The sequence below is a fragment of the Mustelus asterias genome, chromosome 26 (assembly GCF_964213995.1).
Source record: "Mustelus asterias chromosome 26, sMusAst1.hap1.1, whole genome shotgun sequence".
NCBI classification, from domain to species: Eukaryota; Metazoa; Chordata; class Chondrichthyes; order Carcharhiniformes; family Triakidae; genus Mustelus; species Mustelus asterias.
The window spans coordinates 6,690,406-6,762,494 of NC_135826.1; the positions used below are offsets into that span (position 1 = coordinate 6,690,406).

At 44.2% G+C, this 72,089-nt stretch overlaps 1 protein-coding gene across 1 annotated transcript; it reads left to right on the top strand.

The window, feature by feature from the left end:
* Positions 1–5,105: 5,105 nt before the first annotated feature.
* On the top strand, positions 5,106–47,210 carry LOC144479722 (protein-lysine 6-oxidase-like). Its single transcript, XM_078198752.1, has 7 exons — positions 5,106–5,816; positions 16,312–16,420; positions 27,326–27,463; positions 31,449–31,605; positions 40,858–40,953; positions 44,186–44,301; positions 45,776–47,210. Exons 1-7 carry the CDS (start codon positions 5,204–5,206, stop codon positions 45,780–45,782), a joined length of 1,236 nt encoding a protein of 411 aa, XP_078054878.1. The 5' UTR covers positions 5,106–5,203; the 3' UTR covers positions 45,783–47,210.
* The last annotated feature ends 24,879 nt before the right edge of the window (positions 47,211–72,089 follow it).

Sequence of the window (72,089 nt, forward strand, 5' to 3'; positions counted from 1 at the left end):
TGAAGTTGTACTAGACATTGGTAAGGCCACACTTGGAATAGTGTGTACAGTTCTGGTCACCCTATTATAGAAAGGATATTATTAAACTAGAAAGAGTGCAGAAAATATTTACTAGGATGCTACTGGGACTTGATGGTTTGAGTTGTAAGGAGAGGCTAGATAGACTGGGACTTTTACCCTGGAGCGTAGGAGGCTTAGGGGTGATCTTATAGAGGTCTATAAAATAATGAGGGGCTTAGATAATGTAGATAGTCAGCATCTTTTCCCAAAGTTAGAGGAGTCTAAAACTAGAGGGCATAGGTTTAAGGTAAGAGGGGAGAGATACATAAGGGTCCAGACTTTTCATACAGAGGGTGGTGAGTGTCTGGAACGAGCTGCCAGTGGTAGTAGTAGAGGTGGGTACAATTTTGTCTTTTAAAAAGCATTTAGACAGTTACATGGGTAAGATGGGTATAGAGGGATATGGGCCAAATGTGGGCAATTGGACAAGTTGGACCATAAGGCTTGTTTCCATGCTGTAAACCTCTATGACTCTATTTGAATGAACTGTTGGCTACTCAGAGAACTGTATCCCAATGAGGGAGTTAATGAAACAGAAGAAAACTGAAAGAAAAAGAAATGGACTGAAATTCAAGAAATCCCACAGTATTATAAACACTCGATTCTTTCCAGCATGATAGTCACAGCTTGATATTGACCATTGGACAAAGTTTGTCAAGAAAATAGAATGGATAAAGTTCACTGTGAAATGTAATCCTAATAATGTATTACTTTAACTTCTCAATTTCAATTCAACTTCTCAACCAGTCCCAAAAGGTTCCCTGTTCCTCTCCAGAATGTACTAGATTGTGCTTTGGTGCAGTGCCATGGGTTGTTGTCAACTTCTGCTATCTTTGAAGAGCATGTTAAAATAGAACAATTGGAACAGTTGTTATTTTTTTCGCTTCATTGGTGCAAGGGCCTGACTTAGTAACATCCACAGTGGGAACCATGCGTCAACTGTGTGAGGCAATTGCAGCCGTGTCGGATTGGTCCAGTTGCAACATTTACTGAAGCAAGCATTGGATGGAATTGTGGTCCTCAGCGCACAGGGAGTGAATAATATCCATGTAGAATATTGGATATGAGAAGCTTTTGCCTCAGTCCGGGAAGAAAGGTTGAGTAGAGAGAATCACATTGATTTGTCTTGATACCATAAGAGGTATTTACTGTTTGCAGTTTTGTTTATTTTGTATTAAAGTTCATTGAGTCAAAAATGTATTCAGTTGGATTGGATGGTGCTGTGACTGTACCCTTCCACCTCTTGTTCCACATTCCTGCAAAGAACTGAGCCAAGATAAACCACAACCACGGAACAACAGCCAAATCTAATTATTCTAAATTTACTGCATCTTCAATATCGGATGTTCCTGTATACAGGGGCCTTACTCCTTTGGGAACTGAGTCATTGCAATTAATTATTTGTTATTCCATTTAGCATCCCCATAGATTGCTGGTTACGAAATGCTGCACTATGCTTCCTTATTAACATTAACCAAGAAAATAACATCATGATATTTCTCAATGAAAAAATAACGGCAAACTTTTCAAAATTAACTTAGCTTTCCTACAATATATGTCGCATGCTATTGATTCTTGCTGGAGCTATGTTTCCACGGGTATCAGTCGCCTTCAGGTACTTGGCCCAGATGGCCATTTCACCACAGCCGCACCTAAATCTGTTCTCATTTGATGCCCACACATATACCAGCAAACGCCTATGGACTGGAAGCTCTCTGATATTAATTGCAACTGAAATTAATTGCTGGTGAAAGTCATCCCTAGTTGTGATTCTCAGTGTTTGAGCAGCAAGGGAATTCTGGAGCTTTTTTTCCTAAAGGCCGAAATATTTGCCACCGGGGGTGAAATAATTTGGAAATGTTTTAGCATAGAACAATGTACTTCACCAAGACTGCTGATCTCCACAATGGATTAGCTCTCAGTATCCAACAGTCCTTGTACTATCTCCCATCGTGTTCTTAGCGCTCACACTATCAGTAGTCTCTGGATTTAGGCTGAGAGAAGACATTCGCTGTCACTATCACTATATAATATTCCGCCCCCCTCCTCTCAGCCGGTTTTTGCTCTTTCCTCAATGCTTTAGTCTTCATGTTTTATTCATTTTAATGGCAGGAACGCGAAGTTTAATTCTACCTATCCACATCACTCCTGCTTTTCCGCTCTCCTGCTCCACCCTTTTTATCATCACCCTTACCTCGCAGATATGCAGGGCAGTGGGTGCCTTGCAACTGCTGCCCGCTGGGTGAAGACAGCTGACCAAAAGGGGTTTGAGTTGACTGTTCAAATCCCAACAAAAACACACAATCAGGTGGAGAGGAGGGGGGCCGTTAAGAGCCCTAGAGCCTCGGGCCAGATTCGGGCTTTGAACAGGCCAAGCACTCTGATTCAGGCTGGCAACTTTTCAGGGGTCAACTTTTCAGCCCATCTTTGCAGGCCGGCTCAAACTATTCCACGCTGCGGGAACCATGTGTTTGTCTGGCCCTTCTCCCCTCCCCCGTCCCAGCCCCGCTTTAACACCACAACCCACCAGGGTTCACGGTCAAAATTATCAATGGACACTGACATAAAAGCGAAATACTGATGCTGGAAATCTGAAATGAAAGTGGAAAATGCTGGATAAACTCAGCAGGTGTGGCAGCATCTGTGGAGAGACAAAAAAGAGTTAACGTTGCGAGTCCGTATACGGATTTAAAACGCTAACTCTATTTCTCTCCACAGATACTCCCAGACCTGCTGAGTGTATCCAGCATTTTCTGCTTTTATTACCAATAGACACTCCTGTTTCATTTGTCATCTCAATCTACTGCCGCTCTCACTCGCCCTGATCGGTGCAGTAATTTGGGGGTTAGGTCTGGTTCAGGTCATATGAATGGATTCATGAAAGTATTTTCTTTTCACAATTGTCTGTTGACCTGGCGGTAATGGAAAAATAAAAATCATCTCATTTCAGTTAGTCCAATTATTAAAGGGTTAATCCATGATTGGGGTTTAGAGCATCCGTTTAATTGTTCCAATGACTATATATTAGAGGTAGTTTTTACTTCTAATTTTTAAAAGAAACATTAAATATCGCAGGCATTGTGGGATCCTTTCACACTCACGAGTGAACTTGTCGAAGGCTGCAACACTGCTGCCTTATCGCAAGATTCTTCCAGAATTGTCGGTTACCTTAGATTAATCAGACCTTAAACGGCAATGCATTGCAATCCACACAAAAACGGAATATCTGTAAAGAACAGCACTTCCTAATTCTGTGACACTTGTCTCTACACTTGTCAGAAACGACAAACACAAGGGGTCACAAGTTCATGGTAAGGGGGGCAAGGTTCAAAACAGATATGCGGGGACATATTTTACACAGAGGGTGGTGGGGGCCTGGAATGCACTACCAAGCAAGGTGGTTGAGGCAGACACGCTAGGATCATTTAAGACTTATCTAGATAGCCACATGAACAGACTGGGAATCGAGGGATACAAACGGATGGTCTAGTTAGGAACACATGATTGGTGCAGGCTTGGAGGGCCGAAGGGCCTATTCCTGTGCTGTATTGTTCTTTGTACTGGTGTACATTAAGGCGTTTTTAAGACCTCCTTCAGGCTGTTGGCAAGGCACAAATGCTCATCAGTCACTCCTGCTTTCCAACCTTTCTCACTGCAGCACTCCCTCAATATCGTACCGGGGGGTTAATGCAGCTCCTCTCGCGAACTCACTAAAACCAAATTTTCTTCATAAATACATAGGTTGAATTGGATAACTAATTTTATACGGCGAAGAATGATCTGTTACAGGGGTCCGTGGATTTTTTAATAACACGGAGGAGGGGGAGAAGGCAAAAGGGGTTGTGGATGTCTGCACCCTCAGCCAGGGAGTCTGAAGGTGAAATTAAGATTGAAGCGATTCCGTCTCCTCCACGCAACTTTGGAAACTTTCTTTTCGCCAAAAAAAAAGAAGCTTCGTTTACTAATTCCTGGGTGAATGGGAACAAATTTGTCATCCCACCGCTGGAGAATAATCTGATCAGCAGGAAATCCAGGGCTGGCGCTGGGCCAGGGCTAGAATGCAGAACATTTAACTCGTCAAGGGACAAATAAAACAATAAACTTTTACAAAGAATGTTTGTTGTCTGATCTTAGGAATAATGTTTCTGTAAACACACACTCCATGGGATATCTAAGGCCCGAACTGATCTTTGATAGCAGAAAGTCAGGAGATTTCCTATCAGAAATCAGAATGGGAGTAGGGCTTTACAATGATAGAGTATTAGGCAAGGTAACAGTCCATCACTCAAACCAGTCTTCCATCCATTTACTCCGTCTACACTCCCCGCTGCCTCGGTAAAACAGCCAGCATAATTAAGGACCTCAGGCACCCCGGACATTCTCTCTTCCACTTCTTCAGTCCGGAAAAAGACAAAAGTCTGAGGTCAGGTACCAACCAACTCAAGAACAGCTTCTTCCCTGCTGCCTTTAGACTTTTGAATGGGCCTACCTCATATTAAATTGATGTATATCTACACCCTAGCTATGACTGTGACACTACATTCTGCATCCTCTCCTTTCCTTCTCTATGAACGGTATGCTTTGTCTGTATTGCATGCACGAAAATACTTTTCACTGTTTACCAATACATCTGACAATAATAAGTCAAATCAAAAAGAATGAGCAATGCCAGGGAAGAGCCAGGAGTAGGGTGATTTGGACATCGGATTAAAAAGAGCTTTGTTGGGCGGTCAGGGGGGATTTTGCAAAACAATTTTCAAACAAAGCCCAACCCCGATTTTACTTTATTCCAATATTGTTTTTACAAGAATCTCAAAACGGGACAACCCCAGATGGTAAAGATTTACCGCGAGTTTGCACTGAGCGGTAGATTAACCTGCGAAACCTCCATTTGTGAGTTTACATTGAAGATGCACTGCCTCATTTTAACCAAGTGGGCGGGAGCTGCTAAAGTGCTTTTGTGTTTAAAGGGTTAAAATATCTGAGCTCATCAGCCATGAGGAAACTTGAGGCAAGATACACAAACTTTTTAAACTGTCTGCCCCCGCCTCTGAAAGGTGCAGGCGGCAGGAGTGTGGCTGGAACTGGGAGATCACGGTTACTTTTTGGTTTGTTTTTTAGGTTGTCTGACAGCGGAATAGAAATGAGGGAATTGCTCGGCATCTGTTTCTATTTCCTTTGGACTGGGGGTGATGTGGATGGACAGGAGGACGCGAATGGGCTGTGGAGGCAGAAGATCCGATGGGAGAATAACGGGCATGTGTACAGCTTGTTGAACAGCGGGGCGGCTTACCTGCCGGCTGCCCGCCTCAGCGGGCCGGAGCAGCAGAGTGTCTACCTGAGCAGTGATGGGCAGAGCAGACAGGGAAGCAGCAGCCGCCGCTCCGTCCCCCATCCTCGCCAGCCCCCTAGCCCCGGGAGGGCAGTGCCAGTCCGCCAGCAGCCCCCCCTGGGTGACAATCTGACGCGGGGACTTCCCCGGGCTGGCAACCCACTGCCCGGGGGTGGGACTCCCCCGGCCAGGGGCACACCTGCGGGTAACCCCGGCGCCCGGCGGCCTCCCGGCGGCAGCTCTCGCCCCAGTTCCCCGGAGCCAGCCGCCGGCAGCTCGGCTGAAATGCAAGGGGACGAGCCGCGGAATCCCTTCATGAACCGGAACAGCGTGTTTTACAATGTCTACTCCTCATCCTCACGCTCCAGCTCTCGGCCCGCGGTCCGCAGGAGAATTGGGCTTGGGACCAGGTACTTCCAAAGCGGTAAGCCAATCTCCTGCTGACTGGAGGGGGGGGGGGGGAGGTGAAAGGCGGGGGGGGGGGGGGGGGGTTAAACTACACTATGGGGGTAAGAGATGGACAAGATCACCCCCCAATTCATCTTCCTTCCCGAATTATTTCCATCTCTATCTCTTTAATAATTTGCCTTCTGTATTACAGAAAGCCCCTCTCCCTCTTCCTACATCTCACTGAGGGGTGACTTCCCCCCTTTTTTGGGGGGGGGGGGAACAGGACCATATCCTAAGGGAATTCCAATGAGGAGGAGGTTTGTGAATCCCGCTGCTTTGTGCACTGAAAGAAGTTTAACAACACCAGGTTAAAGTCCAACAGGTTTATTTGGTAGCAAAATGTGGCTTTTGCTACCAAATAAACCTGTTGGGCTTTAACCTGGTGTTGTTAAACTTCTTACTGTGTTTACCCCAGTCCAACGCCGGCATCTCCACATCTTGTGCACTGAATCCAGTCGGCAGGCACCGGTTTCCCTTTGACTTAATTCCCAAGTGGTGTGGACCCGACAGCGAGTTTTGGCCCATCAGCCAACCTGAGCGTTAATGGGCAGGGAAATTGGGCAGGGGATCTAACAGGTTGGCGTCCACAGTGACGAATAGCCAATGAGTGCTGGCGGCGTCTCTGATTAGCGATCAAAGTGTGGCAGTCCTGGCAGTCTCTCTCTCTCGACCCACCCCCCACCCCTTGTCGTCCTGCATGCAGTTTTGGCCCTGGCTGAGAACAGCTCCCTCGGCACTGAGCGGGAATTAAACCTTTCCTGGTGTAAATAACTCGGGCACCACACCAGAAAACACATCTGTAACTGAGTAGCTGAGGCGATAGGCAGCGGTGGCTGTTCTAAGATGAGCACTTACTGTTTTGTGAAGTAGAACGTGTCAGGAAATATTCAATCGTTTTCTAACTCACTCTTGTAGGCAATTACCTTTGCTCACAGGTTGACAAACTGAATCATTGCTCTAACAAAGACCTGGCTCAAAGAAGGGCTAGACTGTGCGTTAAATGTTCCGAGGTACAAAGTGTATAGGAGAGATAGGAAAGGAAGAACGGGGATGGCGGGGAGGGAGGGGGGGGGGGGGTGGCGGGGCGACGAGTGGCAGTATGGATTAAAGACAATATTACAATACTGGAGAGAGAGGATGCTCCAGAGCAGTCAAAGGCAGAATCTCTCTGGCTAGAGGTAAGGCATGAATAAGGTGCAGTAATATTGATTGATGTAGTATGTAGATACCAACGAATGGAAAGGATGTTGGGAAACAAATTTGCCAAGAACTTACAGGGAGCTGCAAGAATTGTCGAGTAATTATAATGGGAGACTTAAATTATTCAAATATAAACTGGGATTGGAATAGTGCAAAGGGACAAAAGGGGCAAGAGTTCCTGAAGTGTGTTTAAGATAATTTTCTGCACTTGTATATTTCTGGCCCATTGAGAGGACAGGCACTGTTGGACCTGCTTCTGGAGAATGAGTTGGCCCAATTGGATCAAGCATCAGTGGGAGATTTAGGGGACAGTGGCCATTCTATTATAAGTTTTGGGTTAGCTAAGGCAAAGGACAAGGAGCAATCGAGAGCATGGATAATTAATTGGAGGAAAGCCAACTTCAATGGGATAAAAATGCATCTGACTCGAGTGAGTTGGAATCAAATGCTGGCAGAAAAGATGGTGGTTGAAGAATGGGCCATCTTCAAAGAAACAGTATGCAGGCAATGTCGTGGTATGCCCTCTTGAATGGGTACGATAAGACAAATAAATCCAGCGAACCCTGGATGACGAAAGAGATAGAGGTGAAAATGAAAAGGAGGAAGTGCGCATATGACAGATGTCAGGTAGAAAATACAAGAGAGAATCAGGCTGAATATAGAAGGATTAGAACAAAGAACAAAGAACAAAGAACAATACAGCACAGGAACAGGCCCTTCGGCCCTCCAAGCCCGCGCCGCTCCCCGGTCCAGGATTGAATCCTGAATCCAGGATCCCCGCCCAATTTTCCAGCCTATCTACATACCAATATCCTATCCACCGAGCTGTCCCTCACAGCTACGATGCTTTGTTCATCACAACCTATTAACTCACCCCCACCCCCCCAATTCCAGACCATGTGATCTCCAGGGAGAGGCGAAAACCCAGAGTGAAAACCCCAGGGCCAATATGGGGAAAAAAAATCTGGGAAATTCCTCTCCGACCCCCTGAGGCGATCGAAACGAGTCCAGGAGATCACAATGGCCCTAGTCATTTCCACTTCCACGAACACCATATGAATTCCCTGCCCCCGAGACAGGTTCCCAACTATCCGCAGTCTCGCTCTGTACTGGCACCAGCAAGATGATCATAGAATGAAGCCTTGAAACGAGAAACAAGGAACAATTAGCCCGCGCCGCTCCCTGGTCCAAACTAGACCACTCTTTTGTATCCCTCCATTCCCACTCCGTTCATATAGCTGTCTAGATAAGTCTTAAACGTTCCCAGTGTGTCCGCCTCCACCACCTTGCCCGGCAACACATTCCAGGCCCCCACGACCCTCTGTGTGAAATATGTCCTTCTGATATCTGTGTTAAACCTCCCCCCCTTCACCTTGAACCTATGACCCCTCGTGAACGTCACCACCGACCCGGGGAAAAGCTTCCCACCGTTCACCCTATCTATGCCTTTCATAATTTTATACACCTCTATTAAGTCTCCCCTCATCCTCCGTCTTTCCAAGGAGAACAACCCCAGTTTCCCCAATCTCTCCTCATAACCAAGCCCCTCCATACCAGGCAACATCCTGGTAAACCTCCTCTGTACTCTCTCCAAAGCCTCCACGTCCTTCTGGTAGTGTGGCGACCAGAACTGGACGCAGTATTCCAAATGCGGCCGAACCAACGTTCTATACATCTGCAACATCAGACCCCAACTCTTATACTCTATGCCCCGTCCTATAAAGGCAAGAAGAGAAGTGAAAAAAAAATAATAGGAGAAGAAAAGCAGGAGCATGAAAAGAAACCTGCAGTTAACATAAAATGGAATCCCAAGGTCTTCAATAAACATATAAATAATAAAAGGAGGTAAAAGAAAAGGTAGGGATAAATAAAGAGGCACTTGCACATGGAGGCAGGATTAATAGCAAAGGTATTAATGGATTACTCTGCATCTGTTTTTACAAAGACCATAGACCAGTGAGCCTAATGTTGGTACTGGGGAAGTTGCTAGAATCCATTATCAAGGTTTTCATAACTCAGCATTTGGAAGCAGTGTATAATCAGACAAAGTCAGTATGGATTTACAGAAGGGAAATCTATTGGAATTCATTGAGGATGTAACTGATAAAGTTGACTGAGGAGAACCCGTGGATGTGGTTTATTTAGACTTTCAGAAGGCTTTCGACAAGGTCTCACAAAATAGACTATGTAAAGTTAAAGCACATAGGATTACAGGTAATGTCTTGAGATGGATAGAAAGCTGGTTAGCAGATAGGAAGCAAAGAGTTGGCATAAATGGGTCTTTTTTGATTGGCAGTCAGTGACTAGTGGGGTTCCTCAGGGATCTGTGCTAGGACCCCAACTGTTCACATGATATATTAATAATTTGGAAGAGGGAACTGAATGTATTATCTTCAAATCTGCAGATGATACAAAGTTGGGTGGGAGGCTGAGCTGTGAGGTGGATGCAGAGATGCGTCAATGTGATTTGGACAGGCTGAATGTGTGAGCATATACTTTGTATATGCAGTATAATGTGGATAAATGTGAGGTTATCCACTTTGGTAGCAACAATAGGAAGACAGATTATTACTTGAATGGGTGTAAATTGAGAGAGATGGATACTCAGCGAGACCTTGGTGTCCTCGTGCATCAGTCGCTGAAAGTAAGCATGCAGGTACAGCAGGCAATAAAGAAGGCAAAAGATATGTTGGCCTTCATAGCGAGAGGATTTGAGTATAGGGATAGGGATGTTTTGCTGCGTTGGTGAGGCCACACCTGGAGCATTGTGTGCAGTTTTGGCATCCTTATCTGAGGAAGGATGTCTTTGCAATAGAGAGGAGTGCAGTGAAGGTTTACCAGGCTGATTCCTGGGATGGCAGGTTTGTCATATGAGGAGAGACTACGTCGGTTAGAATTATATTCACTGGAGCTTAGAAGAGTGAGAGGGGATCTCATAGAAACTTACAAAATTCTAAAAGGGTAGATTCAGAAAGAATGTTCCCAATGGTGGAGGAGTCCAGAACTAGGGCTCATAGTTTGAGGATAAGGGGTAAACCTTTAGAAATGTCTTTACCCAGAGGGTGGTGTATGTATGGAATTCACTACCACAGAATGTAGTTGAGGCCAAAACATTGTCTGATTTCAAGAACGAATTAGATATAACTCTAGGGGCTAAAGGAATCAAGGGATATGGGGTGAAGGGGTGATCAGGATATTGAATTTGATGATCAAAATTAATGGTGGAGCAGGCTTGAAGGGCCGAATGGTGTACTCCTGTTTCTAGTTTCTATGTTTCCAAAGGAAGTAGATGCTCCCCAGGCTGAGGTGAGAGAGGAGGTAACTAATACAGCAGAAGAATTTACAATTGAGAAGCAGGAGGTGATAGGCTATCTTTACTTAAAATAGATAAGCCATCAGGACTGGATGAGATGCATCCAGGATTACTGAGGGAAGTGAGTGAAAATTGCAAGGGTATGAGTGATAATCTTCCAATCTTCCTTAGTCACAGGAGTGGTGCCAGAAGACTGGAGAATTGCAAATGTTACATCTTTGTTCAAAAAGGGGTGCAGGGATGAAGTCAGCAATGAAAGCTCAGTCAGTTTGAATTCAGTGGTAGGGAAACTTCTGGAATCTATAGGATGGGACAAAATCAATAGACACTTAGACGAGTGCAAGATAATTTAGGAAAGCCAGCATGGATTAATTGCGGGAAAATTTGACCCAGCGACAGCGAAGGAATGGCAATATATTTCCAATGTCTCGATGTCTGGATGTCTTGGCACTCTACACCAGCACCCCCACGACGATGGCATTGCTGCAACTGCCTCAGTACTCAACGCCGACAACTGCCAGTTTCCAGATGCAATTTTACAACTCATCCACTTCATCCTGGACCACAACATCTTCACCTTCAACAACCAGTTCTTCATCCAGACACACGGAACAGCCATGGGGACCAAATTTGCACCTCAATATGCCAACATCTTCATGCACAGGTTCGAACAAGACCTCTTCACCGCACAGGACCTTCAACCGATGCTATACACTAGATACATCGATGACATTTTCTTCCTTTGGACTCATGGTGAACAATCACTGAAACAACTATATGATGACATCAACAAATTCCATCCCACCATCAGACTCACCATGGACTACTCTCTGGAATCGGTTGCATTCTTGGACACATGCATCTCCATTAAGGACAGTCACCTCAGCACTTCACTGTACCGCAAGCCCACGGATAACCTCACGATGCTCCACTTCTCTAGCCTCCACCCTAAACACGTTAAAGAAGCCATCCCCTAAGGACAAGCCCTCCGTATACATAGGATCTGCTCAGATGAGGAGGATCACAACAGACACCTCCAGACGCTGTAAGATGCCCTCATAAGAACAGGATATGGCACTTGACTCATCGATCGACAGTTCTGACGCGCCACTACGAAAAACCGCATCGACCTCCTCAGAAGACAAACAGGGGACACGGTGGACAGAGTACCCTTCGTCGTCCAGTACTTCCCTGGAGCGGAGAAGCTACGACATCTTCTCCGGAGCCTTCAACATGTCATTGATGAAGACGAACATCTCGCCAAGGCCATCCCCACACCCCCATTTCTTGCCTTCAAACAACCGCACAACCTCAAACAGACCATTGTCCGCAGCAAACTACCCAGCCTTCAGGAGAACAGTGACCACGACACGATACAACCCTGCCACAGCAAACTCTGCAAGACGTGCCGGATCATCAACACGGATGCCATCATCTCACGTGAGAACACCATCCACCAGGTACACGGTACATACTCTTGCAACTCGGCCAACGTTGTCTACCTGATATGCTGCAGGAAAGGATGTCCCGAGGCATAGTACATTGGGGAGACCATGCAGACGCTACGACAACGGATGAATGAACACCGCTTGACAATCACCAGGCAAGAGTGTTCTCTTCCTATTGGGGAACACTTCAGCGGTCATGGGCATTTGGCCTCTGATCTTCGGGTAAGCGTTCTCCAAGGCGGCCTTCATGACACACGACACCACAGAGTCACTGAGCAGAGACTGATAGCCAAGTTTCGCACACATGAGGACGGCCTCAACCGGGATCTTGGGTTCATGTCACACTATCTGTAATCCCCACGACTTGCCTGGCCTTGTAAAATCTCACTAACTATCCTGTCTGGAGACAATACACATCTCTTTAACCTGTGCTTAACACTCTCTACACTCACATTGTCTGTATCTTTAAGACTTGATTACTGTAAAGACTCGCATTCCAACCATTATTTTGTACTTCGAGTTTGTGCCTTTATATGCCCTGTTTGTGAATAGAACTCGCACTCACCTCACGAAGGGGCAGCGCTCCAAAAGCTAGTGGCTTTTGCTACTAAATAAACCTGTTGGACTTTAACCTGGTGTTGTGAGACTTCTGAATATATTTCCAAGTCAGGATGGTGAGTGAGTTGGAGGAGAACCTTCAGGTGATGTTCCCAGGTATCTGCTGCTCTTACCCTTCTAGATGGTAGTGGTCATGGATTTGGATGTTGCTGCCTAAGGGAACCTGGTGAGTCCCTGCAGTGCATCTTGTAGATAGTACACATGGCTGCCACTGTTCATCGGTGGTGGAGGGATTGAAAATTTATGGAAGGGGTAGCAATTGTAGGCTGCTTTGTCTTGGATGGTGTCAAGCTTCTTGAGTGTTGTTGGAATACTCTCCATAGGTAAGTGGAGAGTATTCCATTACACTCCTGACTTGTGCCTTGTAGATGGTGGACAGGCTCTGGGGAATCAGGAGGTGAGTTATCCACTGCAGGATTCCTAACCTTTGAACTTGTCTGGTAGCCTCGGTATTTATATGGCTAGTCCAGTTCAGTTTCTGGTCAATGGTAACCCCCAGGATATTGATAGTGGGGTATTCATTCAGTGATGGTAATGCCACTGAATGTCAAGGGGTGATGGTTAGATTCTCTCATGTTGGAGATGGTCATTGCTTGGCACGTGTGTGGTGCAAGTGTTTTGTGCCACTTGTCAGCCCAAGCCTGGATATTGTCCAGGTCTTGTTGCATTTAGACATGGATTGCTTCAGTATCTGTGAAGTTGTGAATGGTACTGAACATTGTACTGTCAACATTGAACATCCCCACTTCTGACCATATGATGGAAGGAAGGTCAATGATGAAACAGCTGAAGATGGTTGGGCTTTGGACACCCGAGAAACTCTTGCACTGATGTCCCGGAGCTGAGGTGATTGACCTCCAATCACCACAGCCATCTTCCTTTGTGCCAGGTTTGACTCCAACCAGCGCCAGGTTTTCCCCCAATTCCCATTTCAGAAAGCATCTGATATAGTGCCACGCAACAGGCTTATGAGCAAAATTCTAGCTCTTGGAATAAAAAGGAAATTCAACACTTGGATAAGAAATTGGCTGAGTGACAGGAAACAGAATGGTTGTTTTTCACAATGGAAGGCCTGTCATGGAGTTCCCCAGAGGTCAGTGTTAGGACCCCTGCTCTTCCTGATACATATTAAGGACATATGCTGTGGTGCTCAGGACATGATTTCAAAACTTGCCGATGACCTGAAGACTAGAAATATTTTGTCAGTTTTGATGAGGAAAGGCTTGAACTTCAAGAGGACATAAACATATTGATGGATTGGGTAGACAAGCGGCAGATGAAGTTCAATGCAGATAACTGTGAGGTGATTCAATTTGACAGGAAGAATGTGGACAGTATAAAATAAATGGAGAAACTCTAAAGGAGGTGCAGGAACAGAGGGACATTGATTTTTATGTACATAAGTCATTGATGATGACAGGGCATGTTGAGAGAACTGTTAATAAAGGATATGATATCTTTGGCTTTATTTATAGGAACATTGAATACAAGAGTAAGGAGGTCATGTTGAATATGTATAAGACACTAATTAAACCTCATCTGGAGTACTGTCTCCAGTTCTGGGTGTCAGACCTGAGGAAGGATGTGAAGGCTTTGGAGAGAATACAGAAGAGATTCACAAGAATGATTCCAGAGATAAACAACTGTAATTATGAGGATAGATTGGAACTATTTTCCTTGGGGGAAAAGAAAGGCTGAGAGGAGACTTGATAGAGGTATTCAAGATCCTGAGGTGTATGGACAAGGTAAATAGTGTGAAATTGTTTCTACCCAAGACAGCAGCAAGACTGGAGGGGACAGATTCAAAATACTGGGCAAAAGGAGCAGAAGGGATATGAGAAAATTGTTTTCTGGAACCAACTTTCTGAGAGGGTGGTGGAGGCAGGTTCGATCAAGGTATTCAAAAGCGTATTAGATTTCTATCTGAAAAGAAAATCTGCAAGGTTACATGGATAAGGCAGGGGAGTGGGACTAGGTAGAATGCTCTTTTAGATAGCCAGTGCAGACTCAATGGGCCAAATGGCCTCCTTCTGCACTGTAAAGGTTGCATTGTGTTGTGTGTGTTTTATGCTAGTAAATAAAATTAAGGAGCCTTTGGTAAATTAGCTAGTCCTCCTATCAATTTGATTTGGGTGCTTTCCTATAATCATCACAAATGTGCTATTTTTTTTATTCATTTGTGGGACATGGGCATTGCTGGCTGGCCAGCATTTATTGCCCATCCATAGTTGCCCTTGAACTGAGTGGTTTGCTAGGCCATTTTCAGAGGGCAGTTGAGAGTCAAACACATTGTTGTGGCTCTGGAGTCACCAGTAGGCCAGACCAGGTAAGGACAGCAGAATTCCTTCCCTAAACGACATTAGTGAACCAGATGGGTTTTGCCGACAATGGTTTCATGGTCATCAGTAGGTTCTTAATTCCAGATATTTTTGTTGAATTCAAATTCCACCATCTGCTGTGGTGGGATTTGAACCCAGGTCCCCAGAACATTAGCTGAGTTTCTGGATTAATAGGCCATCACCTCTCCACTATTAAATAAAAACAGGAAATGCTGGAAATATTCAATGGGTCTGTCAACTCCCTTGGACAGAGTTACTTTGCCCACTGGTCAGAACACCTGTCATTTCTGTTTGTTCACACCTCAAGTATTCAACTGATCATGATCCCTTGTGGCTATGGGAGAAATGTACTCCCTGGTGTGATACTGAACCGCACAATGAGCATGGTTCCAAAATACTTTGGCCTCAGATGGTTGCCAGGGAGAGGGATAGAATAGGTGGCTCGTGAATGGCCTTTGTAACAGGAACCTGAAACAATGGTTTCACTTTTCCCAATATTTAATTTGATGAAACTCCTGTTCTCTTCGCACAAGCAATCAAACAATTTAGCGACAATGGAAGGTTAAAGAAAAACGATGGGGAAAAGAGTGGCAGTGTTTTACAAGCTTATAAATTATAAGAATAACACACATCCTGCAATTCATGTGAGCATATTGTTACTGAGTATAATCAGCTCCACCACTGACAGCCCAACCCAGCTAACATAGTGTATGATCATAATCTGAATGATTCATAGTCATAAAACACAGAATGAGGCATTTCATAACCAGTGAATTAGCCAATTTGTATAAAACAAGATCCCACTAACAACAGGAAAAGAAATGAAGGACAAGTTAATCTGTTGTTTTTTTGGTTCTGTTCGGTTAAGAGGAATATGAACCAGGATATTCAAAGAACTCCCTGATTATCTTCTAACAGCACCCTAGGTTACATGGATGATGTCCCGCATCGGAAGCTTTTTATTCATTGTGGGTTTTCTAACAATTATCTCTCAAGTGCAATTGTAATAGTTTTGGACCAGACAATCAATTATTTCTCAGTGATGTTTTTGGCAATTGCTCAACTGAAAACTGACAGAGACTGGGCGCCAGAATTATAATTCTTGGCCAATTGTTGATTTCCCCAGTCATCTCAGTGTCCCATGATACAAATGTATTAGCTGTTAAGATTTCGACAAATTTTAAAGATCAACAAAACCAAACTTCTGAAGTTGAGCCATAATACTTGCCTCCTACCCGTCTCCAATCCTGCCTCCTATTGGGCTTGGAATTGGATACAAAATGGCATCTCTACCTCCCAGAAACATCTGTTGGTAAATGGGAGGCACAGGAAATACATATTTTTGTCCATGGTTTAACTGAGAAGTGGTAACTCACATTAGCTATTGGTCCTGTCTCTCAATGGTTCTGTAGCCACAAGTTCCAGCTGACTGACATTTATAGAACCTCAAGACGATTCCAGTGGCTCGGATAATGCATTTTGTACTGAATTATCTTATGTAACAGCTGATTATCAAACCTCAATGCAGACATGCTTACATTTCTTTTCCAGGGCTTCCTGACTTGATACCTGATCCGTATTACATCCAAGCTTCCATGTATATCCAAAGGATGCACATGTATGCACTGAGGTGTGCAGCTGAGGAGAACTGTCTGTCAAGGTATAACCTACAAATTATGGTAATAAACCATTAGATCGAGAGATCAAAATGACAACCAGACACCTCGGATCTAACTCTCACTCATATTCAGTCAGGGGAGCTTATCGCTGCTCAAAAATTGAGTTCAGACATTTATCTGAATTTATAGTTTAAATGTAGTTCAAAATTATATATAATATTCTGCTAGTGCTGTACATAAGAATAGAATGCAATATTATTTTTAAATTTTAATTTCTCTCAATATATTCTGTCATTTGCATGTTCTTATGCAGGAATATACATATATTTTCTTTCTATAATTTCCTACCAATTATCATGAGTCCATTGTGACATTGTGAGGTTAAAGGGCACATTGGTTATTACTTATGAAAGCAGACATATAAAAAGAAAATTTGTTTGTTAGCTCTGATATGGTTTACTGAGAGGGGATAAGTTTTAAATTCTTCTACATAAATGCAAGTCTGTCTTTCAGCCGTAAACATTTTCTTATTAAACGGAAGATTTTACATGCCCATTAGCCGACAGAGCTTACTGTGCTGAATATTCTGTATATATGAGTAAGAAGCCCATTGAACATTGCTATCAGGGACATGATTGAATTATTGTTATTTTTCAAATGTTAATTGAGGGAAGTCTCTTCACTGAAAGATTAATTGATGGTTGTTGTAACAGGAAAAGCCCATTAGGCTTTATTTGTCTATCCTTCTCGACCACTAACTCACCTTCTTTCCAAAACCCCTCTCCTTCCAGAAGTGTGCATAAATTTGCCCAATGAACCACTTTTCACTGTATGGGAATGTTTAGTGCGCTGGGTACTGTAATTGGGCGAGTCCTGTTGTATTGCTGCAATGCAAATCAATCGCAGGCACATAAAGTTGTCATTAACAACTAAAATCAGAAATTAACATTTTACGCCAGCAAGACCAAGGAAATTTCTCTCTTCTTGGGTTGATCAAGCTTGTCTTGTAGCCTGTACATCATGACACTAAAGTCTAATGTGACAATGAAACAAATATTATGAGTACTGCATTAAATCTATTGGGGTAGATCTTGATTTTGCATGATGATGCAAAACAGGTGTTAGTGATTTGGCGCAAAAATAGAAAATGCTGGAAAAACTCCGCAGGTCTGACAGCATCTGTGGAGGGAGAATAGAGCCAATGTTTCGAGTCTAGACAACCCTTTGTCAGTGCTGAAGATTGTCAGTGATTTGGCAGCCCATTTTTCATCTTTCCCAATCAGTTGTTGACTCATTGTCAGCTATTTTACATCATTGTGCAAAGTCAAAACCTACCCATTGAACTTTCAATGCTGAAATCTGAAATGCTAAATAAATGCTAAACACCAATAAAAATATAATTTAAAAATGTGTATACATCTGCACCCCCTGTCTTTCGTTCTGCTCGCTATATATTCCTGTGCCCCTTCCCTTCTCTTTTCTTATTTCATAATCATTATGTTTTTCTTGAAGTAAATGACTTCTTAAAAACTTGATTCCCTTGTTTCCTTTGCCTGATTTCATTTCCTCTCTTTTGTTCTATCTCTGGCGAGGGAAAAGTCATACCAGGCTCCTGTCATGCCTACAAGCTCCACAAAGGCATTGGAGGATGCGTAGGAACAAGAGATGAGGCCCAAGAAGCGACAAAAAAAGGAACAATATAGGCTGGCAACAACATAAGGAAGGTCTGGCTGTGTAGCAGCTGTTGCACTTAAAGATTGGCAATTGTGGGTAAGGGTGTGTGGTTGGCATTAAGTCTGCATAGTTGGGATTTTGTTTTGGCGTCAACCAACAGGGCTGAGTATTGAAGACTAAGATGGATAGCAAGTACTTGCCTGATGGCCAAACCAAATGTATGCTTCCTCTTCCAAAACCTTGCTAAAGGCAATGAAAGTTGTTGGGCCATCCAGTACTAAACACAAAAGAAAGTGTGTTAGAGCTGTGGTGAAGCAATGTTTTTTTTTCTTTTTTTATCGAATACATGCCCTAATCCCTATTACCGATGTTGAGTTATAAAATACACTTCTTTCGGTTAATACTCCCCTTAAACTTTGCTGGGTTACATGTCCAGTTCCTTATTTAAATATGTGTGAACTGAGATTGTGAATGTCAGCCAGTTATTCAGCTGCAGGGGGGATCGCAGCTAAACTCGATCCTGCCTCCACTTGACATCCCAGAAAGACACGTTTTGCCAAAGTTTAGGAATTAGCTGCCTTAACTCATTGATTCCTACCCCAACCCAATAATTTTGTTGCTGACCAAAATCAATTGATAGCAAAAGTTAGGGGCTAAATTTGGGGCTTTTTTTGCTACATTTGGGTGAGTCACCTTTTTGCTGGGATCCATTAACATATTTAAATGCCACGTGAAATGGTTCAGCCAAGGAAGAACATAAAATTCCTTTGCTAGTTGTCTTGGTTCCAGCACTAGCATTCCAGTCCAGTAAAAGGATGGAAAACGACTTGGGGAATTACAGGGAAGTAGAATTAGATAGCTCCTTGTTAAGGTCTAGCACCAGCATATGTATAATTTGTCAAAGTTTCTTTTTACATAGAGTTATGTAGATCTCCTTCCAAGTTGTAGATTCTATGAAAGTAACATTTTTGAGGCAATTCAATCACATAGCAGTACAGCAGTGGCATTGGCCCTTTTAAGATAAAACTTGGTCTTTTTTGAAAACTTAAACAGAAAAGTGTGGTGACATTTCATTCAGTGCCACAGGTTACATAATTGAAATAATTCCGCAGAATGTAATGATGACCTGGCAACAGTGAGACAAAAAAAACATGGCATGATGAAGAATATACAATTTATAAAAATTAATATCCTTCATATGTGAGACTTGGCCCAATTAGTTTGAAGTGATCCAAATCTATTGAAGTAGGAAGTAGCAGACAGTCTTCAATAGCCAGCTTCACTTGTGATACTGTCTGAAATGAAACAGTCCTAAAATATTTGCCCTGGGGAATCAAATTACCATTTTGCCCTGCATCACCTGCTCCAATAGTTTGCTTTGTTATTGAGTAGTTTGCCTGATGGGCCAAATCCCATAGCGTGAGACCTCACCAACCTTAAAAAAGTAGGAGATAAGATGCAAACCAAGTAGGGTTGATTTAATGCTGCCAAGCTTGGTTTTAAAAGTTGTAGATTGTGAAGAAAGAACTTGCATTTCTAGACAGCCCAAAGCACTTCACAGCCAATGAAATACGTCCAGCTAGTTTATGCACAGCAAGAAACTACAAACAGAAATGAGATTAATGACCAATTGAATTGCTTCAGCAGTATTCATTTGGAAGACCTGACTGTCTCCCCCTCTACCGTGGCTACATTTGAAGCAGGGTGTCCCTGCAGAGGGAGCATGCGGTGTCCATGGACACCGTTGAGGCCTTCCGCACAGATTGGGCGCCGCCGGGTCTGGGGTGTATTATTGACCCCTTCAATCACATTTTGGTTTGATGTTTTAAAGTTTTTTGCGCTTTGTTTTTTGTTTTAGGTGGTCCCCCTTTTATTTTGTCCCTCGGTTTATTTGATTTATTTTATTTGATTTGCCATAAAGATTGTGAGAACTCCCCAACTCATCAAATATAGATTTTTATGCCCAGATGGTCAGATAGGATCTTGATTTAACATTTCAAACAAAAGAAGGCACCTCAACTAATGTTGCGATCTCTCTATATTGAACTGGAATAGCAGCCTGGATTATGTACAAAGGTTCTGGAGTAGGTCTTGAAACTATGACCTTCTGACTTGGAGGCAACAGTACAATCAATTAGACCAAAGATGATACAATGGAATCATCCATTTATCGTTGTTCTGCAGCCACTTTGCTACTCCTGCCAGTTACCTGTCTCTACGAGGTCTGCTATCTAATGAATATATCCTCCTATTTAAGCCTCTAGTTGTTCCTGATGTTCCATTCTCCGCGAGCAATATTTAGGTTATGGCTTCAGATCAGTGCTATTCAAAATGGACTATGGATTGTTTAGAGCCTCTTTTCCTCTTCAGCTTTGAACCTTTTACAGGTTCACTTGTCTCTAGGCCTCATATTATAATCTCCATGGCTGTGGTGTGTTAGCTTACCCCAGATTCCCTGTTGATCCCTGTCTTTCTATCCAGTGGGAAGTAATGAAGAAATATTACGGGAGGAAATGTTTGTATAGCATCCACAAAGCACATAAGAAAGACCTATTAAAGCTCCTGAACCTATATTTTTGTGGCGCTATCTATCCCATAATAATTTTTTTCCATCCCTGAGGAACAGGATCTAGCGGCTCAAAACAGGGCATCCACGAGACACTATGGGCCATGGGCAGCAATAGAATGGCATTCAACCACAATATGTAACTTCATGGCCTGGTATATCCCTCACTCTTCCCATTACCATCAAGCCAGGGGATCAACATTGATTCAATGAGGAGTGTAAGAGGGCCTATCAAGAACAGCACCTGGCATTTCTAAAAATGAAGAGCTACAACATAGGTCTACACACATGCTAAATAGTGGAAGCTGCATGCAATAGACAGAGCAAAACCCCATAATCAACAAATCAGATAAAAGCTCTTCAGCTTTGCCACATCCAGTTGTGAATGGTGGTGGCCAATTAAACAACTAGGAGGAGGAGGCTCCACAAACATCTCCATCCTCAATGATGGGGGAGGCCAGCACATTTGAACAAATGACAAGACTGAAACAATTGCAATCATTTTCAGCCAGAGGTGTTGTGTGAGTAATCCATCTCAACCACCTCCCAAGATCCCAGTATCACTGATACTAGTCTTCAGCCAATTCGATTCACTCCAAGTAATGTCAAGAAATAATTTCTGACACTGGCTGCAGAAAAAAGGTATGGGTACTAACAACATCTGACTGTAGTACTGAAGATTTGTAGTCCAGAACTAGCTGTGGCTGTAGCCAACTTGTTCCAGTACAGCTGTAACAATACCATCTATCCGACAATATGGAAAATTGCACAGGTATTGTTCTGCCCACAATAAATAGGACAAATCCAATCTGGACAATTACCATCTCATCAGCCTGCTCTCAATCATCAGCAAAACGATGGAAGATATCAGATAAATGTAATGCTATAAAGTGGCACTTACTCTGCAATAAACTCACTCTAGATGCTTGGTTTGACTTCTGGGTCATGCAGCTATAGACCTCGTTACAACCTTGGTCCAAACATGGACAAATGAGCTGAATTCCAGAGGTAAGGTGAGAGTGATTGCCTTTGACATCAAGGCAGTATTTGACCGAGTGTGGTATCAAGCAGCACTATTAAAACTTTGCTAGTTGGGGTCATACCTAGTAAAATGTAAATTGGTTTTGACTGTAATTGTTAGAGACAAATTATCTCAGCCCTGGGACATTACTGCACATCTGACCACGCCCAATCATTAACTGCTTCTCAGTGGCCTTCCATCATTAGGTCAGAAATGGGGATGTTTGTTGGTGATTGCACATTGCTTGGTAACATTGGCACCTCCTTAGATAGTGAAGCAGTATGTATCCACATGCAACAAAACCTGGACAACAGTCAGGCTTTGACTGATGAGTGTTAAATAAAATTTGTGCCAGGCAATGACAACAAGACAGAGTCTAACCAATTCTCCTTGATGTTCAACAGCATTACCATCACTGAATCCCCCCTCCCGCCCCCCACCAACATAGACCAGAAACCTAACTGGACCAGCTATGTAAATACTGTAGCTTTAAGAGCAGTTCAGAGCCTGTGAATATTTTGGCAAGTAACTCATTTCATCAAGGGTAACCACTCAATTGTAAGTTCACCTCCAAGCCACACACCATCCTGATCTGGAACTATATCACAATTCCTTCTCTGTTTCTAGGTCAAAAATCAACAGTGCCTACACCACATGGACTGCAATGGTTCATCACTTTCTCAAGGACAAATATGGATGGGCAACAAATATTGGCATTAGCAGTGATGCCTACACCCACGAGTGATTTTTTAAAAAAGTGCTTAGATTCTACATAGGCCATATCCATTGTTGATATTTGCTATGTGGCATATTGCAGGTATTATGGATTTGTTCCATCCAACACTATTGGAGCATGGCAGACAATCTTTAACCAGAACTTAAGTTTTGATTATGAGCCTCAGTAAAAAACTGGTGAAAAGCACTGCTGTAAACATACCAGCTGCAAGTGACTTTGCCTTCTGAGTGCACATCCAGACCCCTAATGTTCTCTACTTCGTCTACAGCACCTTCTAACCACCATTTCTTGGCCATTGTCCCATCCCCAGTCACAGTTGCTGTAAGATTATGTTTTCTACAAAGCTACTCTTGTTGTATTTACCTCTACTCACAGTTGCCAAGCCATCATTAAGTTTTGGCTCAATATTGGGGAGGGTGATGATGCCTGCTATGTAATCTTGTGGCAACAGGATGAAAAATCACCATCAACTATTTTATTTAAGATGAAAAACTAACTTAGAGTTTTCCTTTAAAATAAACAAATGAGTTTTACATAACATTTTTTTGGATGCTCAAGCAATTCAGTTCTGTTTGAGTTCTCCAGATTCACACACACTGAGCAAAACATATTATTGCTCAAATAACAATAGTGAGTTTTTCAAACTTTTTTTTGGTTTGTGTTCACATCAAGGTAAAGTAAAATGTTTATTTATTAGTCACAAGTAAGGCTTACATTAACACTGCAATGAAGTCACTGTGAAATTCCCCTAGTCATCACACTCCGGAGCCTGTTCGGGTCAATGCACCTAACCAGGACATCTTTCAGACTGTGGGAGGAAACCGGAGCACCCAGAGGAAACCCACGCAGACACAGGGAGAATGTGCAGACTCCACACAGACAGTGACCACACCAGGAATTGAACTTGGGTCCCTAGCACTGTAAGGCAGCAGTGTTAACAACTGTGCCACCATACCGCTCCAGGTGTGCGACACGTTAGTGCTCAGGAATTGAACATTTATCCAAATGAACCACTCTATAATAGCAACAATCACTTCCAAATTAACACACTGTGGCTTAGATGGAGTAAAGCTCCCTCCACATTGCCCCATCAAATTTAGTTTGATGCAGAGTAAAGCTCCCTTTAGGCTGGCTCAACAAGCAGTCCTGGATCAAGTATGGCACAGTCTGATGGCAAAGTAAAGCTCCAATTCCTTTGGCAGAGTGCTAAATAGTGGATAAAGGAATATTCTTTGAATATTGATGTAGTGCACAGTGTGGCTTGTATGTCTACTATTTGTATGGTGCATTGCCTTTTGCTACTGTAGCCAATTCCAGCTCTGAGTTCAGTGACATCAGTGTAGCCTGTGAGGTGTTGCTGCTACTTAGACTGTAAGACCATAAGACATAGAAGCAGAATTAGGCCATTCGGACCATCGTGTCTGCTCCGCCATTCAATCATGGCTGATATTTTTCTCATCTCCATTCTCCTGCCTTTTCCCCAGAACTCCTAATCCCCCTATTAATCAAGAACCTATTTCTGTCTTAAAGACACTCAATGACCTGGCCTTCACAGCCTTCTGCGGCAAAGAGTTCCACAGATTCACCACTCTCTGGTTGAAGAAATTCCTCCTCATCTCTGTTTTAAAGGATCGTCCCTTTAGCCTGAGGTTGTGCCCACTGGTTTTAGTTTTTCCTACTAGTCCTCTCCACATCCACTCTATCCAGGCCTCGCAGTATCCTGTAAGTTTCAATAAGATCCCCCTTCATCCTTCTAAACTCCAATGAGTACAGAGTCCTCAACCGTTCCTCTTACGACAAGCTCTTCATTCTTGTGAACCTCCTCTGAACCCTTTCCAAGGCCAGCACATCCTTCCTTAGATACGGGGCCCAAAACTGCTCACAATACTCCAAATGGGGTCTGACCAGAGCCTTTATACAGCCTCAGAAGTACATCCCTGCTCTTGTATTCTAGCTCTTTCAACATGAATGGTAACATTGTATTTGCCTTCTTAACTGCCGACTGAACCTGCATGTTAACCTTAAGAGAATCTTAAACAAGGACTCCCAAGTCCCTTTGTGTTTCTGATTTCCTAAGCATTTTCCCATTTAGAAAATAGTCTATGCCTTCATTCTTCCCTCCAAAGTGCATAACCTCACACTTTTCCACATTGTATTCCATCTGCCACTTCTTTGCCCACTCTCCTAACCTGTCCAAGTCCTTCTGCAGCCCCCTTGCTTCCTCAATGCTACCTGTCCCTCTACATATCTTTGTATCATCTGCAAACTTAGCAACAGTGCCTTCAGTTCCTTCTTCCAAACTGTTAATGTATATTGTGCAAAGTGTGGTCCCAGCACTGACCCCTGAGGCACACCACTAGTCACTGGCTGCCATCCTGAAAAAGACCCCTTTATCCCCACTCTCTGTCTTCTGTTGGTCAGCCAATTCTCTATCCATGCCAGGATCTTACCCTTAACACCATGGGCTCTTAACTGATTTAACAGTCTCCTATGCGGCACCTTGTCAAAGGCCTTCTGGAAATCAAAATAAATCACATCCACTGGTTCTCCTTTATTTAACTTCCTTGTTATCTCCTCAAAGAACTCTCACAGATTTGTCAGAGATGACCTCCCCTTGACAGAGCTGTGCTGACTCAGTCCTATTTTATCATGCACTTCCAAGTACTCTGCAATCTCACCTTTAACAATGGACTCTAAAATCTTGCCAATGACCGAAGTCAGGCTAACCGGCCTATAATTTCCCGTCTGCTGCCACCCTCCCTTCTTAAACAGCGGTGTCACATTCACTACTATCCAGTCCTCTGGGACCCTCCCTGACTCCTGAAAGATCACCACCGATGCCTCCACAATTGCCTCAGCTATCTCTTTTAGAACCCTGGCGTGTAGTCTAGGCGATTTATCCACCTTCAGACCTTTCAGTTTCTCTAGAACCTTCTCCTTAGTGATGGCCACTACACTTACCTGTGCCCCCTGACTCTCCTGGAGCTCTGGCATCCCACTGGTGTCTTCCACGGTGAAGACTGATGCAAAGTAACTATTCAGTTCCTCTACCATTGCTTTGTTTCCTATTGTTACTTCTCCAGCCTCGTTTTCCAGTGGTCCAATGTCTATTTTTGCCTCTCTCTTACCTTTTATATCTTGAAAAAAGTTTATATATTGCAGTAGAGCTGAGACTCACTTAAGAAAGTAGTTGCCTCTGGAAAAAGCAATGTCACGGAAACTACTTGCCTGAGGCTGATTGAATTCCTCAGAACCTCTGTACTCAGGAGCAACGTGGGGGTGGAATTCACCAGCCCTGTTCACTGCTAGCAGGAATCCCAATTGCCGTTGAATAGGTCATTGGGGCTAAAATGGGATTGCCGTTTGGCACCAAAGCGTTTCCGATTCGCCCGTCCCGTCCCACCAACCCCTTTCAACCAGAGGAGGCGGGAACCTGATGATCACGCAAAAATGTTAATTTAAATATCATCAGAGTCAATGCCCTCCCACCGTTCACCCGCCTCCCCAGCGGGATCTGCACCAGATGGGCTCTGGTCTTGGTCATAATCAGTTTGGACGTGGCGCATTGAACCCTGAGGTGGAGTGGGGCTAGGGTTTGTGGGGGAAGTCAAGGAGATAAATGCAATGCCCATGTGTCCTTCTAACATGGCAAGGCTGCAGAGGAGGGTCCTGGGGGGTTGGGTGGGCTCAGGCAGGAGTTGATCTCGGCATTCTCCCTTGGGAATGGGGGTCTGCTGGCTAGACGTCCCCTTGCAGCCCTGGGAAACCTGACCATCATTCTTGGCATAGTAATTTCAGGCATTTCTGTAATCAAAGTCTTCATTCTGGTCTGTAGATTGAAAAATTTGAAGTGGCCTGGTCACTTTAATCTCCATGCCCCCAGACACCTGGCAAGCTTCCAAATCACAGCAGCTCTCTATTCTGCAGAAGGTAGTCCCCTTTTGTCAGGTGTGCAGGTGTGGGAAGTCCCCTTTCAAGTCCTCTGACTGAAAGGAGAGGTCCTTTCACTGGGGGGAGGGTTTCCTTCTCCACCGTTTGCTCACTCAGCCCCATCTTTTATTAACATTGCATTTATTACTAGTCTCAGAGCCTTCCTAGAAAGTACAAATGTTTGGAAATTCTTTGAAGTCCTTTACTTTTCTTTGAAGTCCTTCGCTTTCCTGTCACCTGTCGTGGGGATTGGAGTTTAAAAAGGGCATCCCGAACTCTGGACAGCCAGGCTGGCAGGACTGTTTCATGTTCTGCATAAATCATGAATCCCACCTCACAGCCACTTCAGCGCCAGCGGGAAACACCTGGGTTTTCTGGCTGGTGTGAGCACTTAGATTCAAAACGGGTGAATCGCAGCCATGGTTTCTCAGTCAATAGTCTGTATGGATTTACCCATGCAGAACAAACAAAGCTTTCAAACAACTTTACATAAGTTGAGTAATGTTTAGATTCCCATCCCACTGTCAATCTTCATTGGTTGGTTCAGCAATCCAATTTTCAACTTCACCCCGATGGGTCCAGTGGGATGAAAATCTGGCAGGTCCACAATGTGTGAGAGATCCACTTTGCCAAGTCACTCTGGGATTTGAATTTGAAAATTGTCCCCAGTATGTCCTGCAATTTCTGAAAAGTCTGAATATCAAGTTGAATTTTCCAGTTTCTCATTTACTCTGCTTTCCCATGTGGAGAAGGGTCAGGTTTTCAATTTGTTCTTGTTAGGAAAGGTGAAAAATCAAACCACAAACCCCTCCTGCCCTGTTTTGTCTGTCTACATCTGGATGCCTTTGATGCACTGTACATTCTTGGTTCTTGTACAACTGTTGTCATTTCAGCTAAGTATAATTACATTGGAAATGTGGTGCTTTTCAAATACTTGGCTCAAAATGATCCAACTCATATAACAGTTATTTTTTGGGAAATAATTCTGTGCTTAAAGCATGTCTGTCTTTTTGCTTTAGGTCTGCCTATGGTCCCAGAATAAGTGACCTCAGCATTCGGGTGCTTCTACGGTTTCCTCAAAGAGTCAAAAATCAAGGGACAGCTGACTTCCTCCCAAATAGGCCACGCCACACCTGGGAATGGCACAGTTGTCACCAGTAAGTACAACAAATGTGAGTTTGCTTCCATGAAGGAAATTAATCAGCAGTGCAATCGAAACATGTCTATCCCATTCTTAGTTTATGATTGAGTTTGTGGGTAAATTAAGTCCTCTCGACCAGTGGATTAACTTATCAAGCGCCATTGCCAAGCAGGATTGTGCTTACAGGATTCAGTCAAAATAAGATGCAACATATTGCACTGTGGAAAGCTGATCTTCATCCATCAATTTCATATTTCCTGTTCTGAAACATGTTGCTCTGAGTAATTGGAAAGTGCCACTTTACAACAGAAAGTTCAACAGTTCAACAATACCCGATCACTTCTACTTAACGCTGGATAGCCTTGCGTCATTAAAACATTTCTTTGATTTACTTTGGTTGACAAGAGAGGACAGAGAACAGGCTAAATCCCAGCTTTGTCAACATCCCAGAGTCAGACAAACTTTAAGCCCAGAGCAATATGAAATAGAGTAACTGTTGAGAAGTGTGGTTAATGGCCCAGGCTGTAAACATAAATACCACTATTTAAGACAGGAATCTCACCCTCTTAAACTGTATGTCCACACACATTTTTCAGGAAGGCCTCAAGATTATGAAACATGACAAATATTTAATTGATTTTTAAATTCCCCACGATTCATCTTGCAATTCTTCTTCAACTGGGCAGTTGAACCTTGGATTCATTATATGACTGTGTCTAATGATGCCCTTATAGAGCAAGGATTGGGATCAAGCTCGGTGAGTGCATGGATGTCAGTGTATTGTAAAATGTTAGCAATGCTTCCTAACCTGGGCTTCTTGATGTGTTTGAATAAATCTCACTTTAATCTGATGTTGTTTGCTGGGGTTTACCTCATAGAATCATGGAATCCCTACAGTACAGTAGGAGGCCATTTGGCCCATAGAGCCTGCACCTACAACAATCCCACGTATTTACCCTGCTAATCCCTCTGACACTAAGGGGCAATTTAGCATGGCCAATCAACCTAACCCGCACATCTTTGGACTGTGGGAGGAAACCGGAGCACTCAAAGGAAACCCACACAGACACCGGGAGAATGTGCAAATGCCACATAGACAGCCACCCGAGGCCAGAATTGAACCTGGGTCTCTGGTGCTGTGAGACGGCAGGGCTAACCACTGTGCCGCCCCCCCCTGTACTTGGGGTTTTCACTTCACAGCTTTATCCATATTCATGTGAAAATTCCAAACTCGTGGTGGTCGTGTTCATGGCCTGTTGTCAATGCAACAACAAGTGCATCCTTTAGCAATTACATTGTTAAACCAATTACATTACTAAAGACAGGTGATGACTATTAGCTCAACTATAAGTGGACAGAGCTGGAATAGTTGGGTGTGGGGGAAACAGATGGTTAGGTTAGTCTTAGAATAAACACGATTAAGGTAAAAGATGAGCTTCTTTTGCATTCCTTCACCATATACAATTATTGGAGTTAACATTGTTGTATTTCTCTTCTCCTAATCTCAATATGGTACACAGGATAGGCTGGGTTAAGTGATCTTCTCATAGTAGTGATACTACATATTGTCCAACAAAGGATGCATTATGTTCACTTGGGTCAGTCTCTGTCGGTTCTTCCTCTGTTTGTGATGAATCATTGTACAACTGCAAGAGATTATAGCTACATAGTTCAGCCAGGGTCAAACAAAGCTCATTCACAGAGATCAAATACTCCACAATTTCAAAGTTGTCCTATCCATTGTGAGTTTAACCAGGAGTTTTGGCATTCTCATATTAAAACACTTAGGAAGAAAAATGATACTTGCTACATGACAAATATTTGAGCATTGAGTTCTGAGAATGAGCAGCAGTGTTTGTGTGAGCAGCATTGCCAAGGTAGTGCTGGAGAGTTGACAAGCCTTTTTTCTCAGAGAACTGAAAAATGCAATGTTTTGGGCAGATTTCAGTTTTGAGCTTTTCTCAGCATACATGTACATGTTTGTGCTCTTAAAAAGTCAATGACTGCAGTACTGGTCCACGAGTATCACTAGTATACATATTTGTTAAATGGTAAGAAGTGTCTTTAATACAAAGGGGGTGATCTTACCAGCTTGCTACCCCAGTCGATCAGCGTAGCAAGCTGGTAAGGTCATGAAAGGGGTGAAAAACCGGGTTCACGCCTGGTTTCCTGTCTCTTGTGACATTACCAGCCTGGATCTGTTGCTGTAATCAGCTTTGTGCCAGGCAGGCCACAGGCTGATTATAATATTCATCATCTAATTTTAATATTAATAGTGAGCCCAGGGCGCAATCGTGTAGGTGGAGGTCCTCCCTGATGAGGATTACGTGTAGTCCTCCAGCAATGGGGACCAGATGTGATGGCCTCGCTGGTGGGACCAGAGGCCATTGAGGCTCCCTGGATGGTCAGGGGCAGTGCCCCTTGGGCAGTGCCAGCCTGCCACTGCCAACCTGGGACTAGGGGACTGCCCACTGGGCACCTTGGCACTGCTCACTGGGCATCTTGGCACTGTCCACCAGGGATGCTGGCACTGCCAGCCTGGCACCCTGGCAGTGCCCACCCAGCACCACAGAACATTGGGCAGTGCCAAGTGCTAAGCGAAGAGGATGGGGTTTAAGGGAGGGGTGGCGCTTGAAGGGGAGACAGCACATGGGGGCTACGCATTCTGCAATCGGGGATTGCTGGGGCAATAATTGACCAATGGGGTGGGGTGAATGGGGGAGCGATTGGCCGGATGGGTGGATGGGAGGTTGATAGAAGTAGTGATCAGCTGGGGTGTGGATTCAGGGGTGGCGCTTGGCTGGGGGGGGTGGGGATTGGGGGTGGCAATCAGGGGAGTGGGAGAATTGGGGACGGAGGCTGGGGGCGGGGCGGGGGAAATCGGGGGCGGTAATCAGGCTGGGGGATGAACGGGGGAGGCGATCGGCCGGGAGGGGGGGGGCGCAAAAAATGGGTCTGAAACTCTCCCATTCTCATGCTCATTCAGCACTTAAAATTTTTTTTTGGTAAGATCACCCCCAAAGTAATTTCCCTATCTTCATGGAAAAAAAAAAGTGTGCTTGTTCAAATATCTCCTATGTTTTAGAAATCTAATTCATTTCCACCATTTTGCATTTCATTTCTTCCAGCGCTGCTGCAGTGATGACACTGATAGGGAAAGGTCACTGATACTGATAGAGAATGGTCAATTGTGTCCTGAAGCAGCTCCATTTATTTGATCAGAATTGCACATTCAGATTGCTCTACATCTTATTCAAAGCTGTTTATCCCTGGGCGCTGGGAAATTTTTAAACTCCCCTTTAAATTCACAAGAGACCTTTGGTTGTGTTCTAAGAGCCATGACCTTTGCGCACCTTCAATAATCACAGCACAAATTAAACATACTCTCATTTCATTGACCCATTATTAACATCAAATATTCTGCAGTCATATAGAATTTCCGCTATCCAAGTTGGCCATCCTGTAGTTTATTTGTGAGAGATTGCTAATTTGTCACCAATTTGTGCTGGATGAAGTATATTTTATGGCCTTGTGACACCAGAAGTTGTATTGAAACTGGTTGAAGTGTTTCCTTTCTGTATTTACTTTCCTCTCCATATTGGGGTATGATTCCATGGTGAATGGAAGCTCCAGTATTGTACCCATATGATCATTGAATGTGAATGTTTGGAGTTGGATATGAAGCCATAATGGTCATCACAGCAAAGTCCAATTCAGCCCAGATGTGAAGTTCATGTACTCACAATTTCTGTCTTTAGTCATTGGCAAGGTTCAGGAATAGGAACTGTGCTTATTCTGTATTCTCTCCCTATCTAAGGGGCATTGAGGCCAATTATGGTGTCCTAACCTCTGTCCAAGCTCTCAGCCAACTTGGCACAGACACATTTTTAAAATTCCTGATCTGTTTAGCACAAGTTCACATTGGTACCCATCCAGAAAGCTAACATGGAGCATCCATTTCCAGATACTAACATGTTGTCTATGAATTTCTTTTACTTCAGGCACTATCACAGTATGGATCAGTTTAGCCATTACGATCTGTTGCAAGCCTCCACACACAGGAAAGTAGCTGAAGGACACAAAGCTAGCTTTTGTCTAGAAGACACTACGTGCGACCCTGGTATCCAAAGAAGATACGCCTGCACCGCACATACTCAGGTATGATGATGCAATGCCATCAATATATGGTGGTGTAGGTTTACACCTGCTCCAATGTATTGTTGTCAGATGGGTTAAAAACAACCATCTGATGTGTTGAGCCTCATGTCATAACAGAAAGAAATAATATTGTACCTGAGAAGACTCTCATACGCAACAGCATGTTCCCCGGTCTTCTCCCCATTCTCAAAGAACCACAGCTCCATCCAAACGTCCCTTTTTTTTGAGGAATAATTCAACTTGGATTTTAGGTCTTGGATTTTCAAAATCCGCTACAGACAAGTCAACTATCCAATACATGGTCAGTATTTTCAGATCTTTGTCTGCATGATGAATAGTAGTGTCAATGCAGGTTTTTTCTATTGGTACTCTGGGCTCTTCCTTTCTGTACTTCTCCAGGCTCTGACTTCCTGCTGTTGTTGCAGATGTTGACTATCACTGAGAGAATTCAGGAATTCCCAAATCTCAACAGCAGCTTTTAATCTGCTGAAGCAGAAGCAGCAGGAGGTAGGAGTTGGGAGCAGCATTAAGGATTAGAGGGGAGAGAGGAGTGAGGGGATTGGATGTGGAATAGAGCTTGTGGTGAGCTGGGGGAGTGGATGGATAAGTAGAGGGACAACATAAACCGAGGGAGAAGAGTGTCTCCATGATATTGACAATTATACAAGCAACAATTTACCAGGTTCAATAACCAAAAGAACCAATACATATCCACAATGGCATTTGACTCCTCGACAAAAGTAAGATCATTGACAGAAACAAAGAGGGGAGATAAGGAAACTTCTTGTTACACTATTTTGTTATGATCTGGGGTACACAGCCTGAAAAAAGAGGTGGATTTATTCTGTGTGTGTGACACATTGGGTACACCTGCATATTTACAACTACTCTTGCAACTCCTACTCTTGCAACTCGGCCAACGTTGTCTACCTGATATGCTGCAAGAAAGGATGTCCCGAGGCATGGTACATTGGGGAAACCATGCAGACGCTACGACAACGGATGAATGAACACCGCTCGACAATCACCAGGCAAGACTGTTCTCTTCCTGTGGGGGAGCACTTCAGCAGTCACGGGCATTCAGCCTTGGATCTTCAGGTAAGCGTTCTCCAAGGCGGCCTTCACGACACACGACAGCGCAGTGTCACTGAGCGGAAACTGATAGCCAAGTTCCGCACACATGAGGACGGTCTAAACCGGGATGTTGGATTTATGTCACATTATCAGTAACCCCCACAGCTTGACTCCTGGACTTGCACAATTTCACAAGCTGTACTGTCTGGAGACAATACACATCTCTTTAACCTGTGTTGAATGCTCCCTCCACCCACATTGTCTGTGCATTTAAGACCTGGCTGGCTGTAGAGATTTGCATTCTAATCAGTATTCTGTAATTTAATTTCTGTGTCTGTGCCCTGTTTGAGAACAGAGACCACTCCATCTGACGAAGGAGCATTGCTCCGAAAGCTTATGGTATTTGCTACCAAATAAACCTGTTGGACTTTAACCTGGTGTTGTGAGACTTCTTACTGTATTTACAACAAGCCATGTTTAGCTTATTTCTTGGTATAAATACATGTAATAGGACTATGCACAAAGTTGTGTTGCACTGTCAGTATTTTCTTTTGAGGGGGTGGGAGGATGCAGGGTGGGGGTGGGGGAGGTTACTGGTCGGCCTTTGCTGGGTTGACATGCATAGGTCACAGGCAAACTCCACACAGACAGTTACCCAAGGCTGGAATTGAACCCGAGTCCCTGATGCTGTGAGGAAGTAGTGCTAGCCATTGTGCTACCATGCTGCCCAGCTCAGAAAGGCACACACAAATGTTCAAATCTACTGAAAAAGGGCAAGGAAAAGCAAACACTAAACTAACCGCAAGTAAAATACTGGGTGAGTTCACAAGGCTGCTGTAAACTTCCCATTCTCAGCTCCTATAGAAAAGAAGGGCAATAAGTGACAGAATTTCCAGTTTTTCCACTTGCAATGACAAAACTAAGAGCTGGCAACAGATTTAATTAACAACCGAAACTGATCGGAGTAGCCACATTTCTAACACTGCTGGGGAGGAACTGCTACAAACTGTATAACACTCTAAATCTAATTAACAAACAAAGAAAACAGAGAGCAGAGATTTTGAAAGCCTTAAATGAATACTTTGAACCTGGAGTGAATGTTACTTATGAACGCTAGTTATTCACCACCAGAGTTCAAGGTGAAAAGGAAACCAACACAGCTTGAAGAATCATATGAATTCAGATAGCTAAAAGATGATCTGATTAAAGATAGACTAGGCTCACGTATACGAGACCTCATTGTGAGAACAAGTCTACTGAAAGGGGAGAAATGTACGCTCAAGAAAGTGATAGACATGTGTAAAAAATGCAGAAGTTGTAAAATGTCAGCTGAAGCATATGTATGGCAGAGCAGACCAGGAAATCCATTATGCTGAGGGATAGTCTGGCTGAAAGAACAAAGTATTTGCAGACAAAGGGTAGGATGCAAATATTACAGAAACATCTTACAAAGGAAAAGAAGAATTGTCCACCATGGGAAAAGCAATGTTTTAATTGCAAGAAGCAGAATAATTTTGCACACAAGTGTTTGGCTATGAAGAAGGAAATCAAGCCTATACTGATGGCTGCTGGAGAGATATCAGCAGAAGAGTCTGATGAAGAACTATAAATGAGACATCAGGTTGGTACAACCAAGTCTATAGGTGATAAATGGTTTGTGACTGTCACACTGATGAGGGAATCAAGTGAACAAGAAACATCAGATAGACACTGGTGCTTCATGCAACATAATGACCTTCACAGACCTGTGCAAAGTAGCTCAAAATGGTGATCCAAAAATGATCTCAAAAGTAACATTGAGGCTATATGATGGCACAATACTCCTATCAAGAGGATACTTTAGTCTAGATCGTAATGCAATAGCAAGAAGGAAGATCTAGAATTCTAAATCATAGATGGGCATCGTGTCCAGTCATCTCAGCTGAAGCAAGTCTAAAGCTTGGACTGGTAATCTGGAATGTGCTAACAGCAATTCACAATTTGTCACAACGCACAAAACCATTGACAGCAGAACAGATCCTAGAGGAGTACAAGAATGTATTTACATGGTTGGGATGTCTACCCCCCATGAAAATATAATCTTGAAGTAGAAGAGAATGTAAGACCAAGTCAGCATCTGCTGAGAAGAGTTCCAGGTGTCCTCAAGTCAAGCTGAAGAGACAAAATCGAAGAACTGGAAAAGAAGGGAGTATCAAAAAAATAACAACTCCCACAGACTGGATTACCAGCATAGTAGCAGTGAAAGAACCTGGAAAAGTGCGAGTATGCTTAGACCCAAAAGATCTAAATAAAGTGCTGAAAAGCTCTCACTATTTCATGCCAATGCTCACATGTATTTGCCACAACTCGCCAAGGCAAAGACCTTTCCCCAAGGTGCGAAGGATGATTACTGGCAAGCTGAATGAAAACTGCAGCTTTCTAATTACATTCTAGACACCGCTTGGGAGAGGCAGATGGTTGCCCATGCTGTTTGGCATTTTCATGGCTCTAGAAAAGTATCAACACAGCCAACATTAGATGGTCAGTGATCTTCCCGGAGTGGAAGTCATCGTGGATGGTGTTCTATTCTATGGATGTGGAGACACAATGGAAGAAGCCATAGCAGACCAGGATCAGAATTTAGTATGGCTGCTGGAGAGAACTGACCAGATGAATCTGAAGCTGAATGAGAAAAATTGCAACTGAAGATACCTGAAGTTAAGAACACAGGTCATGTAATGATGACAAAAGGTCTTCACCCTGATCCTGACAAGGTGAGAACTGCAGCAGCAATGCAGCAATCAATAGATGCGAAAGCAGTGCAGTGATTTGTTGGATTTGTGAACTATTTAGCAAAATGTTTGTCCAATTTGTCATCAGAGTGTGAACAATTATGCAAACTCACTGCCAAGGATGTGCAGTGCTACTGAGGCACAGAAAAAGAAGCAGCGTTCACTAAAGTCAAACTAGTGACGACAACACCAGTGCTGAAATATTATATCATTGGTGAAGTCACCTTACATCTTACAGACACCAGTGGGACAGGTCTTGGAGCTGGGACAACCAGATACATTTGTATCCAGGGACTAACACAAATGGGATGGTGCTATGCAGATTGGGAAAGAGTGCTTGGTTGTTGTTTTTGCTCATGAGCATTTTTATTAGTACTTGCTTGTGAGAGACTAAGTAACAGTGCAGTTCGACGATAAGTCACTTCAAAGCATTTTTCTCAAACCGTTATTATCTGCTCCAAAGCTTCTGCAAAAAATGTTACTTAATTTGCATAAACATCATCTGGATGTGACATGCAAGCAGGAGAAACAGGTGTATGTCATAGTCATAGTCATGCTGTCAAGCAATGCTCCCCATGAAGGAAGTTGAGGATAGAACAATGGAATGCGAAATCTTCCAGATTCAATGTGAAACAGCAGTGAGACATGATCTGGAAGCTATCATAGAATCATAGAAACCCCACAGTGCAGAAAGAGGCCATTTGGCCCATCTAGTCTGCACCGACTGCAATTCCACCCAAACCCTAACCCCATATCCCTACATATTTTACCCACTTATCCCTCTAACCTACGCATCTCAGGACACTAAGGGGCAATTTTAGCACGGACAATCAACCTAACCCGCACATCGTTGGACCGTGGGAAGAAACCGGAGCACCCGGAGGAAACCCACGCAGACACGAGGAGAATGTGCAAACTCCGCGCAGACAGTGACCCAAGCCGGGAATCGAACCCAGGTCCCTGGTGCTGTGAAGCAGCAGCGCTAACCACTGTGCTAGCGTTCCGCCCTATCAACCTAGCAGAGACATTGAATCTGACAGACACGTGCCTTGCTCAAATCAAGTAATGCAACTCCAGGCGCTACAGGAAGTAGTGATGAAAGGATGGCCTGAGAGCATCAAGGACACAATTGTGGTCACAAGAGCATACTGAACATACCAAGGTGAATTGATAGTCCAAGAATGCATCTTGTACAAACAAATTAGTCATCGTGTCTAAGATGAGAGGAGAGATGCTGAAGCTACGTCCATGTGAGACATCAAGGAATTGAATCCAGTCTGAGACAGGTAAGAGAAGTGTTCTACAGGCAAACGTGAACAATTAAATTAAAGACCACTTTGGCCAATACAGTGCTTGTAATGAGTACCAAGCTAAACAAGATGGAGAACCATTGGTGATGCATGACATCACAGACAAAACCATGGATGAAACTGGGAGTAGACCTCTTCACTCTAGCAGGAACTGGTTATCTTGTCATTGTTGACTACTATTCAGACTGCTGGGAGTTAGACAAGCTGACTTCAATGACGATAGAAGAGACAATAGAGTGCCTGGAAGTGCACCACAGTCATTACTGAATTCCAGACATTGTGACAGTGACAATAGCCCTCAGTTCAAAAGTGAAAAATTCAGCCATTACACAAAGGACTGGAAAATTCAGCACCACACATCATCTCCAGTTGAATGGAAATGCCAAGGCAGCAGTGAAACTTGCCAAAGGAATCATTTAAGCAATTGAGCAGATTTAGCACTGATGTACACCAGGCAATCCGCACATGGAGAAACACACCAACTAAAGGCATGGAAATTAGTCCAGTCCAAAGACTAATGGCACATTAGTGCAACCCACCAACGGCTCTGGCGTAATTTCTAACCAAATCTTGAGCATGTTTTTATGGCCATGAGAATTATGCTGTGGTAGCAGTAGCCTCACTCTTATTCATCCACCCTGACTCAACTTAATTGCTGCAGTCAGTGGGGAACTCCATATAAATGGCTACCCAGCAGTTGTTCCAGGGGATGGCTGCGAGGAAGCCTGCAACTCATTTCTTGAAGGGAGACCTGACCAGACTTCTTGATGGAGTGAAACAGAAGCAAGATGCACTCTACCTCCAATCCAGAAGGTGTCCTTCCAGCAAGGTCCACCCTTGCCTGGGATGCAGTGGCAGCCCTTATGAGTGTCAAGTCACTACAAAAGAGGATGGGGCAGATGAAGAACCATCTTCTTCGCTCAACCAGGGTAAGTGAGTCTCATACAATCTTTGTCTGGACCCCCTTGCATACTTCTCGCAGCTCCAACTTCATCTCTCACCCAACATTTCAGGGTTTGCCAACACCTATAGGGAGGCCCTCCTCTCCCAATCACCATCTTCCCCCCTACTTGCTGCCATGCTCCTCACACTCAAGTTCCACGCCTGCCACACTTCATCACTATCTTAAATGTCAATACAGCCAGCTACACTCTCACAACCTGTCATTGCAGGACTAAATCAACCACAATAAGCATGAGTGGGCACAGCCAGCCGGAGTAATACCGGAGCTCAGAACCCTCACATTCAGGGAGTGATTACTTGAGCTGGCTGGGGAGGAGGAACAGTGCGCCTGTGCTGATGGTGAAGTGGAGGCAGCAGACAAAAGTGAGAATCCTCAAGACATGCAGCCATTCTCCCAAGTCTCAAGTGAATAATCACTGTCCCCTCATTTATCCTCTGTGATGCATTAATGCCATCTCCCTTCATTTGCAGAGCAAACAGCAAGCAGCCCTGATCAACCTTGCGCCCCCCTGGACCCAACGGACACGAGCAGCTCTGAGGGAGACTTTTCCGACCACACCATGGACGAGGCATCACAGCTGTCACCCATACCTTGCACCACCACAGAAACTCACACCTCAGTAGGTTATTTAAGTAGGCAGGCTTATGGGTCACTCGCTGGTGAGCACATCACACCTGAAGATCCACAGCTGGCGGAGTCAGGGATGTCCCAGGGATCCGGCACTCGGAGGAATGCCGGAGGCCAGCACTCTGCTGAGACCCTTGGCAATGACGCACTGGTCATTCCAGAGTTGATGGACCTGCAAAGGCAGAGTCGTGAATATCAGGAAGGGATGAAGGCATCCCTCCTCAGACTGCAAGGCCAACTGGAGGAGTCCCATTGCCTTTTGTCCAAGGAGCGGGTGCCGTCACTACAGTGGAACAAGACCAATACTGCAAGGTGGTGTCCACAGTGGAGATGTGCGGGATGTGCATTCCATGGCAAGCAATATCCGTTCCATGGTTCAGCTCATGATTTCTATGTCTGAGGGCATGAACTCCATGGTCAGGGCTTCAACTGCATGGTGCAGGCACGAACGAGAATCCATGCGTGTCAGCACCAGAGGATGGTGGGGATTCTGGATCTCACTCCAGCTACCCCCCCAATCCCTTGGAGGACCACAGGGCCATTTGGGCACCCGCAGGGATAAGGACCGTTTAGGTCACTTCATGGGGCCTTCCATCCAGGAGACCCTGGAGGTATCTCCCCATCGGAGTCCTCGCTTCCTATGAGCAGCAGACCTCTAGCCCTGTGCTGCCCGAAAGCAGGCCAGGGCCCTCAAGGTCCATGCCTCCAGGGAACGCCCGCCAAGGTCATTTCGGGCAACAGGGCGTGGAAGTCAGCAGGCCTCCTCAACCTCAGCTGTGGATTCTCGGAAAGCACCTGGACATAGTGTGAGGGTCAGGATTAGTAAGAAAGGATAGGCACTTAGCTGACACAGTAGGCACATGTAGAGAGGTCACCACTGCAAATTGTTAGAAATAATAAATCACTCTGTTCACTCACAGAGCCTCCACCCTGTCATTTTATGCTGTCAATCATAGAATCATAGAAACCCTACAGTACAGAAAGAGGCCATTCGGCCCATCGAGTCTGCACCGACCACAATCCCACCCAGGCCCTACCCCCATTACCCTACATATTTTACCCGCTAATCCCTCTAATTTACACATCCCAGGACACTAAGGGGCAATTTTAGCATGGCCAATCAACCTAACCCACACATCTTTGGACTGTGGGAGGAAACCGGAGCACCCGGAGGAAACCCACGCAGACACGAGGAGAATGTGCAAACTCCACACAGACAGTGACCCAAGCCGGGAATCGAACCCAGGTCCCTGGAGCTGTGAAGCAGCAGTGCTAACCACTGTGCTACCGTGCCGCCCGAAAAATGAAGAACAGATCACACTCAAGATTTGAGAACCCACACAGACACTCAGTGCTTCATTCCTGTGAAGTGTGAGAATGGCTAAGCTTTATCTATGGCTGGAATTTTACCATCCTGCCCGCCACGGGAATTGGAGCAGGTGGGGGGTGGACTATGGAAAGGTCTGTTGACCTCAGGTGGGATTTTACAGTTTCAGGATGAGTGAGGTTGTGTAAAATCTCACCCATGTCTCTCCCACACTGAGGAGAGAGTAAAAAATCCCAGCTGCAGGCAACCCTGTCCCTGGTTACCCCCCCCCCCCCCCCCCCCCCCCCCCAGCCAGCCTTCCTAAGACTCTATTCATGGAAGGAACAACCCCAAAACCCGTTCATTAGGATTAGAGCAGTTCAATTTTGCATCCCTTCACCTGAACGCAAGAGGCCAAGGGACGGTTAAAGTGCTGATTGCCTGTCCACCTCAGGTATAAAGTGAAAGTGAAAACCTGGAGCCAAATACTTAGACGGACCTGCAATGCTTTATGAACCTCATTGATGTGCCTAAAATCAGAAAACGTGATCTCACCAGCAAGATGCCTGTTTTTAAACAAAATCTCTGCATTTTGAGCCCACACCACCCTTCCCATGCATGGAGAGTCATGGTTCAAGATTCTGCCCTATTTATGCAGTGACAGATGAGAATAATGAGCAATTTGTAGTGCATGCAGAGGGTGTATAGCGGGTAACTTGGGTAACTCACAGTTACACATGATCTTGCATGCAAATTTGTTTGGTACAAAAAGGAGATTTTTGGGTTTTGAAATGCAATAGTCCTATCTATGCCCTATCTAGCTTGCAGTAGTCAGGTTACTTCTGCCATGAGGCATTCAGCTCTGCATGCTGCCATTTTACATCAGTTCAATAAAGACAGGCACTGATAAAGCACTGCAGCCATTGAACATGAAATATTGCCAATATGTCTGCAGACAGATGCAGACCTACACACTTCCAAAGCGGAGGTCACTGTTGCACAGTAATCAGGATCCCAGAGGAAAAGGAGTTGTTTTTCCCTTCTCTGCTTCCCTATTTCCTCTCAACACCCATTCAGCTACTCACCGTGGTCCAGGTTCAAACTTAGGACGTTCTGCTTTAAAAAATGTAAAGATTAACATTCTTAAGAATTGTAAGTTCATAATTGATTAAATTTCCACACGTTCCACTTTTCCAATAGGGATTAGGTCCTGGTTGTTATGACACGTACAATGCAGATATCGACTGCCAGTGGATTGATATAACAGATGTCGTGCCCGGCAACTATGTACTGAAGGTAATTCTTTCTATCACTGGAACTGCATCACAAAAATGGCCTACAAGCAAAAGCTTGTTTGCCTACTGAACCTCCAGCTTGAAATTTCTTTTTGTTTCTTTCACTTTCTCTCTCTTTGTCTCTTTATCTCTTAATTTATCTGTATTCTAAATGAAGCATCAAATGCCCACATGCATTGAGCTCAGAAATAAAAAAGGTTCAGCCACACTGCTAGGAGTGTACTAGAGACTCCCAAATAGTGGAAGGAGGGAATATGTAGGCACATTTGTAGGCATGCATGTTTATTAAAACATTACATCAGTTTAATCATTAAACTGCTAGCAGATCCAGGGAAACAAGTCTTCCTGGTTTGATCAGATTTCTCATTAACAGCTTATACACAGAAGCAAACACAAGTAAAGATGCTCAAGTTTGATCTCTTAGATCTGGTCTGAATCTATGACATTTAGTATGATGCTAATGAACTCAAGAAATAGAAGCAGGAGTAGATCACCTGGCTCTTCAAGCCTGTCCAGTATTCAATAGGGTCATGGTTGATCTATGCTGGCCTCAACTCCTTTTCTGTGCCATTCCCCCATAGACGTCTATTCCTCGATCTACCAAATATTTATCCACCTCCACTTTAAATACTTCTAATGATCCATCCTCCAGAGTTCCAGAGATTCACCACCTTCCGCAAGAAGAAATTTCTCTGCATCTGAGTTTTAAATGACTGACCCTTTATCTTGTAACTATGTCCTCTTGTTTGAGATTCTCTCATTAGTGAAAACATGTCACCATCTATCCTGTCAAGTCCCCTCAGGATCTTATATGTTTGAATAAGGTCACCTCTCACTCTTCTAAACTCCAAGGAACACAGACCCAGACTCTCTTGATAGGACAACCCTCTCATCCCAGGAATTAGCCTGGTGAATCTCCTTTTGACTGCCTCCAATGCCACACAACATGATGGAGGGGTGTCTTCTATAAGAAGACAGCACTTTAGCTGCAGAGGACTGTGTGGTGGTCACTCCAATATTATCATGAACAGATGCATCTAAGACTGGTAAATTGGTGAGAATGAGCTCAAGTAGATTTTTCCTCAGATTGGTCGATAGGGTGGTCCATCTGGTTTGATTCTTATTCACATTTTTTTGTAGTGATTTGGAACAGAACGGCTTGAGGGCAGTTAAGAGTCAACCAGATAGCTGTGGGTTTGGAGTCACATTTGTGTCAGACTGGGTGACGACACCAGATTTTCTACCCTGAAGGACATTAATGAACCAGATGGGTTTTATGACAATCTGGCACTTTGATCATCATTACTGAGAGAGCTTTTTATTCCATATGTATTAATTGAATTCAAATGTTTTTGGCTTGAGATTTTAGTAGCCCAGTTGCAGTTCTCAGACCTTGCAAGATGCAACATACAGGAAAAAGGGAAAAATAACCTGTTGAAAGTTGCAGTAGACTTTTGATTGGCATTCACAGGCTGCTGTAGACGGCTCGACATGGAGCCTGAGGGATTTCACATTGGCTATCCACATCTCTGCCTGCAAAAATGTGTGAAAGACATGAAAGAATGCCAGCTATTTTATTTTTAATTCATTTCCGTCTTCTCTAATCTGAGGAGTGGATTCTGACTTAGGTGCAGGTTCCAAAGGTGCTGGCTGGCTTCCAACCCATGCCCTAGTGATCATTCATCACATATGAGCCTATGGACAGAGAAGGTTGGCAGAATATCCAAAAGTGGGTGGAATTATGTACGAGGCTGATTCTGTCCTCGTGTGACTTCCAAGCACAATTCCAGCTGCAAATACTGGACAGTGATCAGGAGTGGGAATGTTGGCTGATGTTTATCCTTGTGTAAATATATACTTAATTCCCCCTCAATTACGGTACCCCAAATGATGATGACTGATATCAACAATGGATTGCCAGTCTTTAGCAAGCAATGAATAAGCTGATTTCCATTCAAACCTTGACCGAGAAATTAATTGGCACTGTGCTTGCTTTACGGAATGCAAAACAGGATCCTAATGCTCCAGTACGGTGGATACTCATGTGCTCATTCTTGGCTGGAAGTGTGCTGACCACCATATTGGTTAGATCTCCTCAGTAGCCATTTTGCGTTGCACCTGAAGCTGGCACATTGCACAAGGAAATCGTTGGACTAATTGTTTCAGGCCCCTTTGCCAAATTGATGTGTGAATGAGTGCAACATACACTGTGAAACCTGCAGTCCCTTTCTTAAGCTGTTGATCAGTCAAGTGTTCCTTAAAAGTGTCCACTGGAAGACATCACTGGAAAAGTAAGGTTCGTGTTCTTCACTGACCATGAAGTGCAATAGTTTTCTTTTAGGTCCTTAAACTAAGGGCAATTGCTGCCGATTGCCTACAGACCCTCCCAGACTCCCCTAATGTCTTTGGCTGATGTCTGAGCTGACCAATGGTGCTTCCCCCTTGGGATCAAAATGTTGCTACTTGGGTGCAGAAAATGGTGTCATCAGCAAACTGGTACTATTCTTATGAGCTGGCACACATGATTCTACTGTTGGCCCCATTGTGTACTGCACTGATATCAAATCATGATTCAGGCTCACTCCAATTTCAAGGCAGTGGACTCTTGAGGTAAGGGAAGAAGTGGCTCTACGCACTAAAAGGGTTTTTCTCATTCTATCCATTTCTCAAATGTGTTCTGCTCCAGTTGGCACCCATAGTGATCTCAGATTTTTTGGGGTGAACAAAATCACTGCAGAAAATACAATTCTTCATCTATTAAAATCTGACAAAATTTGCCATCAATTTTCCTTAGAACAAGTTGTGAATCTGCCATTTCAATTTTCTCAGCTCCTGACCACAGGAGGGTGGATTCAGGTCTTGCACCTGTTTTACAGCTCACCCAATTTTACTGTCCGTTGGATTGTCAGGGTATAAAATGTGTGACATGACTCAAATGTGCCCAGCAGATTGGGTTGCAATTACTCTTGAGTATCATCGCCAAGGCTGATTATGTTCTTCTCTGAAATGTTCACTTTACAGTACAAGTCACCAGATAAGTGATCAAGAGTTGAAACTCTGGCTGATTTTTACTTCCTAATGAAGAGAGTGTGAGACCAAGTATAGCTGCTTTACTGCCCTAACTGAGATAAGCTATGTTGGCACCTGGGATTTTCCAATATTACATTGAGATGTGCAGTCATCATTGGGGCTGAATCATTCAAACTTTATCTTTTACTCTATTTCTAATGTAGGTTACAGTGAATCCAGGTTTCCTAGTTCCAGAGTCAGTTGTGACAAACAATGTGGTCAGATGTGATATTCTCTATACAGGGAGCTACGTGTCAGCCAGGAACTGTAGAATTACGAGGTTTGTATTGGTTTGCTAATTTGTAGATGAAGCTCCATGGACATTGAAATCCAAATGGCTGCAATAGGACTTTCCTTTACAATATATTCAATGAGTCACGTAAATGGGGACCAGTATTATAATCATAGAAATTTCAGAAGGCAGCTATTTGGTCCTGTGTATCTGTGCCAGTGTCATTTCCCTCATTGGACTTATCTATTCTAATCCCATTTTCTAACCATTTTAAATATTATTTTCTTTTTCAACTCATTTTTAAATGCTGTAACTGACTTGTCTCCAGAGACTACTTGAGGTAACACATTCCATAATCCAATACTTGCTTATGTGAAGATAATCCCTCCATATTCCTAATATTGGATTTACTGACCAGTGAAAATTATCTTTCATTATTTAGCCTTTCTTCATTTTGAGCATTTGTTTGGCTTCCCCTCCACTGACCTGTGGGCCTCAGCAGCTCCAAGTGTCTACATCTTTCCACTCACAGTCTGACAGGTCCATCTTGTAACTAGTTTGGATTCACTACTTTCGCCCTCATCACTCAATCCTCTTCCTAATGAAATGTTCCAAGGCACTCATATTTTGATTATAAATTAAAAACTATTGCAGCATCCTTCCCTTTGATCCATCATGCTTGATGGCTTAATTTAGTGCTGTTTTCTTTCCTCTTTATATCAAGTTTATAAGAAACAATGCATTTTAGGAGATAGGTCTATCTCTGAATCCAGGGGTCTATTAAACTATGACCTACAGTTCTAATGCAACTATCTGTTTCATCTTCCTATGTGGTAGATCCTCCAGTAGTTCCCACAGTGGATTGATTGAAATTAGGAACTCATTTAATTTCAGGCCCAGATTCATCCCATCACTTTATGCTACAATAATCTTGACTGTGGCCTTTCAACAAGATATATTCCCTTTGGGGAAGGAAACAGGAGTCAGGACTGTTTCCAGTTCCCAAACTCACCCAGAGAGAAAACAGTCACTCCTTGGGATTTTCATAGAGGAGCCTCCTTAACTGGCATTGTGTGTGTTGTGTATGTTGAGAGAGAATCTCTTTACTGGGTGAATTTTGGCTACATTGCACTCAGGGAGGGAGGGAGCGCTTGTATACCTGCTGGAGCATTGCCCCCACACCTCACACCCTGCTACTGGAACACTGCCCCTGGCAGTTAAAGTGTTCTTCATCGGGTGGGAACTGCAGGCTGATTGGAAAAGGGCTCTTAAGGAACCTAACTGAGTGCCCTGCTAGTCTCAAACTTGCCTCGGCAAAAATGATTGTCATCAGGAATGGGGGCAGGAAACTGGCTGGTGGTGGCGTTTTCGGGTCTCGTGCCTCCATTCCCATCCTTTACAGGGTCCAACAATTTAACGTATGGGCCAGGTTTGTGACATTGACATAAAGACAATATTACGCTAGACTGGTTCTGGCATTAATTCCAAAGCATTTACATTTTAAAACATTTTCTCTCAACAGATATTAAGGATGGAATATCTGAGTGCCACATGGTGAATTGCTGGATTCTATCATTTGTCAGAAGTGTGTGTACTCTCAAGTTTTTTGCTTTAGTTTTGCGATTATATTTAATGGCTTTGTGGAGAAAGTCAGTGATTTTAATTCTGCTTTAGGCCTACGACACACTGTGTTCGATTTGGAATAATCGTTGCACATCTGCAGGGAATTTTGTGATAATTCTAACACAACTTAGATCTATATTTCTGTCCTTGACTTCCTCTCCCTCTCCTTCATTTCCTCCCCTTCTTTCCCAATCTAGTTCACCTGAAGCAAGTGGCTGTTAAAGTCAGAGCGAGGCCTGACTCAACATATGTTTTGCTGAATTATGGGAAATATAGTTTTGCTGGAGTTATCAGTTAAATACATCCTTTTGCAATTTTGTGATGTAGTTCCTGAAAAAGCTTGTAGGGTGCAGGAACGTCTAAACCTCTAAAGCATTAATAATCAAAAATGAAAGAAAAGATCTGAGAAAAATCTTAGGACACTGCATCATATATGGTTACAGCACAGAAGGCCATACAGCTAGTTTTGTCTATATCAGTTCTCTGGAAGAGCAATTCACTTCATCCCAATCCACTTTCCCTGCAGCCTTGGAAATCTTTTCTCTTCAGATAATTATCCAATTTTCTTTTGAAAGCCTTGATTGAATCTGCCTCTACCCTCAGGCAGCACATTACAGATCCTAACTACTAGCTGTGTTTTTTTACAAAAAGCTTTCCCTCAAGTCATTCTTGGGTTATTTTCCTCAATCTCTTAAACTGGTGTTCTCAATCCTGCCAATCGGAACAGTTTCTTCCTATCTTCTCAGTCCACATGATTTTGAACACTTCTATCAAATATCTTAATTCTCTCTTCTTCAAAGAGAATAGCTCCACCTTCTCAATTCTATCCATTAACTGAAGTTCTTCATTCCTGGAACCATTCTTGGGATTTTATTTTGGTTCTTCTCCAATGGCTTTACATTATTCCTAAAATGTGTTGCCCAGAACTGAACAAAATACTCCAGTTGAGGCCAAATCATCTAGTTGCTCTTCTTATTGGCGTCCTTGAGAGATTGTGGTAACACCACAGCCTGACCAAGAACACCTAATAGGCTAGTTTTAGTACTCCAAAACTGCATCATTGTGCTTCTCGGTGGCACTTGGAATCAGGAGCTCACTGTAAATGGAATAGCAAGTGCATCACCGCATCACACAAAGTAAGTGAACTTGACTCTCCCACTATGTTTCCCCATCAGTGAGTTTTTGATTTTAAGTGTGATCCCAGGCAGCTGTTGAATGGAGGCTGGGTCCTCTCCTGCAGGAAGGAGTTATGGAATTGTCAGTTATATTAAACCTGAGCTACATGCATGACCAGTTTAAGAAGTTAAGACTTTTTAAGAATGTGTTTGAGTGCGCACTATAGAACCATAGAAAATTACAGCTCAGAAACAGGCCTTTTGGCCCTTCTTGTCTGTGCCGAACCATTTTTTGCCTAGTCCCACTGACCTGCACTTGGGCCATATCCCTCCACACCCCTTTCATCCATGAACCCGTCCAAGTTTTTCTTAAATGTTAAAAGTGACCCCGCATTTACCACTTTATCCGGCAGCTCATTCCACACTCCCACCACTCTCTGCATGAAGAAGCCCCCCCTAATATTCCCTTTAAACTTTTCTCCTTTCACCCTTAGCCCATGCCCTCTGGTTTTTTTCTCCCCTATGCTGAACTATTTCTGAATATCCTCACCCCAAAACCCAATTAAAATGTATTTCTGTGAAGCATTCAATATTATATTTCGAGTTCTACATCTAGCTCTATGAATGAATCATTACATAATCCTTCTCCCACTCATGGGAAGGACAGCAAGTTCAGCAAAAAGGCAATTAGGTCTTCTTGAACAGATTGTGGTGAAACTTCTGCCTCTCAAAGACACTGGTAAGATGAGCCATTTGATGCTGAAGTGATGTGAAATGATTCCCAGATCCCTTCTTTCTTTGCTTCTATTTATCAATTTAGAAGTATTCTCTTGGTCTTTTTCTCTCTTATATCTGCAACCTTGAAGCTTTCAAAACCCAAGGTTTTTGTTGGTTTACTGATTTATCTCCCCTTCACTCATATCTCTTGTGTTTTTCAATCTAAAGAATTATATATCAGCTGATCCTCTATTCGACAATCCACAACCAGTAGTATCCTTTTTATGTATATCTTTCAGAAACAAAAGCAAAGTTATTTGAGCCTTTAGTCCAAACACATTGAGATTTAAAGAAATCATTCACTTTGTATTTGTACTATTGATCTCATGACTAAGATGTTGAGCATGGAGTAGGGAACATAGTATTAACATGAGTCTGAAGTGAGATTCGAAGAAACTTTGAGCAATGGATATGGTACAGGCCTACAGTAGAAGTGATCAATTCTGTGTTACAGAGAAACTAGAAGCAGGAATAGGCCATTCGGCCCTTCGAGCCTGCTCTGCTACTCATTTTGATCATGGCTGATCATTGAATTCAATATCCTAATATCCTTTCCCGCCCTTATCCCTTGACCTCTTTAGCCCCAAGCGCTATATCTAATTTCTTCTTGAAATCAGACAACGTTTTGGCCTCAACTACATTCTGTGGTAGTGCATTCCACAGATTCACCACCCCCTGAGTGAAGAAGTTTCTCCTCACCTCAGTTCTAAAAGGTTTACCCCTTATCCTCAAACTATGACCCCTAATTCTGAACTCCCCCACCATTGGGAATGTTCTTTCTGAATCTACCCTTTTTAACCCTGTTAGAATTTTAGAAGTTTCTATGACATCCCCTCTCACTCTTCTAAACTCCAGTGAATATAATCCTGACCGACTTAGTCTCTCCTCATAGGACAGACCTGCCATCCCAGGAATCAGCCTGGTAAACCTTTGCAGTACTCCCTCAATAGCAAGGATATCCTTCCTCAGATAAGGACACCAAAACTGCACACAATACTCTAGGTGTGGCCTCACCAACGCCCTATACAATTGCAGCAAAACATCCCTATCCCTATACTCAAATCCTCTCCCTATGAAGGCCAACATATCATTTGCCTTCTTTACTGCCTGCTGTACCTGTGTGCTTACTTTCAGTGACTGATGCACGAGGACTCCAAGGTCTCGTTGAGTATCCATCTCGCTTACTTTACATCCATTCAAGTAATAATCTGTCTTCCTATTATTGCTACCAAAGTGGATAACCTCAGTATCAGTCGCTGAAAGCACGCAGGTACAGCAAGCTGTAAAGAAGGCAAATGGTATGTTGGCCTTCATAGTGAGATGATTTGAGCATAAGGCGAGGGATGTTTTGCTGCAATTGTATAAGGCGTTGGTGAGGCCACCCTGGAGTATTGTGTGTAGTTTTGATCCACGTTACACTGCATCTGCCATGCACATGCCCACATACTCAGCCTGTCCAAATCACATTGAAGCATCTCTGCATCCTCCTCACAGCTCACCCTCGCATCTGATACTTTGTATCATCCACAAATTTGTTTTTTCAGAAGAAGCAGGATTAATATTTGGGAATGGGATTGATGGCTAGATGATAAATATAGGCCGAGATGATGGGCACATGATGAATATTTCTTTGCTGAAATAGCTCATTACACCTCTGAGGTTTGTGGGAGCACTCTGAGAGGTATTTACAGATCTGAAAGGTTGTCGTTGACTGTGGAATAAAGGATGTTAGTACATGCTTCAGCTTGACAGGCAGTAGGGATCCTTCTTCTGATAGGAAATTGTAAAATGCAGTCTATTTCAATGTAGAATTACTATTGGCAAGATGTTAAAGCAAACAGAATATGTTGAAATGGCCAGGGAAGGGCGAGAGACTTTGCATTTTTACATTAAACATGATTATCTATCAAAATAAATGTCCTCCTTTTTTTTAAACTGGAGTTTACATATGTTCTGCTGAAAATGTTCAGTCCCCAGACATGGATTTATTTTTGTTAGGAGTCTTTTGCTGTATTTTATACTTTAATTCTGCTGTGCGAGTTCAACAATAAACTGAGACTTCAAATGTTTGGAGGCCACAGTTATGTTTACACTAAGAGCAGAAGTCTGCACTGAGCTCCCACTGTTTAAGAACACTAGTAAGCATGAGACAGATGGGAAGAAATAGTAAAAAGAATTTGAAAGGTTCTGAATTTCACATTTTGAACGCCCAGTCACATTAATTGGATGAATATTACATGGGGGTGCAAAAAAAAAATCACAAAGTATTGACTGGGAAATGTATTTTGACTAAATTTTGGAAGAGGTCTTAATATTTAAAACTTCCTTGATGTCTTGAGAACTAGCCCCAAAAGTTTATCAAAACCCTGCATGGTGTGGTCCGCTCTTGCCAAATTATCCAAGAGCTTCTATAAAAGTTGCTTTGTACTTTTAATGGAATTTTTTATGGTCAACCGTTCGGTGAACTTTCAACTTTGTATTTTAGGATGATTTGCAACATATTCATTGTTAGCTTCAAAACAAAAACAGAAAATGCTGGAAAATCTCAGCAGGTCTGACAGCATCTGTGAGGGGAGAATAGGACCGAATTCCCTTTAATCATCTGGGCTCATAATGTTGGCTCTAATCTCCCCCCACAGATGCTATCAGACCTGCTGAGATTTTCCTACATTTTCTGTTTTTGTTTCAGATTCCAGCATCCACAGTATTTTGCTTTTATTTCATTGTTAGTTTGTTCTATTTCTCCATCCTCCAGTTATTATGAAAAGGCATATCCTCTGACTTGTTCTGACAATACAATGGGAGATTTGCTATTATTTATACAATTAATACATTTAGATATTTTACTCCCAGCAGCAATATCCAATATTGGGTCTCCTGCAAACTAATTTGGTGTGAAGACCTTATACAACCAGTTTAGTTAGCTGGGGTCTTCAAGAAGCGCCAAATCAGTGTTCAGGTCAGTTTGAAGATCTAGCTCTTGTTAAACGAATAGAACTAAGCTAGGACTCTTTGATACCTGGACAGAAAGAGACCTGACATATTCTTGAACCTCAGAGGGAAGTAGTGGAAGAGTACATTAGAGACTCAGATTGGTAGATTTTGTGCACTAAGGGAATCAAGGGATATGGAGATAGAGCAGGAATGGCTGAGCAGGCTTGATGGACTGTATGGCCTCCACTTGTTCTTATTTCTTATGATCTTATAGTGCTGGAAATCAAACACTTTCTCATTTCATGATAAAAGTCCCAGACCGTGCCAGTGTGATACTTTCCATTTCCTACACAAGCAATACTGTGACATCTGAGTGAGTTTGCCAACGAAATGTCAAATTGGTGTAGCCTTTAGGTTGAGACAGCTCCAACTCATTTCATAGCAGCCCTTTACAGACAACAGACAGGAGACATTCATACCAATAGTCTGGGCTGGTTTTGGATCTAGATCCCAGAGAAAAAAGGTCAATTTCTAATCTGATGAACACCCTGTTCCGCAAGAAATTTGGATTATGAATATTGAAAAATATTTTAGACAAAAACAAATCACATTTTACTCTTTAAATTTCTGCACTGCTGTTCAACCTGACATGACCGGTTTATTGCAGGCAGCTAAAGCAGAGACTTGAAGTTCCTTGAAGCTTTTTGTACTTTCTCCCCCTAGGTTTTTAAACTTGATATGGTGTGATTTTTAAGCTGCTTTTTCTTATTTTGATGTATTAGAATGAAAATATGTTTGTACAAATATGATTAATTGTGTAGAATAAAACCATTCAGAGTAAAAACTGTGTCGTTTTTTCCTGTCCTCAATACCGACATGGCATTTTACACTATCAATACTTACATACTGAGAAAGTTAGCAAAATTAGCTAGCTTAAAAATAGCAGACAACTTGAGAATCACTCTGATATTTTTCAAGTTCACAAGGTAGGGTAGGATATGTTGTCCATCATTCATCAGCGTTGAGCAGGTGGTAGTGAGCTCCCATCTGGAACTGCTGCAGCCCATGTAGTGTATGAACACCTGTAGTGCTGTTAGGGAGGGGGAGTTCCAAGGTTTCGACCCAATGACAGTGAATGAACAGTGATATGTTTCCAAGTCAGGATGATGGGTAGCTTGGAGGGGAATTTCCAGGTGCTGGTGTTCCCATGTGTCTGCTGCCCTTGTCCTTCTAGGGGCTCAAGTTTACCAACATGTTGCGCCTGTTTTCGGGCGCGTAAACTTGGTAAAGTCGGGCATAAGGCGAGCAACGCAATCCGCAGCCATCTCCATGCCCGTTCCCCCTTTACCAAGCGACTAAAATGGTCGCCATCGGCACCGTGCCCGAAACAGACACAACGTCAATTTAAATGCATTTGCATGCATTTAAATGGACTTAATGGACTGGACTTACTGGGCATTTTCCCTTTACCACCCTGTTCGCCCGTCCAGATTCGGAGCGAAACAGACATGGTCCGCAAAGGTCTGATTCGGGCACTCCAGCTTCTGAGGAGGTAGGTTCAGAGCTTCCAGCGGCTCTCTGACTCAAATTGGTGGTGGGGGGGCGGGGGGGGGGGGGGGAGGCGGGTCAGATCATTCTCTGGTTGTGGGGGAGAAGGGCAGGGAGGGTCCGCTGCCACTCTGTGTGCGATCGGTGGGGGGGAAGGGGGACAGGGGGCCGCGATCGATCTGGGTAGTGGGGGCAGGGGGGGGTGGGTGGATAAGGGGGACAATTATGTTGTGGGGGTGGGGCAATGTCTGTGCGGGCCATCGCTCCCGGGCCGCTTTATCTGGCCTGGGAGCGATGTGGCAGGGGTGCGTTTTTCAAATGTTTTTTACTGCCACTGTGCATCAGTGGTGGAGGGAGTAGCATTCATTTTGAGAGGATTGAAATGCAAAAGTAGGGATGTACGATCTTTGGAACTTGCTCTCCCTAACAGCACTACAGGTGTTCATACACTACATGGACTGCAGCAGTTCCAGATGGGAGCTCACTACCACCTCCTCAAAGCTGTTGAATGATGGGCAATATATCCTGCCCGATCCTGTGACGCCCACATCCCAAGACTCTTGTCAGACCACATTTGGAATACTGTGAGCAATTTTGGGCCCTTATCTAAGGAAGGTTGTGTTGGACCTCTAGAGGGTCCAGAGGAGGTTCACGAAAATGATTCCAGGGATGAAAAGCTTGAATTATGAGGAGCGTTTGAGGACTCTGGGTCTGTACTCGATGGAATTTAGAAAGATGAGGGTCTCATTGAAACTTACAGAATACTAAACGGCTTGGGTAGAGACGGCGTAAGGAAAATGTTTCCTTAGTAGGAGAGACTAGGATCCAAGGACATAGCCCCAGAATAAAGGGATGACACTTTAGAACCAAGATGAGGAGGAATTTCTTCAGCCGGAGGGTGGTGAATCTATGGAATTCATTGTCACATATAAACGATCTGGAGGAGGGGACTGAGTGTAGGGTAACAAAGTTTGCAGACGACACTAAGATAAGTGGAAAAGTGAATCGTGTGGAGGGCGCAGAAGGTCTGCAGAGAGATTTGGACAGGCTGAGTGAGTGGGTGAGGATCTGGCAGATGGAGTATAACGTTGACAAATGCGAAGTTATTCACTTTGGAGGAAATAATAGCAAATTGGATTATTATCTAAATGGAAAAAAATTACAACATGCTACTGTGCAAAGGGACCTGGGGGTCCTTGTGCATGAGACGCAAAAACCCAGTCTGCAGGTGCAACAGGTGATCAAGAAGTGCAAATGGGATGTTGGCCTATATCGCAAGGGGGATAGAATATAAAAGCAGAGATGTCTTGCTGCATCTATACAGGGCATTAGTGAGGCCGCAGCTGGAATACTGTGTGCGGTATTGGTCCCCTTATTTCCGGAAGGATATACTGGCCTTGGAGGGAGTGCAGAGAAGGTTCACCAGGTTAATACCAGAGATGAGGGGTGTTGATTATGAGGAGAGACTGAGCAGATTGGGTTTGTACTCGTTGGAATTTAGAAGGCTGAGGGGGGATCTTATAGAGACCTATAAGATAATGAAGGGGCTGGATAGGGTAGAGGTGGAGAGATTCTTTCCACTTAGAAAGGAAGCTAGAACTAGAGGGTACAGCCTCAAAATAAAGGGGGGGAAGTTTAGGACAGAGTTGAGGAGGAACTTCTTCTCTCAGAGGGTGGTGAATCTCTGGAATTCTCTGCCCACTGAAGTGGTGGAGGCTACCTCGTTGAATACGTTTAAATCATGGATAGATGGATTCCTGATCCGTAAGGGAATTAGGGGCTATAGGGATCAGGCGGGTAAGTGGAACTGATCCACTTCAGGTCAGCCATGATCTTATTGAATGGCGGGGCAGGCTCGAGGGGCTAGATGGCCTACTCCTGCTCCTATTTCTTATGTTCTTATGTTCTTGTCTCACTGCCTCCAGTAACCTGGCCAGGTCAGCATCTGAAAAACAGGGAGCTGTCTTCCTGGGGGCCACTTCTTCCTGCACTGCCTGCCTGCCTGCCTGTCTGTCCATCCTTCGGCTTTTTATGGAGCTCTCCCTTGTTAGGGCAGATCAGCTGCTGGAGGTTTGGGCGAGTCACGCGCCCGTTAGTACATTCCAGCGAGTTTAATGGAGCTTGCCTTGTTACTATGAAGGGGAAGCCAAGTCAGCACTTGCAGGTGTGCGGAAGGAGTGGAGGGGAATTTGTGCCTCTGTGATGATAGGGGGCAGGGGAGAGAGAGGGTCATGTCACTCAGCTATTGGGGCCAAGGTGGGTGAGGGGGTGGGTAATGTTGGGAGGGGGGGGGGGCGGCGGGTGTGGTGGTATCTGATGTCCGTCGGGGGGAGGGGGAGGCTGTATCTGACCAGTGGCGATTCTTTCAGCAGAGCTGTTACTTTTCTGATTTTCCTGCACGTGTAGTTTGTGGCTCCGATCTGAGATGCTGGCTGTCTGGCAAATTAGGCCCTGCCCACTGCCTCTAGCAGCTAGAAACTGTCTAGCCCATATTTCAAAAACAATGTGCATAAATTTGAGAGTGAAAACTCGCCCTTAAAATGGATCAGCAACTCTCCCGTATTCACGCTAGCTGGATACTTCTAACAAATACATAGAAACATAGAAAAACTACAGCACAAACAGGCCCTTCGGCCCACAAGTTGTGCCGAACACATCCCTACCTTCTAGACCTACCTATAACCCTCCATCCTATTAAGCTCCATGTACTCATCCAGGAGTCTCTTAAAAGACCCTATTGAGTTCGCCTCCACCACCACTGACGGCAGCCGATTCCACTCGCCCACCACCCTCTGTGTGAAAAACTTACCCCTAACATCTCCCCTGTACCTACCCCCCAGCACCTTAAACCTGTGTCCTCTCGTAGCAGACATTTCCACCCTGGGAAAAAGCCTCTGAGAGTCCACCCGATCTATGCCTCTCAACATCTTATACACCTCTATTAGGTCTCCTCTCATCCTTCGTCTCTCCAAGGAGAAAAGACCGAGCTCCCTCAGCCTATTCTCATAAGGCATGCCACTCAATCCAGGCAACATCCTTGTAAATCTCCTCTGCACCCTTTCAATCTTTTCCACATCCTTCCTATAGTGAGGCGACCAGAACTGAGCACAGTACTCCATGAATCTTGTAAAATTCCACCTGAAGAGCTTGATTTGTTCCCTAGCAACTCAATAAGCCAAGGTTCACTACCAGTACATATCTACTTCAGCTGAGCTGTATTCCATCTGGCTCCATTTCATTGAATCGTAAGATACTTGGATGGCTTTGCTTGTCTTAATTAAGCCCCTCCCTCCCCCCAAACACACACACGCCACTATTGTATTGCATTGTTTCTTCACTAATTCAGGGATTTTTTCTCTATTCTGCTCACAAGCCCATTCCAAATATTGATCACTCCCTGCATGAAGCAGAACTTGTTGAGATTTCTTAGAATCAGATCATACCAAGGGATTGATCAAGAAGAGAAAATAGAATATGAAAGTAAGTTAGTGGGGAACATAAAAACTGACTGTAAAAGTTTCTATAGGTATGTAAAGAGAAAAAGATTGACAAAAATGAATGTAGGCCCTTATAGTCAGGAATGGGAGAATTCATAATGGGGAATTAAAAAATGGCTGAGGAATTCATACTTTGCTTCAGTCTTCACAAAGGAAGACATGAATAATGTACCAGAAGTTCTGATAGAAACAAATTTTAGTGAAGTGCTGAAGGAAATCAGCATTAGTAGAGAAATGGTTTAGGGGAAATTGATGGGATTGAAAGTGGATAAATCTCCAGGTCCTGATAATCTTCATCGCAGAGTACTTAAGGAAGTGGCCCTGGAAATAGTAGATCCATTGGTGGTTATTTTCCAAAACTCTTTGGACTCTGGAATTGTTCCTACAGATTGGAGGGTAGCTAATGTAAGCCCGCTATCCAAAAAGGAAGTTAGAGAGAAAAAAGGGAATTAAGGTCAGTACTGGGGAAGTTGCTAGAGTCCATTATCAAGGATTTCATAACTCAGGATTTCGATGGCAGTGCTATAATCAGACAAAGTCAGCATGGATTTACAAAGGGGAAATGATGCTTGACAAATCTATTGAAATTCTTTGAGAATGTAACTAGAGTTGACCAAGGAGAACCAGTGAATGTGGTTTATTTAGACTTTCAAAAGGCTTTCGACAAGGCATCACATCGCAGACTACTATGTAAAGTTAAAGCACATGGGAGTGCAGGTAATGTCTTGAGATGGATAGAAAGCTGGTTAGCAGATAGGAAGCAAAGATAGTATAAATGGGTCTTTTTCTGACTGGCAGTCAGTGGCTAGTGGGGTTCCGCAGGGATCTGTGCTCGGATCCCAGCTGTTCACTTTACATATTAATGATTTGGAAGAGGGAACAAATGTATCATCTCCAAATTTGCAAATGATACAAAGTTGGGTGGGAGGGTGAGCTGTGAGGAGGATGCAGAGATGCTTCAGTGTGATTTGGACAGGCTAAGTGTGTGGGCATATGCTTGGCAGATGAAATATACTGTGTATAAATGTGTGGTTATCCAATTTGGTAGCAATAATAGGAAGACAGATTATTACTTGAATCGGTGTAAATTGAAAGAGATGGATACTCAGCAAGATCTTGGTGTCCTCGTGAATCAGTCGCTGAAAGTAAGCACGCAGGTACAGCATGCAGTAAAGAAGGTAAATGTTATGTTGGCCTTCATAGCGAGAAGGTTTGAGTATAGGGATAGAGATGTTTTGCTGCAATTGTATAGGGTGTTGGTGAGGCCACACCTGGACTATTGTGTGCAGTTTTGGTGTCCTTATCTGAGGAAGGATGTTCTTGCTATAGAGAGAGTACAGCAAAGGATTACCAGGCTGATTCCTGGGATGACAGGTCTGTCAGATGAGGAGAGACCAAGTCGATTAGGATTATATTCACTGGAGTTTAGAAGAGTGAGCGAGGATCTCATAGAAACTTATAAAATTCTAACAGGGTTAGACAGGGTAGATTCAGAAAGGACGTTCCCAATGGTGGGGGAGTCCAGAACTAGGGGTCAGAGTTTGAGGATAAGGAGTAAAACTTTTACGACTGAGGTGAGGAGAAACTTCTTCATCCAGAGAGTGGTGAATCTGTGGAATTCACTATCACAGAATGTAGTTGAGGCCAAAATGTCTGATTTCAAGAAGAAATTAGAGATAGCTCCTGGGGCTAAAGGGATCAAGGGATATGGGGGGAAGGGGGCATCAGGATATTGAACTCGATATTCAGTCATGATCTAAATGAATGGCTGAGCAAGCTCGAAGGGCCGAATGCCTACTCCTGCTTCTACTTTCTATGTTTCTCTATGTTTCTACACCTGGGACAAAGGCAAGTCTAAGGTTAACTATGATGGTAAAGTTATGTTGTTTGGCAATTGTCAGGACTAAGGGATGATCTAAGCATTGTGACTAATAACCAAGGGAATTGGCAGGTGTCATGAACCACGCTGATGTTATCTGCGAGTGTGTCTCAATGTGAGACACCGGTTTGTGGTGGTGTATAGTTTTGTTTTGGGATGGTATGAGGAGTCACATGAAACTATCCGTGAGGATAAGCAGCCCAGTTGTAATGTAACAATTACTCAAGACTATTTACTAAGTTAAAGAAAAGACAACTACACACGAACAGGACTATAACGTTCCCAACAACAATCACCTTAAACAAATCTGCATGTCAAATCCAGCTTATAGTTACCACGTAATACCAGGAGGATGATCTGGGAAGCATCTTTATCTGGTCCAACGAAGATATTTAAACTGCCTTTATGAAGGTTTCTGCATTAATTTGGCTTAAAGACTTTAAAAGTAGTCCCTGCTGTTAGCTGGCTTGCTGTTAGCTGTTAAACTAGCCTTCCTGTTAGATGTTAAACTGGCTTGTCTGCCTCTGCAAGAGTTGCTAATTATACCCTGCTTCTCTCTTTGATTCTGCCTATTGTATATTGGGTAGTCTGTCTATCTCACATTCCTTCACTCAAACATTAGCCTCTGTATGCCTCCATTGATCTCTCTGTTGTCTAGGTTAACTGCTTCCTAATGATAGGGCTAATTACACCTGAGCTTATCGACATATCTGCTAATTTCATTACTGAGAAAAGGATGCTTCTCATCATCCCCTTTGAGTGTTGGCTACTGCTGTCACAAGGTATATTCTCCCCTGTTGCTTATGTTGTAGATTACATTCTATCAGTCCCTTTATTAATTCTCAATCCTGCTGTTACCAGACAAATGACACGGGAAAGGAATGGAATGGATGGATCTTTCCTCTTGAAGGGAAATCCAAAAAAAATAGAATCTTTGAATTTGAGCTAAGCCTGTCAAAAGTATATTCAGGAAACACATGGTGGCACAGTGGTTAGCACTGCTGCCACACAACACCAGGGATCCGGGCTCGAGTCCTGGCTTGGGTCACTGTCAGAGCGGAGTCTGCACGTTCTCCCCGTGTCTGTGTGGGTTTCCTCCGGGTGCTCTGGTTTCCTTCCACAGTCTGAAAGACGTGGTGGTTAGGTGCATTGGCCATGCTAAATTCTCCCTCAGTGTACCCAAACAGGCGCCGGAGTGTAGCGACGAGGGGATTTTCACAGTAACTTCATTGCAGTATTCATATAAGCCTACTTGTAACACTAATAAATAAACTTTAAACTTTAATGTAGAACATAACGCTCAGAAGGCCATAGATTCAGAATCAGTTTATATATTTAACAATGAGGAGATACTTGGGAAGCAAATATATTAAGAAGTAAACAGATGGAATTAGAGTTGAGATACAGAGCTACCATCACCAATAAAATAACACAGGCTCAGAGGGATATATATCTGTGTGTGTTTACAGTCTCAAATAACCCAATATAGAGGCTTTTTCTGTTTCTTGGGACAATGAAATTCTCCCTTACATTATTTCAGTAGATTGGTTTAGAGCAAATTGTGTTATCTTAATTACATTGTTATGGATGGAGCATACAGGAATTTCAAGCCTTTGTATTCAGGGGAACATACAAGCCAAGAGGTATGGGGAAGTGACTGAGCCTAACACTTATCTCTTTGTTCAGAGAACATAGAACAGTACAGCACAGAACAGGCCCTTCGGCCCACGATGTTGTGCCGAGCTTTATCTGAAACCAAGATCAAGCTATCCCACTCCCTATCATCCTGGTGTGCTCCATGTGCCTATCCAATAACCGCTTAAATGTTCCTCAAGTGTCTGACTCCACTATCACTGCAGGCAGTCCATTCCACACCCCAACCACTCTCTGCGTAAAGAACCTACCTCTGATATCCTTCCTATATCTCCCACCACGAACCCTATAGTTATGCCCCCTTGTAATAGCTCCATCCACCTGAGGAAATAGTCTTTGAACGTTCACTCTATCTATCCCCTTCATCATTTTATAAACCTCTATTAAGTCTCCCCTCAGCCTCCTCCGCTCCAGAGAGAACAGCCCTAGCTCCCTCAACCTTTCCTCATAAGACCTACCCTCCAAACCAGGCAGCATCCTGGTAAATCTCCTCTGCACTCTTTCCAGTGCTTCCACATCCTTCTTATAGTGAGGTGACCAGAACTGCACACAATATTCCAAATGTGGTCTCACCAAGGTCCTGTACAGTTGCAGCATAACCCCACGGCTCTTAAACTCCAACCCCCTGTTAATAAAAGCTAACACACTATAGGCCTTCTTCACAGCTCTATCCACTTGAGTGGCAACCTTTAGAGATCTGTGGATATGGACCCCAAGATCTCTCTGTTCCTCCACAGTCTTCAGAACCCTACCTTTGACCCTGTAATCCACATTTATATTAGTCCTACCAAAATGAATCACCTCACATTTATCAGGGTTAAACTCCATTTGCCATTTTTCAGCCCAGCTTTGCATCCTATCTATGTCTCTTTGCAGCCTACAACAGCCCTCCACTTCATCCACTACTCCACCAATCTTGGTGTCATCAGCAAATTTACTGATCCACCCTTCAGCCCCCTCCTCCAAGTCATTAATAAAAATCACAAAGAGCAGAGGACCAAGCACTGATCCCTGTGGCACTCCGCTAGCAACCTTTCTACTTATTTGTTATTTGCTTAACCTGGTCTGGTGTCTATCTGTTTGTTTAAAAATGTGATTTATTTGCGACTACATGTCACGATCAATCGGAAATCAGACCCATCTGGGATGAAGCAGTTTGTGGGAACAATGAAGGAATCATAATTGTCAGTTTTGTTTGAGTGCGTACTCACAATGCAAGTACTGGCTATTTATTTCATTTGGCTGGGAACAGCTTCCGGCTCTGGAGCAGATGGGTTTATTCTGCAGCATTATCATCAAGTGAACTCATAGTCTAATGCTGAAAAACAACTTTTTCAGTTATCAGAGAGTTAGTCAGGCATTTTACTAAATCAGTTCCTCCTAAAATGGAACAGAGGAAAGATTAGAATTATTTTAAGCAATAAACAGTTGTTTCTTGTTGCTTGTTCCTCTCTCACCTCTGCCTCAAACCTTTCTTGCTCTCTGTCACAACCTTTCCTGCCTTTCTATTTTAGCAAGATCACTAATCTTCACTATTCCTCTCCACTTTCCAAAAGACCATTCTCTCCAACATCCCTTGGTTAATTCTTTCATTCTCCTGGCACTTTTGTATGCAAGCATCGGGGATGTGAAACCTGCCCTTTTATCTCTTGCCACATCACTACCAGGGGCCAAATGTTCATGCTGGGTGATATGGAACTTTATATGTACTTCCTAAACTAAGTATAATGTATTCACTGCTCATGGTAAAATTTCCTTTACAACAGGGAAACCAAATGAATCTTAGGTGCCTGCTTTGTTGAACGCCTGGGCGGCACGGTGGCACAGTGGTTGGCACTGCTGCCTCACAGCACCAATTCCCGGCTTGGGCTAAGTAGAGTCTGCAAGTTCTCCCTGTGTCTGCGTGCGTTTCCTCCGGGTGCTGTGGTTTCCTCCCACAGTCCAAAAGACGTGCTTGTTAGGTGCATTGGCCATGCTAAATTATCCCTCAATGTACCCGAACAGGTGCCGGAGTGTGGCAAATGGGGGATTTTCACAGTAACTTCATTGCAGTGTTAATGTAAGTCTACTTGTGACACTAATATATATAAAAAAACTAAAATAGAAAGGCAAGAAAGGTTGTGACAGACAGCAAGAAAGATTTGAGGCAGAGGTGAGAGAGGGACTGTCCTGTCAGTATGTACAGTCACAAGCTCCCTGTCACTTGAAACTTCAATTATCTGTTCCACACCCACTCTGACATCTTTGTGATCTTTTTCACTATTCAAAATAATCCCAATCCAAAATCTTTTTCACTATTTGATGCGCGTTATCATACACGAGGCTTGATGCTCAGGAAATAAAGGCTTTTATTTGCTGTAACAAAGCAGCTAACAATTATATACACGATCCCAGACTGAGGGGTCCCAGTCAGAGCAGGGACCTTTATACCTCTCCCAGGAGGCGGGGCCCGACTGGGATGTACCACAACACTACAATACAAAGGTGTAACAACCCCACCCTAACCCCAACAGCAACAAGTAGCACAACCCATCCCTAACCCAACAGCAACATATGTACATACTTGTAGTACTGGCCAGACCCTGGCTCAGTACTATCCAGTGGGAACCAACGATGGTTCACCACATTCACCCCTCCTTTGAAAACAAAGGCCGGCGGGGTACAAAAACAGAATAATTTGTCATCAGTCTATAAGTTCAGATGGTCAGGGGGACCGCACCGTCGTTGTGACCTCCTCAATACCGGCGGTGACACCGGAGTAGGCACGTGCGGTGGCGTTCTCCCCAAGGCGATGTCCAGCTGTTCCTCCACAGACTCACAGGCCGGTTGACCCTGAGGTGACGGTAATCCATGGAGTCCCGACACGCCCTGAAGTGGCGACCATCCTCTGGACTCAGGCAAGCTGTGCACGGGACTAAAAGGGTTAAGCAATGATCCCGATGCTGCCCGCGCTGTGTCCGGGGGGGAAACAAGAGTTAAGGGGTTTGTAACAGGGGATATGGGAGCGACAGGGGTTGCTACGTCCCCTGCTGGCGCCAGGTCTCGGATCGAGACCGTGTCCTCTCGCCCATCAGGGTATGCCACATAGGCATACTGAGGGTTGGCGTGGAGGAGATGGACCTGTTCGACCAACGGGTCGGACTTGCGGGCCCTTACATGTCGTCGCAGGAGGACAGGTCCTGAGTACGTCAACCAAGACGGTAATGAGGTCCCCGAGGAAGACTTCCGAGGGAATGAAAACATCCTCTCGTGGGGAGTAGCATTGGTTGCCGTGCACAGGAGTGAGCGAATAGAATGGCGCGCATCAGGGAGCACCTCTTGCCAACGGGAGACTGGAAGGCTTTTCGACTTCAACGCCAGTAAGACAGCCTTCCAGACTGTAGCATTCTCACGTTCCACCTGCCCGTTACCCCGAGGGTTGTAGCTCGTGATCCTACTAGAGGCAATCCCGTATGAGAGCAGGTATTGCCTCAAGTCATCGCTCATGAACGACGAGCCCCTGTCGCTGTGAATGTAGCCGGGGTACCCGAACAGGGTGAAAAGAACACGGAATGCCTTGATAACCGTGGCAGCGGATGTATCAGAGCAGGGAACAACAAAAGGGAATCTAGAGTACTCGTCAATGATATTGAGGAAGTACACATTCCGATCTGTTGAGGGAAGGGGGCCCTTAAAATCGACACTCAGTCTCTCGAAGGGACGAGTGGCCTTGACTAACTGTGCCCGGTCAGGTCGGTAAAAGTGCGGTTTGCATTCCGCGCACACCCGACAGCTTCTTGTTATGGACCTGATGTCCTCCACCGAGTAGGGCAGATTGCGGGCTTTTATAAAGTGGTAGAGCCGAGTGACCCCAGGATGGCATAGGTCATTATGGAGAGCCTGCAAACGGTCCTCCTGTATACTGGCGCATGTTCCACGCGAGAGGGCATCCGAGGGCTCATTGAGTTTCCCTGGACGATACATGATGTCATAGTTATAGGTGGAGAGTTCAATTCTCCACCGCAAGATCTTGTCATTCTTGATCTTGTCCCTCTGCGTGTTATTAAACATGAACGCCACGGACCGCTGGTCCGTGATCAGGGTGAACCGTTTTCCCGCCAAGTATGGCGCCAATGCCTGACGGCCTCCACAATGGCCTGGGCCTCCTTTTCCACCGCTGAATGCCAGATTTCGGGGCCTTGGAGGGTGCGGGAAAAAAATGCGACGGGCCTGCCCGCCTGGTTAAGTGTGGCGGCCAGGGCGAAATCAGATGCATCGCTCTCCACCTGAAAGGGGATGGACTCATCAACAGCGTGCATCGTAGCTTTCGCGATGTCGGCTTTTAATTTATCGAAGGCCAATCGGGCCTCTGGCATTAGAGGAAAAGTAGTGGACTTAATGAGCGGACGGGCTTTGTCCGCGTAATTGGGAACCCACTGCGCATAATAAGAGAAGAAGCCTAAGCATCTTCTCAGTGCTTTTGCACTAGTGGGCAAGGGAAGTTCAGAAAGGGGGTGCATACGGTCTGGATCAGGGCCAATGACACCGTTTTCCACCACGTATCCTAGGATGGCTAAACGGCGCGTACGAAACACACACTTCTCCCTGTTATAGGTCAGGTTCAGGCGAGATGCAGTGAGTAGGAAATTCAGGAGATTCGTGTCGTGGTCCTGCTGGTCATGGCCGCAGATGGTGACATTATCCAGGTACGGGAAGGTAACCCGCAGCCCGTTCTGGTCCACCATTCGGTCCATAGCACGCTGGAAGACCGAGACCCCATTGGTGACACCAAAGGGAACCCTGAGAAAGTGATACAAGCGACCATCCGCCTCAAAAGCCGTGTATTGTCGGTCCTCTGGGCGAATGGGGAGTTGGTGGTAGGCAGACTTGAGGTCTATGGTGGAGAACACCCGGTACTGCGCAATCTGATTGACCATATCAGATATGCGCGGGAGGGGATACGCATCCAGCTGCGTGTATCGATTAGTGGTCTGACTATAGTCAATGACTATCCGGGGTTTGTTCCCGCTCTTGACCATCACGACCTGCGCTCTCCACGGACTAGCGGTAGGTTGTATGATCCTTTCTTTGAGGAGCCGCTGAACCTCAGATCGAATGAATATCCGATCCTCAGCGCTGTAACGCCTACTGTTAGTCGCAATGGGCTTGCAGCCTGGCACAAGATTCTGGAACAGGGAGGGTGTGGTGATCTTCAGCGTCGAGAGGCTACAGGCATTGGGCAATTTGGAGGCTGCTGTTCTCCCACTGAAAGTGAAGGGAGTGGCCCACCGTACTGTAGGGTTACACTCCTCAAGTGATCCATGAAGTTAAGTCCAAGAAGTATTGGCACGCAAAGGTACGGCAACACTAGGAGCTTGAAACGCTCGTAAACTGTGCCTTGCACCGTTAAAGTTACCACGCAACTCCCTAGCACGGTGACAGACCGGGACCTTGATGCCATAGAGATTGTCTGTTTGGCCGGTTGAATCTGGAGTCCACACCGCTTCACAGTGTCTGGGTGGATAAAGCTCTTAGTGCTCCCGCTGTCAAACAGACAATAAAACAAGTGGTCATTTACCTGGATGTTCATCATAGATTTGTCAAGTCTATGAGGCTTGGCCTGGTCCAGGATGATCGACGCCACCATTGGTTCATGAGCGCCACTGCAGGCAGCTGAAATCGACGAGGATGACCCCTGCTGGTCGTTCGCGGTCGGTGCCGACCAACATGGCCGCTCCCATAGGTCGCACGTGGGTGATGGCGCCAAACCCTGGTGGTCACACATCTCCGACTCCGTCGACCGTAATGGCGTCGTCCTGGCCTCGCACGTGGACGAAACCCTCGATGATTTCGACGACGAAGAACCGGGCTCTGAGGAATCGCAGGCCGCGCTGCCGTTCCTAGATTTAGATCGGCACACTTTCGAATAATGCCCTTTCTTACCGCAGGCGAAGCACAACACAGCTTTAGCGGGACACCGTTGCCGAGTATGCTTCGCTCCCCCACAGAAGTAACACCGCGGGCCGCCCGGAGCTGCTGCCGTCGTCTGGCCCGAGTGTGAGCACGCCATTACGCAGCATTTCGAACCCGAGGGACGAGGAGGGATTGGCGACTGCTCCTGCCACGTTGTCTCCACGTGGTCTTCAGGATACAATACTAGGTTTTTGGAGGCCGTCTCCAGCATCTCCGCTAGCTCTATTGCCTAGGTAAGGTCAAGGTTACCTTTCTCCAGTAGTTTAAGTCGAATGTACGACGATCCGACTCCCGCCACAAATGCATCTCGGGCGAGGTCGTTCATACTCTGCTTAGCCGACACAGCTTTGGAGTTACAGCCCCTGGCTAGCTGTAGGAGCTCGTTCGCGTATTCCTCCATCGTTTCGCCAGACTGCCGTCGTCGAGTGGCTAAGAGGTAACGAGCGTGTATTTCGTTGGGCGGTTTGATATAACGCTTCTTCAGAAGCTCGAGGGCCTTAGTGTAATCGGTGGCCGCACGGATCGCGAGGTAGACAGTGTCGCTTACCCTCGCATGGAGGACCCGGAGTCTGTCATCATCTGTGGTGACTGCTGCGGAGGCTGCCAGGTAGTCTTCGAAACACTTCAGCCAGTGGTCGAAGGTGTTAGAGGCGCCCACCGCATGTGGATCTAGTGTAAGGCGTTCCGGCTTCAGAATCTGCTCCATACTCTCTTTATTTTTCTTCGACGAGAGTTTATTTACAGCAAATAAAATTGATGCGCGTTATCATACACGAGGCTTGATGCTCAGGAAATAAAGGCTTTTATTTGCTGTAACAAAGCAGCTAACAATTATATACACGATCCCAGACTGAGGGGTCCCAGCCAGAACAGGGACCTTTATACCTCTCCCAGGAGGCGGGGCCCGACTGGGATGTACCACAACACTACAATACAAAGGTGTAACAACCCCACCCTAACCCCAACAGCAACAAGTAGCACAACCCATCCCTAACCCAACAGCAACATATGTACATACTTGTAGTACTGGCCAGACCCTGGCTCAGTACTATCCAGTGGGAACCAACGATGGTTCACCACACTATTCAAAATAATTCCAATCCAAAATCAAGGAATAGCACCCTATCATTACATTGGACATTTTGCAGAGGTTCATTAGGGCAGTGTCCTAGGCCCAACCGTCTTCAATTGCTTCAATGACTTAAGCTTTTTTTCAATTTGATAAAGTGAGGTTGAAAAGAAAAGGAGAAAAGATATAATAAATCAGGATTTGACAGTTAGGGTCAAGAGTGGAAGAGTGGCCATTGAGTGTGCTGTAATATTTGTCCACGGTGCATTAATAAGGGCATTCCTGGCATCTGAACAACAGTGCGAGCAGCTAGGGTTGTACTGCCCTCATTACCTATCTCCTCCCTGTCCTCTTCCTCCTTTTCCAATTATCTGAGGAGAATCTGAGCTCATAGCCTTCTCCCGCTAACAAGTCCAAACCGTTCTGTCGTGCAACATTTTGCAGGGAACAAACCTGACCATTCTGAAGATTTTGGTTGGTGTGCACCAAACTGCATCTCCAAATCAGTCTAGGCATTAAAAGGGCTCCCTAAATGATGAGAAAGATAATTAAGGCGAAGAAAAAATGTCTGCATACGACAGAGATCAGGTGAACAATACAACTAAGAATGAGGTTGACTATAGAAGGTTCAGAGGGGAAATGAAAAGCAAATAAGAGAAGCAAAGAGAGGATATGAAAAGAGATTGGCAGCTAACGTAACTGGAAATCCCAAAGTCTTTTATAAGCATATACATTGTAAAAGGATGGTAAAAGGTGGAGTGGAGTTGATTAGAAATGAAAAAGGGGACTTATGCATGGAGGTTGTGGGCATAACTGACGTGCTAAATGAATACTTTGCATCTGTCTTTATCAAGAAAGGAAATACTGCCAAGTTGATGGTGAAAGGAGGTAATTTAGCTACTTGGGTTCAAAATTGATGAGGTATTGGATAGGCTGTCTATACTTAAAATTGTAAAAGCACTAGGATCAGATGCAGCCAAGGGAAGTGAGAGTAGAAATTGCAGATGCACTGGCCATAATTTTCTAGTCTAGCCGAGACTCAGGGCATTGCCATAGGACTGGAGCATTGCAAATATTACACCTTCATTCAAAAAAGAATGCAAAGATAAACGCAGCAACTACAGACTAGTCAGTTTACCTTCGGTGGTGGGGAAGTTTCCAGAAACAATAATATGTGACAAAATTAATAGTCACTTGGGCAAATGCAGGTTAATTAAAGAAAGCTAGCACGGATTTGTTTAGGTCAAATTATGTTTAACTAACTTGCTGGAGTTTTTAGATAAGTTTAATGCTCTTGAAATGGTGTACATGAACTTTCAAAAGATACTTGATACAGACTTGTGTAAAGTTATAGCACATTTTGTGGAATAAGAGGGACAGATCAACATGGATACAATATTGGCTGAGTGATAGGAAACAGATTATTAAAACTATAGAATTCCTACAATTTTACCACGCAGTACCTTTTTTCTCTCAGGGTGTCCTCTGAGGCTGACAGCAACCAGTTCTCCAGTTCTGGCCTTGTTCACCCTGCCTTCTGGGAGACGTGACCAGCTACTCTCTTCTGGGAGATCTAAGCAGCTAACCCCTCACACAGGTTTCAGTGTTTTCTTCTACCTGTTTCTTCCCTTTGATCTCTCTATCCTCTGTTGTTTCATCCAATCTCTCAGAATGTACTTTTTTCAAAACTGATCAAACTCCTTTCTTTACTTTAACTCCTATATTTTAAAAAGTAAAATTTACCCTCTCTTTACCTCAACTTTTACAACTGGTATATGTCCCCATTTGACCTAAAACAACACATTTCAAAACAACTTATTTTATTGCCTTATGTAAATTCTTACTGAAGTTTCTCCTGGCTCATTAACATATCAAAACCACTTCTTACTATTGTTTTAGACCCTTGCAGTCACTCTGTTCCTTAATTCACTTACAACAATCACACCCCCACCAGCCTGTTTTCCAGTACATGAGAAATGTGACATTGATATTACAAGAATAAAAATATTATAATTCCTAGTTTTCCTGATATCTGTCTTATCCATTTATGTGGGGCCTATTGGGAAAGACTGCATATACCTGGAGCAGAGCCCTGGAAGGACCAAGATGCAAAAGTGTTGAGGGTGGTGGTAGCATTGCTAGCCATTGGTAATACATGCCACTTTATTTGACATCAGGTCCATCGAATGGTCTCCTTCTGTACAGTATCATTCTTTGATTCAACATATTTTACAGAGCAGAGGTGCAATACAGTTTGCCTCAATGCAAAAGAAGTTCACCTCTGCATCAACGCATCTTGAATTGTGTAGCCTGGGTATGAAATGGGTCAATGGAATGTATGTAAGAGAATAGGGAAGTGTAAATTAGGCAGGTTCCTTGCACTGATGACTGTGTAATGGTCTGTGTTGGCTATCTGTATTAGATTCAGCCATAATTCTCTCCATGATTAATTGTCCTGCTGATGCTCACTCATGCCCACTTTGATAAGGCATCAGAAACCTGGATATGCAACCTGTTCCAGAAAGATCCAGTATTCAGAGAACTATACTCTCGCATGATTCAGAACAGAAGGTACTGTACTCCAGGAAGATGCACTGCACATGGAAATATTCTCCAACTACAGTCAGCAACAGTATAACTGAACCCCACCAAGAATCAGTACCCAGCGATCTAATCCCCAATCAGAGGCAGTGCCCCAACAAATTTATTGCCCCAGGAAGTGTACTCCAATTTTCATCAACGCCTTGTGAACTGTACCTTAGTGAGAATCTGCACTTTCAGGTTGGGAGAAGAAAAGATAAATGGAAGGAGTGAAAAAAGACAGAATTTACAAGATAATCCCTAATCACCTAATAAAAATTCCTTGGAGCATTAACAGCACACCGATAAAAAAGGGATAGCAGATAATGTCTTGAATTATTTTAAGCACACAAATAGAATAGAATTTTCTGAGCAAGTTGTCCAAAGGTCAGCTATCAAATAAAGCGGGCTTTCAGCTTCAGAGTTTTGGAACCATCTATTCCACCCCTCAGAGGCACTCACTATCATCACTGTATTTGTTAGTTTGCGCAATCAAGGAGAACCCTTAGGCAATTTCCACACTGTCAAGTTTGAATTCATGTTCTCAGTAATTTGCATATATCTCAAAAAAGATTTAAAGTTTAAAGCTTATTTATTAATGTCACAAGTAGGCTTACATTAACACTCAACGAAGTTACTATGAAAACCTCCGAGTTGCCACACTCCGACGCCTGTTCGGGTACACGGAGGGAGAATTTAGCATGGCCGATGTAGCTAACCAGCACGTCTTTCGGACTGTGGGAGGAAACCAGAGCACCTGGAGGAAACCCATGCAGACATGGGGAGAATGTGTAAACTCTGCACAGACAGTGACCCAAGCTGTGAATTGAACCCGAGTCTCTGATGCTGTGAGGCAGTAGTGCTAACCACTGTGCCGTCCCTGCTAAAACGGATAGATCTTAGGGTTATAGACTAGGAACTATTCACCTCTGAAGCAATAATATAAAGAATGACCCTTTCTAAGAGTTCAAACAGAACAAACTAGGGCAAAAGAAATGTAAAAGCAAATAGGAAAAAACTTGTTCTCAGATGTTCTGGGGTCCAGGCGACAATCTCAGCCCAGGTGGACCCCCGGAAGACACCATCCGTCTTCGTGTGAAGGCAAGTGCCCAGGTGATGGCGGCAAAGTGGCGACGCTGATTGGCTGCTTCAGGTAAGATTTGCATAGTCACTGTTTCCAGAAGGTGGTTTGTGGAGGAGCTGGTGTAAAGGGACAGTTAAACCCCAAACACTACTTCAGTGTTTCCCTCCTTACCTCCTCCTCTAATAAAAAAAAGTCACTGGCCTTTTGGCTAAGATCAAGTGTAGTATGGGTTGGATGCTGCACTTGGTTGAGGTCATTAGGTTACATTGAAGCTTCATATGTTTCATATGAAGCAATTTTTAAAAGCGGCATCTCGGCCTTTTGGCTAAGATGCAAATGAGCTCAAGTCTTGGAGGAGGAACCTCCCCCTCCTCCAATCAGCTTGGCTCATGTAGATCAGGCCCAGGACAGGGTGATTTTGGTCGCTCGCCCTGTCTTGTCAGCCTGGATCTGAAATGTCTCAACTTGTTGAGACTCTGAATTGGATTTGATTTGATTGAATTGGAAAAGTATTTTAAAAAAGTCACTGTCCTTTTGGCTAAGATCAAGTGTAGTATGGAGAGGATGCTGCACTTGGTTGAGGTCATTAGGTTACATTGAAGCTTCATATGTTTCATATGAAGCAATTTTTTAAAGCGGCATCTCGGCCTTTTGGCTAAGATGCAAATGAGCCCAAGTCTTGGAGGAGGAACCTCCCCCTTCTCCAATCAGCTTGGCTCATGTAGATTGGGCCCAGGACAGGGTGGTTTGGTCGCTTGCCCTGTCTTGTCAGCCTGGATCTGAAATGTCTCAACTTGTTGAGACTCTGAATTGGATTTGATTTGATTGAATTGGAAAAGTATCTTGGCCTTTTGGCTAAGATGCAAATGAGCCCAAGTCTTGGAGGTGGAACCTCCCCCTTCTCCAATCAGCTTGGCTCATGTAGATCAGGCCCAGGACAGGGTAATTTGGTCGCTTGCCCTGTCTTGCCAGCCTGGATCGGAAATGTCTCAACTTGTTGAGACTCTGAATTGGACTTGATTTGATTGAATTGGAAAAGTATTTTAAAAAAAGTCACTGGGAGGACCACAAGCAGGGGAAAGGTGAGTTGAGATTCTTTTATCCTTTTACCTGTATAAGGACAGTATGGCAGCTCGGGCAGTGGTATGCTCCTTCTGCCAGATGTGGGAAATTAGGGAGCAATCTAGTCTCCCTGACAACTTTGTCTGTAGGAAGTGTATCCAGTTGCAGCTCCTCTCAGACCGCATTGTTCGGTTGGAGCAGCAGATGGATACACTGTGGAACATACAAGGGACAGAGAGCATGATAGACACTAGTTACAGGGAGGTTGTCACACCACAGGTTCAGTCAGGTAGATGGGTGACCGCCAGGAGAGGCAGGCAAGTATTGCAGAAGTGTCCTGTGGCTATTCCTCTTTCAAACACATATACCGATTTGGATACTGTTGAGGGGGATAGCCTGTCAGGGGAAGATACCAGCAGCAGCCAGGTCTGTGGCACCACACCTGGTTCTGCTGTAGAGCAGGGTCGGGCAAAGAGCAAGTGAGCAGTAGTAATAGGGGATTTGCTAGTTAGAGGCACAGACAGGTGTTTCTGTGGCTGCAATCGAGACTCCAGGATGGTGTGTTGCCTCCCTGGTGCCAGGGTAAAGGACGTCTCTGAGCGATTGCAGGACATTCTTAAGGGGGAGAGTGAGCAGCCAGAAGTCGTTGTACATATTGGTTCCAACGGCATAGGTAAGAAAAGGAATGAAGTCTTGAAGTGTGAATATAGAGAGTTGGGCAGAAGGCTAAAGTGCAGGACCTCGAAGGTAGTAATTTCTGAACTACTACCGGTGCCACGTGCTAGTGAGAGTAGGAATAGGAAGATTAGGCAGATGAACATATGGCTTGAGAGCTGGTGCAGGGGGCAGGGATTTAGATTTTTGGATCATTGGGATCTCTTCTGGGGAAGGGCTGACCTGTTCAAGAGGGAAAGGGTTACATCTGAACTGGAGGGAGACTAATATCCTGGCGGGGAGATTTGCTAGAGCCACTAGGGAGGGTTTAAACTAGTTTGGCAGGGTGGGTGGGACTCAAAGCAGTAGAGACAGAAGAGAAGGATGAGGACATCACAGAAGTTAAAGA

Excerpts from the sequence above, each read along its gene's own strand:
- LOC144479722 (XM_078198752.1), top strand. The coding sequence starts at position 5,204 with ATGAGGGAATTGCTCGGCATCTGTTTCTATTTCCTTTGGACTGGGGGT. Across the intron at positions 16,421-27,325 it reads GAGGAGAACTGTCTGTCAAG|GTCTGCCTATGGTCCCAGAA; the intron begins GTATAACCTACA and ends TTTTTGCTTTAG. Across the intron at positions 27,464-31,448 it reads GAATGGCACAGTTGTCACCA|GCACTATCACAGTATGGATC; the intron begins GTAAGTACAACA and ends CTTTTACTTCAG.